The sequence below is a fragment of the Pterocles gutturalis genome, unplaced genomic scaffold (genome assembly GCF_000699245.1).
Source record: "Pterocles gutturalis isolate BGI_N339 unplaced genomic scaffold, ASM69924v1 scaffold4974, whole genome shotgun sequence".
In the NCBI taxonomy this organism is placed as follows: domain Eukaryota; kingdom Metazoa; phylum Chordata; class Aves; order Pterocliformes; family Pteroclidae; genus Pterocles; species Pterocles gutturalis.
This window is the reverse complement of record NW_010127950.1, coordinates 1-71,785: the sequence shown is the minus strand read 5'-3', so window position 1 is coordinate 71,785 and position 71,785 is coordinate 1. Positions and strand designations below refer to the sequence as shown.

The 71,785-nt window shown below is 47.4% G+C and overlaps 1 protein-coding gene across 1 annotated transcript; it reads right to left on the bottom strand.

Annotated features, from left to right (window-relative positions):
• Positions 1–42,927: 42,927 nt before the first annotated feature.
• On the bottom strand, positions 42,928–71,706 carry USO1 (USO1 vesicle transport factor; the record flags this gene model as incomplete). Its single annotated transcript, XM_010079436.1, has 23 exons — positions 42,928–43,005; positions 43,403–43,618; positions 43,939–44,037; positions 45,625–45,711; positions 46,306–46,392; positions 47,103–47,266; positions 47,969–48,107; positions 48,834–48,955; positions 49,874–50,055; positions 50,453–50,571; positions 51,218–51,328; positions 54,270–54,481; positions 54,730–54,884; positions 55,625–55,713; positions 56,524–56,664; positions 57,421–57,599; positions 59,269–59,389; positions 60,049–60,104; positions 60,255–60,357; positions 61,508–61,608; positions 65,429–65,508; positions 71,438–71,502; positions 71,620–71,706. Coding segments are annotated over 23 exons (2,793 nt in total), but the record flags the coding sequence as incomplete, so codon positions are not given.
• Positions 71,707–71,785: the final 79 nt, after the last annotated feature.

Below are 71,785 nucleotides of genomic sequence, written 5' to 3'. Positions count from 1 at the left end.
AGCTTCGCACTGCAGCACTTTTAGAAACACAACTAGAGTTCCTTTCTCATCCCTGCTGCCCTTTGGGGGTGTTTTGGGATGGATGTGAGAGAAAACAGATGGCAGTGACCGTCTGAGTCCGTAAATCTAGTCCCGGGGTTAAGAAGGAGTGACTCAGCAGCGGATTGCGGGAGCGACCCGTTCAGTGTGTGTGGGCACAGTCACCTCCCCACCCAGCCCCCAGTGCAGTGCACACTGAGGTGAGTGAGATGGCCGAGCAAATATCTGGCATGTCCCGTTGCTCAGAAGAAAAGGCAGGAAGTTGTTTTGTCAGCATTTCCACCTAGTTTCCTCAATATTTTTAAATTGAAAAAAAAAAAAAAAGTTCAGCCACCTCCATTGCTAGGAGTGAAACGATAAGGATCAGATGGGAGCTCTGTTCAGACAGCTGTGCAGAAGTGGTCTGGAGTTCTCATCAGAAGACCAGACACATTGAAACATGTTGTGATACTTTCTTCTATTACTCATTATCACATTTGCACCTAGAAACAGCATGAAACTCCCAACAGGCCAAGTGTTACACATACCAACCTCCAAAGAACCTCCATAAACAGAGGGAAGGTCATCCCTTTGTACATGCAGATCTCTCATCACATGCTGAAACAATAATAGAGTCGTTATATTTTTATGAGCCTACATTTAGGGCAGGAGTTTCTTTTTAGTGAGATTTTGTTTGATATCCATTTCCAGCAGCTAGATCTAAAAATAGCAAGTTACCACCTAATCTAATCTAGCCTGACGCAGCTACGTTCTCCCAGGTTTGTTTGGTTTTTATCTCAATGTCAGTTATTGAATATTAACAGCCTTCCACAAGAGAACTTCTTTCTAGACAGCGCCAGTCCAGGGGAAACATGAGAAAATACAGTGCAGTGTGAGGGTCTGTGAGCTTTTTTAATGAGGATGGTGCCTTGCAGCAGAGATTGTCTCCTAGAACGCCTTCTCAGCCCATTTGCCTTTGTAACCCCCTCCGTTCCACCCGTAGATGTCCTAAACACACCTTGTGGAAACATGAAAAGGCATTTATTGACATGGAAAAGCAGCCTTGGGATCGTGCCAGCGTGCTCTGTCTTTTGTATGAAAAGCAAGCGGGTTTTGTCCTTTAAGAAAAAAAGTAGGTTTGGTATTTTTTCAGCTTTTCTTTCTTTACTTCTCATCATATATTTTTCTCCTTGTTTTGCTGCCCACAGCCCTGGGAGCTGGTTTCCACCAGGAGGTGCAGCTGTGCATTACCCATAGACTGAGCGGTTGGCTCTACTCCACATCACGCGTGAGTGGGACTGTTAAAGAAGAACAGGCAGAGAACATTCCACCCAAGGCGTTTTCATTCAGCCATCCCCAAATTCCTACGTAGGTATTGCTAAAATTTAACCTGGGTATTATTATTTGGCAACTCTGGCTGTGGGGCACAGCACTATAGTCTCTCCATCTTTCCTACACAGCACTTCAGTGACTTCCTCGTAATAATTTGATCTCTTTATTGTTTTGCTGTTTGTTCTTCCAAAGTGCAGAAAGGTTATTTCACTTCAGAGCTCAGAGTTAATGGTAGACAAAAGAAAGTGGGTGTGAAGTAGCTTACATGTGCACCGTGAAAACCTGGTGCCCTTTCTATTTATAGCTCTGCTTGAACTTTCATTCATTTAGTTGCTATTTTGGTATGGCAAACATTCCATCTCTCAGGGAAAGTACGTTATCAGAGCAGGTGGGCAGGAGGGAGAACACACTGGTCATGCAGACAAATATTTAATGGCCCTAGAAACCATTGCTGTTCCCAGAAAGCATATATAACCAGAGCGATACCAGAGCGGAGCTTCCCTTGCACAGTCATTCAGATAATAAGCAGAGCAATGTTTTGTAATAAATCCAAACCTTTTTACTGACTTCATATCTTTTATTAAATTTTAAATCAAAGGTTTTTTTAATATTTCTGTTCTCAGTGGAACAGATTTTTCTGATAAAATGAATATTCTTGGTCACTTGTGCTGTGCTCTGCCTTCTGGGTAGGGAGCTGGCTGAGAAGCGTTAAAAAGCTGCAGGTGGGATTTTTAGTCCTGGCCAAGGGCATTTCGTTGGCTGTTCAGTGTCTCACATCTTTCTGTTACAGTGCAGCCAGGGTCAGCCCAGAGTCCAGGTCACTGGGCAAGTCCACAGTGCCCAGGCAGGTCCGAGGTCAGGCGGGAAGGTGGCCTGCGGGTTGGAGTCGGTGCCCAGACCAATGAAGGGTATTTCTTCACTTCTCACATGGCTAAACTGAGATGCAACAAGTGTAATTCCCATGGTAGCACGAAGCAGAAAAGCGTGGGTTTCCAGTGGCCCATAGGCTCTCCGCGAGAGACAGACCTGCCCAGCTTCATGCCTGGATGGCCTGTCACACTGGGCAGGAGCACACACTGGCTGTCTCCAGCTGCCCCTGACTGCCCCAAATGACCAGGCACCCGTCTGCCTCTGTTTGAAATAAGAGTAGTGTTTGTTTTGAAACAAACCTCTGAATCATTGTTAACCAGACCTGTGCTCTTGTAGCCTTTGTGACACTCCTGACAGCAAGGGATTGTCCCAGGACTGCTTGTTGGCAGTGGTGGGACTTCAGAAGAGGGGGATGGCTGGAAGTGGGCACTCCAGAGAGAAGCTGTCAGCTCTAACTAGATGTCAGTTGCCATCGTCTGTGTTGCAGAAGGTGTGAGGAGCTCTGTAAGCCCACTTTGCCAGCAGGTGTGAAGTGATCTCGGTTAGAACTGCTGGGAACAGGGGCTGTGTGAGACAGATGAGCTAGGCAGGTGTCAGTCTGGCACAATCTATAGCTGTAGCCATGCTGCATGTGGCAGGTGTGGTTGCAGTGTCAAAGGGAAGGTCAGAGTTTCGCAGCAGATGGGCTGGTGTGAGTCTGTTCTCAGCCCGATATCCTTTGGACTACATCATAAGTGGTGGAGATCCATCTCTGTGCACTTTTTGTTTTCTCCAGACAGAGCTCTAGCATCTTTCAGAAGCTGAAATCTGTTTTAAGTCCTGCTCATTTCTTCAAAGACGGGACAGATAATTTCAGGCGAAGGCCAAATCCTGCCTTTGCACCATAGCTGTGTACAGCAATTAATGATGATGCTGTCTCCGAGTAGGTGCAGAGTTTGCTTGCTGGATCCACTATGCTTAAGGGTCTCCCTGCTTGAGAATGTTGGGACTCCCTGGCCATACTACAGCCATACTTACAATTAACACCTTCCTCCACATTATCATTATTTAGCCATCATCATAGTCATAATGTCTTAGATCACTCCTTTATGTGCTCACCAGCTTGGCTAATTGGTAGATGATATTTTTAAGGAACCAGAACTGTTTGTTCCCACCTCCTTTTCCCTTTTTTATCCAATAATAGTTGTATCCATCAATACAGACCTTCTTGCATGCTAAAGTGTCTTGTCCCTGAATGCTTCTCTGTACTTCTGCTGAACAGGCAGGGAGGGATTCCTTCAGAGAAAATAGTCTGGGCCACTGGCTTCAATCAAAGCAAATTCATGAAAGAGAATTCTGGATATTGTCTGGTGCAGCCCATGATTCAAGGCTGTATGTGCAGCACATGTGTGAGCAGGCAGAATGAAGGTTCATTATGAATTTTCAGTACTTGGCCTGACAGCCTCAATAATACTGCAGAGCAAGCTGGGAGAGGGAACTGTACGTGTGTCACCTCACTAGGCTTGAGGTAAGCGTTTCCAGAGAACTGTTTGCTATTTTAGGGCCAATTTGAATGCTACTGAATGTAAAGAGAAACCCAGAGACTTGGCACATGTCACTTGCTGCATGACAAGTTACAGATATATTTGTCATGAGGATATCCGCCAGCCAGGTCCAGGTACTCAAAGATCCTTTTTTCCAGCAAGAGTTAAGCATCTTAGTATCTTTGAGGATCTGGCCCTTCTCCCAGAGTCTGGGGACGCCCAGGTGTGTTCTAATACAACCTCATGTCTCAGGAGTCACAGGAAGCTCCCATTTATTTTTTGTGTGTCAGTTATTGTGGAGCTATTAGAAAAGCTGAAAAAAAAAAAAAAAAAGGAAAGAGGAGTAGAAGACTGCTTTCCTAACTCATCACCTTACTGTTTCTTCCTTGTAGCACAAAGAAGTCAGTAGAAAAGCATGTGCCTTGGGGAATTTCCTGGGTCAGGAATGAAGGGTTTGACCCATTGCTAATGAAGAAAGTTAGAGGGAGTTGGAGGCCAGCTGACTGTTGAGGGACTCCTTAGTGCTTTTGGGACAGGTACGAGCATCTGTCGCAAATATCTTTCCTTCCTATGGGAGAGGCACCGCTTGCCGCATTTTTCTCTCATCTAATCCTGCCTACTCATACTCACGGGTCTTTGTTTACCAAAGCAGCCTTTACAGGGTTACGTTACTCACTCGAATCGATGTTGTAGCCAGGGTAGGAACCCAGCTGTAACACAAGGCACACCGACTGCTGCTGAAGGTCTCCCTGGAGCTCAGGGGAAAACATTTACTTCAAATGTGAGCCCCCGCCCTGCAGCCGTTTAACGGTGGGCTGTATTTCAGCTCAGGATTTTGCAGGACGTGTGCTTGGCCTGTTGTATTAGCAGCAGACTGCCCGGCTTCGTGCTTCTTTCAGAACTTCCCCGGGATACACTGGCACGAGGATGTAGGTGCCCTCTTCACCCTGCACCTCTCCACCATCTATTTCTGTGCATCTCCTGCTTGTAAAGTGGTCTCTGCACCTCAGCTGGGACAAGGAGGAATTAATATCAGGCAACTCCCCTCACCCCTCCTAACCCACGAGTTTGGGCTACAGCTGCCAACATCTGCTAGTCAGTGAATTAGTTGACTGTTAATACACATCTTTTCTTTTGGTTATGAATGCAAAATAAGAATTCTTGCCCTGTTGCTGGTAGATACTGAGGACACAGATGCAAAATGGCATTTGCTTCAAGCTGTTTGTTGCTTTATAAAAAGAAGTTGAATACACTCAGTGATTTTATGAGTGAGAGGAGCCCCTTTCTATTTAATGCAGGCAAGGTCACCCAGGTATTACACAGGAGGTAATATAGTGCAGCCACTAGTCCCCGTGTGAAGAAAACTGAGAGCCTGTTACTTTGACCTCCCTCTAATTGCATGTGAGTTTATCTGAAGAGGTGGAAGATCTTCCACTAGGTGCAATAATAGAACAGAGAACTTCATTGATCCTTTCCTGCAGTCGATTTGCAGAAGTGAACAACTTTGCAAGCGCATTGTTCAACAAGCGTCGCGCTTTCTCTCCGTTCTGGGGTTAAGATCTGAGGGCAGAAGCAAACAGTGAGAAGAGAGCTGTCCTGTGACTCTAAAGGAAGAGATGTGTGTATCGATACTGACATCTCCTATGGCTTGAGCAATCCTGGACGTGGGGCGAGGTCATTCACACTTTAATGTGCTAGCCAGCGAGTTGAATTCTCACACCCTTATCTATTATACTGGCTAAGGCGTCGCTCTGTTTTCTCTTCTATCTGCATAACCAGGTGTTGAGCAACTGGAATGTCATTCCAGAAATTCTGACTGGCTTGGGTGTGTGCTTCTGGCAGGAATTACTTCTGGGAATCACTCAGGAGGGCCAAACAATATGGTTTCCAAAAATTATGTTACTGTACAGCATGCATTAAAATGAATTGCATAATTTAGCCAAATGTAATCCCTCTGTTGTAGAGGGACAGACTCCTGTGCCTGCTATTTCAGCAGGTGATCCAGCTCCTAGGGGCTGTGTGCTATTTTCATAGCTATAAAGTTTATTTATAGTGTGTATATGTGCCAGCAGGGAATTAGGGTTCATTTAATATTTTCTGTCATTTCAAAGTTGCAGCAGCACTTTCCAGCCTCCCCCAGCCCTGTGTCTTCATAATTCAGCCCCATCATTGATTTCACTCAGCTACGTGCAGGACACGTTCCCAAATGGAAGTGACACTGCAGCAGGCACAGGTGTTGGGAGGGAGCACCCTTCAGCAAGGTCAGACACTCCTTTCTGTGCTTCTGTGCAGAACTCTGACACCTAGAGCAAGAGCCTGCATCATTGTGAGCAGTGGGCACAGTGCGCAGCAAAGCTTGGCCAGCCAGGGAGCTGCCTCCTGGCTGAGCCCTGATCTCTCTGGTGCACACGGGGGGAATCCCCCACCGAAGGCTGCTGCAGGGCAGTCCCAGCCAGAGAGAGAGGGCAGAACAAACTGCGTATCCCTCCTGGGCACCCCAGCGGCATCAGGAGCCCCCCAGACTGGCCCAAACTGGCAGAAGGTTAGAAGCAGCCTTGAAGTCTGTTGTCTGGGTTGTTGCTACATCACATGGAGTTGCTCTGGTTTTGCCTACACCGCATTGGTGTCCGAAGGCTACATCTCAGTGGCTTGTCGTCTGTTTATGAGCTGGCTGGCGCTTTGGCTTTCACCTGAAGGAAATCAGCTTGCTCTCCAGGGAGGAAGACACTCCTCAGGTGAAAGCTGGTCGCACAGCAGCTCTGCCCTTACCAGCAGTGTGGCAGTCCTTGGCTGCTGGAGCAGCAGAGCCCAGGGTGAGAACAGGTGACAGAAGGCACATGGATGTAGATCAGAAAAACATAATGAAGAATTCTGCCCTTTTTTGTCACGTGATGGCTTCCATGTTTCAGTTTTTTTCTGGTACTTTAGGGGAAGCCAAGGGATCTGACAAAGCAGCCAGGATAAGTGGGACTCAGAGGAAGGCAAAGCTGAAAACTCTTCGTGTGCCTGTCACCAAATTGCAAGGGTCAGTCTGAGCCTGGCATCTGAAGGGCCAGGACACAGAGAAGTGTCTCCTGAGGGAGTTACCCTGCACACTGGCAGAGAGCCGGCTGTTTGCCATTCCATGCAGCACAGAAACCAAGGGCTCAGTCCAGCTTGTATGTACAGACCTCCATCAGATGTTACCTGATGGCCTAGGATACAGCTGTCTTATATCATAAACATGGTCCAAAGCTTGTTTCTCTGAAGAACAGTCAAGAGCTTTTAAATGGGACTATGGTGAAGGAGAGAAACAGGGCCTTGAGGGGGGCATGGGTAACGTTCTCTTAGCAAGCCAGCAGGATGAGACAGCTGCACTGAGTCGGGAGAACGGGCTGTATGTGCAGAATACCAAAGAAATGCATTCTGCACCTGTGTGCAACGTGCCAGACTTTAGCAACTTTTGTAAAGGTTGAGATTTCAGTTTTGTTGTTCTTCAACTGCTACAAATTTCCTCCCTCCATCTGCTGGGCAGTTGCCCTTCCAGAGGTCTCCTGAGCTTTTGCACAGGGAGAGCAATGACAAGGCAAGCTCTTACCTCCTTCCAGACCACAGCCAAGTGTGCAGCATGTCAGTGGAGGATTATGTGAGAGTTAGTGGCATGACTTTGTGATACCTTGAAACGTGGCCCCCTTTGGAGCCATCTGTACAATCAAAGATAAATTCAGCTGTAATGGTAAGGAAAGATCCTGGTTTAAAAACTTTGACTGGCAATCATACCTCATATAGTTGGGATATAGTCTTAGCTTTCTGTACAGCCGCATTTCAGCTGTGTGTTATGCAACTGCTATTAGCATTAATGAGTTACAAGGCTAATATACTGATACTGTTCCTAGAAACAGTCTGCCTGGGAATGCGCCCTTTTGGACTAGCTGGGAGAGTTAGATGGAGCAGAGGGGACCTGCGTACTTTGACGATTTATGACATACCTGGATCCAAACCCAGACGTGGGTCTGGTCTTCAGCCACTAATTTCAAAAATAAAAAAAAAAAAAAAGCTGCCTCTCTCTGGGGCCAGATTTGGGTTCTGGTTAGGAATACTGTCTCCCAAATGCTGATGAGTTTGATATCCAACCTGGTGTGAATTTAGGGGACCAAAAAAAAAAAAAAAAAAAAAGCTGCCTCTCTCTGGGGCCAGATTTGGGTTCTGGTTAGGAATACTGTCTCCCAAATGCTGATGAGTTTGATATCCAACCTGGTGTGAATTTAGGGGACCAATTTAAAAGCAACTATTTAAAAAAAGAGCAAAATAAAATTCACCCCCAGACCATGAAGATGGTAACCTGCCGTGGAAATCTGATTTAATCTTTATTTTGAGTAAAATGAAAATAACTTTTAAACGGTAACGTTTCTGGTACTGATGTACAGAAGTTACACTTAGAAGAGGCCTCCTGCCTTAAAAGGAAGATCTACAAGGGCCGTGAGTGTAGCTTCACCCATCTCTAATCAATCACTGATGTCAGGAAAGTGGCATTGGTTTCTAGTGACTTGTTTTTGGGCTAGCAAAGTAAAGCCCAGGTTTCTGGGGCTGGCAGACATGGAAGTGAGGTCTCAGACCTGTATGCTCTCTCCAGCGGCTGCGCTTGCTCTCGCCAAGGCCTATTTGCATGTCCAGACTAGGCAGTGGTACAGCTGTGTACTTAGCTGCACAAACCGGTACTGATTTTGCTTCTGCAAAATGCAAACAGCCTCAATTACCTGCAGAAAATCCTCACCAAGGCTGGAGATTTCTGATCTGCTTGGATGTGGCACTTCCTATCATGTGCCCTGGCAGCTGCGCAGATCTTCATTTGGAGCAGAGCCTGGAGGAAGGCAAGGCAGACGATGATAGTTTTAGTTGAAAGGCAAACGGATCAAAGGCAGGTGATTAGCATCAGAGCCTCTCATCAGGACAGGGTGTCGGAGTGCAGCCCTCCCCTGTGTTGCACCCCGAGAGACGGGTCACTCCTTTGTTTGCATCAAAGAGTCTCGGGAAAGGGGCAGCCTGTGCATGGGTCACACATCAAACAAGTGCAGGCAGGAGCCCAGACCAAACACATGGCTGGGACCAGCAAGATGCAACTGGAGACTCCCAGGACGCTCTCGGCCAAACACGAGACCTGAAAGACTGGTGGGAGGCGGGCAGGTAACCAGAGAATAAAAGCTGGGGTGCTTGAGCACGTAAACAGTAGAAACCACAGAACAACCACACGTGCTCTGGAAAATGGCACCTCGCTTTCGGGGCCAAACAGCTGGCCAGATGCTGGGGCTTGAAAGGCAGCGGCTCAAACCTAGTACCAGGCCCCAGTTTGCTGCCTTGTGCCTAAAAGCCACGACATCCTCAAAGCTGTCACAGAGAGGTGTTGAGGAAATAACTGCCCTGTCGTGTCTCTGTTGCCTGCTTTCATGTTGGAGACGCTGCACGGCAGGCTGCAGTGCCGAGCCGAGTGCTGATCTGTGGATATCGATCAGGAAGAGCTTGGCTAAAGTAAACAATTATTCCAGAGTAAATGGGGAACGAGGAAGAAGCCTGCAGACTTCATCCACACGTTCTCACGCTGTTTTGCAAGCCTGAGCGATCCTGTTTTCCGCAGCCAGACTGCAGAAGTGCATTTAGCTGTCTGCACAGAACGTGGTGTGCAGCAGCCAAGGACCTCCTGCTACTTTGGGATGTTGATCGAGATTTAAGGGCTAAGAGATAACCAGGGAATTTTCTGAAACACCGGAGCAGGTTAGGCACCCAGTGCTTTAGTAGGTGGTGCTTAGAGCAGACTCCTTGAGTATATCCACCGCTTCTTGCCTATTCCCTTTGGGTGAGGGGAATCATCTTTAAAAAGCCATGCCTGAAACATGTCACCCCAGGCCTGCTTTTCTCTAATTACCTCCTTCAGGCCCCACAGGGATTATAACCTTGTCCAGGTAGAGACGTAGCTGGTTATAAATCTATAGATGGGGTGCTCCGGTGTGAGCCATATTCCGCCTCTGTTGGCGTCACCAACAGCTCCACTTCAGGGGGCACAGAGGTGGAGTGCTGCAAGCATGGAGGGAACTCGTAGTGCACGTGTGGTACCCTGGCATTAGTCGTCAGAGGAGGAGACACGGGGTCTCTGCTGGTTGTCTGCTCGTGGTGGGAAGGTGGTAGGTTCACCAAGAGGGCAGTTGGTTGCCCTGTGTTAGGTAGCTGCTGGAGGAGGGTAGTCTGAACTCTGAGGGGATGAATCTCCCCAAAACAGAGATCGCTGTGTACACAGAGGATGCTATGGGCTTTCCTCAAGTACTGTTTTCCCGAGGTGCACAACATACACAGTTTTGCAAGGTACTCATTGTTCACAAGTGTTTATAGTGTTAGAAATACTCTTGTATTTGAATATTGCAAGGGAAAAAATGAGAGAGGACACCGAACATGGAAGAAGGTCTTCCGTAGGGCTGGGCATATACCTTCAGCTCCCATTTTTGATCTCTCTTCCACAGCCCTCCACACTGGGTATGGCTGTGGGAAATACTCCCGGATCCGTGTATGTATGCGTAGTCAGCATGTACAGGACCGTACGCCTATGCCCAGCTCCCACTGTCAGCAGAAAGAACATGTGCTCAGTGTTGTCTTGGGATAGACGTGCTCTGAGGCACATGGCTTTGGGCTGAAGCGAGCTACCTCTCCACAAAAGCCCGTGACAGGAGAGTGTGACTTGTAGGTCCCACAGAGAAACCTCCATGTGCAGATGGTTTCATACACCCATACAGTTACTGTCCAAAGGACTGGGGAAACCTCCACTGTTTCCCGATTGCAGCAGCAGCAGAAAAATCCGCTGCAATGTTGTATATGCAGAGGAAAGAAGAAATCTCAGAGAGCAGAAAGGGGAGGAGGGTTCTCCTGAAGTCCAGATGCTTGGTGTTAACACAGTTGTTTCCTTCATGCCCAGCGACAGCCTGATGCTATGCACTCTTTTCTATGCCAGTTTTACCATCTTGGATGCAGCCTAAAGATAACTTGGGAAGGAAATATTTATATGTTTTTTCTCAGAGGCACAGACGAAGCTTAAAAGGTGCTTCCTATGACTGATTGCCAAACACTCACAAAACAAAGCCAATCCCAGACTTGCAGGGGAAAGAGACAGCTTTAGCAGCCTCTCTGGGTTTTGCCCATCTCTGGCATAAGCCACTGGCATACCTTTTGCTTGTTCTTTCTGCAGATTGGCTGCTGGTGCTCTACTCTCTAATTAAGCCCACTCCAGCTGTGTGGAGGAGGTGAGAATCTGTGTATGCAAAACGCGTACGCAACAAACGTGCGTCTGCTGTAGTGCTCCAGTCCAGAAGGGCAGTGCTGGCCTGCACACCTCTGTGTTCTTTGTGGAGCTACTAGGATGTAAAAGCAACTCTCTCTGCCGAGTAAGGAGGAAGATGCTGCAAACAAAATGTGGTTAGCTGTGGGAGACAGATAGTTACAGGGATCTTGTCATACGCACAGACAGCTAGGCAGAAATTCAGCCTGCAGGTCCAAGCATTCAGAGCAGGAGCAAACTGTGCAGTGGGCCGCATCGCCTTGCTGGTAGTTCCTCTGCTCTGCTACAGTGCCACTGTACCAGTGACAGGCAGGGGTCTGTTTTTCTCAGACAAAATTTTTCAAAATACTAACATCTCCTGACCTTGGCACACCAAGCAAGCAGCCCTTACTATGTGACCAGGTCAGCTGCCCCGGCCAGCATGGGACATGCCCAACATTTGCATGGTTATCAGTGTGGGTAACAAACCCACCGATGCCTGCACAGGGAGGGTGAAAAGCTATATTATCTTATCTGAGGAAGGCCATGGCCAAGCTTTAAATGCACGAGATGCTGGGCTATCCGAGTACCCGTGTTTGCATTCCGTATGAAACCTTTGCACCGCTCCAGACACCAGCGGCCGTAACAATGGAAATGTCATTCCCACGTGCCCTTGGATAGCAGGGCAACTTAAAGGAGGTGTTTTTCTTAGCCTCTCAAATACCTGACAGGGTGTTGCACAGCTGGGTAATTTGCATGGGTGCTGTGCTTGGGGTGAGCTCTGGGCCCTGCAGCAGAGGCAGTACTCCTCTGTTCCTCCCTCACAGGCCTCTGTGGGACGTTGGATCCACCTTGCTTGAGTGCAGTTTGGAAAAGCTCCTGTGTGATTTTGGATTTCTTGACACAGTTCAGCAGCCCGGCCCTGTAGTGTGGATGCAGTCAGGGCACCCATGATCTTCATGAGGAATCTTTCCAGATAAACTAGCTCCCTCAAAAGCTACCTAGTGCCTAACTCCATCCTCGTGACTCCATGAGCTGTACACGCATCAGGCCATGCCATTGGACTTTGCAAAGCCTCTTTCTGTTCTGGCTGCTCAGCCCCAGCCCTCTGCTCTGTGCCTGCTCTCTGCTAAACCTGCGTTGTTTCAGCGGCAGCAGGGTGCGGGAGCGAGAGTTTCTTGCAGCATGGAGGTAGCTCCCCAGACTTTCCCAGCCGAGGCAAAGGGCCTGTCCCAGCACTCGCGCTGCCCTGCAGCAGCCTCTGTCCTTGAGAACGTGGGAGCTTGGGGGGAGATGGTGTGAACGTGGTAACCTCACTGGTGTCACACGCTGTGTCCTCATAAGCGCTCAGAGACTAACACGTCTGCTTTTCTTTCCTCTCCAGATTGCCCTGACAAAGAAGGACCCCTGACAGCCATCCTGCGTTGTCCTCACGTTGCTGCTGGCCTGCTCAGGTGCATCCTGCCTTCCTGGGAGAACGCTGCAGCATGCTGCGTCTGCCCCTCCAGCCAGGCCACCCTGGCCAGTCCCTGGTAAATCAAGTCCTTTGCTGACCCGCAGGGGAAAATCCATCCTGTTGGCCATGTTGCAGGATGAAGCTGGCCCTCCCGTGGTGCCTGGCTGTGCATTCTGCCCATGCGCCTGCAGATGGGAGTTGGGTGGCAGGCATGCTGGGGGCAGCGTGAGGAAAGGCAGAAATAAGACCTCCCTGTGTGAGGCCTTTTGTGGGTGGTGTGTGCTCTGATATCTCAGTGTTATCCGCAAGGCCCACAAAAGGATGGCATAGTGCTTCCTGCAGAGGCCTGGCGCTGGGAAAGCAAAGGTTTGTGAACCAGCTTCTCTTCAGAAAGGCTTGAGATGCACGTGTGGTGGGGCTTTTGGCCCAAGGGTCGAACCATGTATAAAGGATGTGTAAGGGCCATGTGCATGAAAGACTCCAGTGCAGATCTGCTCCTGTCACGCCACGCTCGGTGCCAGCGTCGACACAGCCAGTCTGAATCACACGTGGCTACACCCAGCTGAACGCGCTGGGGCCGTGAGCTTTGTGTCTCCTCAGGTGGTGGGTGATCAAGGAAATACCTGGGTTGTGAGAAAGTGTGCAATAGCAGGTCTGGGGATTCTCTGGAACCAGCAATCACTGAAGAAGGAAACAAGCTGGAGGGATTAGCTCTGATGTTTGCATTTTCGCTGTGCCTTCTCCTCCCAGGGCAAACAGCTGACAGAGAGATGAACAGTGTCATTGTGGACGGAGGAGGCCATGGAAGGTGAAAGATGACAGTGAAGGCAAGTCCCCACTTTTATAAAATCTGCCCTAGTAACCCTCACACCACAGCTGGCTCCCTTGGGAATAACTGCACCAGTGAGACAACCCCTTTTCGTACAGGAAAATGGCAGCGGGAGTTAGACTCGGGGGATGTCAGCTCAAAGCAGGCTGTCTTGGTGGTTGTTCCAGATGGGAGTCTGATAATGAAGGAGCAGGAGAGTCTGCCAGAAAGTGCAAGGGCCAGCAAACAGAGCTGTTAGGAGCTGGTTGAGAAAGCTTGGGAACTGTTATATCTGACATCACCCCGTCATTAGTCCTCTGCTGTGGAACTGGGCAGGCCACTCAGCCTCTTCGCAGACAAGGTGGGTAGAGTCAAAGTCTTAACTTCTGGTCTTTTTTGAGCGGTGCATTTTTCCTCTCTGTGAGTGGATTCCTTACAAAGCCAGTCAGCAACACTTTTAGTGAACACCCAGTGATCTCCTTACCTAACGCTCACCCTGCAGAGCCTATTCTGAGCTGCAGCTTTGAATTTTGCACTCTCTGGTAGCAATCCGGGGGTCCCAGGAAAGTGCTGCCAACCCCCTTACTTCAGGCAGCTTTTCACAGAAGTCTCTTCCCCAGATATTATCCATGCCTAACTGTATAGTCTGGCAGTATCACAGCATGGGGCCTCGGCAAAGGCCCTGCACAAATGGCAAATCTCCTGTGACTAATCAGCTGCAATTTTAGAGTGAAGGTGTTTTAAAGATTAGGACATGTTTGACTACGTGGAACAAAAACAAATGTCTCCTCACCCATGCACCTAGCATTTATAGATCTGCATGCAGCACATTCTTTTGCTTTGTGTCTCCTGTTTTCTCTTTCATGGTAATAGCTGGGCAGGAGTTCGTGGGTTTCCTTGTTTGTTTTTAAAGGCAGTGGATGGAGTTGGAAAAGGTTTTCTATGCAGGAGGTGTGAGCCTATTGGTTTAGCTCTGAATAAGGGGATTACAGAGTCAGAAACATGGGGAAACCCTGTTCTGCTAGGTCCTGTATGCATTCCTTCAAACTGTTTTGGCGTCTCTCCAAAAACAATGGTGGTTTATATAAGGCATTGTGAGAGAATGACAGGAGCATGAGTATAAATCTGCCTCTCGGTAAGAAGAGAAAATATGCTTGCTATTTCGTTCAAGCTTGTTCAGGGGTAGAGAGAAGGGTAGGCAGGCATAATGCTGAGTAGTAAGGTAGGCGTTGCCAGTATCCGCTGGGGAAACCAGGATGGTTTCTCACATTAGTAATGGTTCCTTCTCTCGTTTTCAGGTAAACGGTTCAAAAAAATTCAGCTTGACAGTGCCTGAAACTTTTAAGAGCTTTGGGAGAGGGGGTCCAGTGTCATAGCTCAAATCAAAACTAAATGCTTAGGAACACCCTGAGTGTGAAAGGTTGTGAAGGCCAAGGCTGGGGTTAGCTGGCCATTCTGGCTGCAGCTGAACCACATAAAGAGGCTTCTGCCCCTATCGCTCAGCACCATCCCACCCAGATGGAGGATGTGGCCCCCACCCACCGTACTGATCCCTCAGGGCTGGTCCCTGATCTTGGCTGCAGGAGGAGGCAGGCTGAAAGCAGCCATTGCGGTCACCAGCAGGAGCCTGTCTTGCATCCTCTAGGAGTGAATATTGCCTTGCGTGGTGAAAACATTACACTCTTCATGGGCACGTGAGTTACATCCTATGTAGAGCTCTGCTAGGTTCTGTGTTTACTCCCCAGACTGTCCCTTTCCCAAAACACAGCCCTCATGGGCTTCATTTTCTTCCCTGTAGCAAATTCCCAACAAAAAACTGGGGAGAAACTATACTACTCCCTTCTTCTGCTTGCCATATGAATGGGTAGTGGTTCTTCTGTTCCAAACCTCCTCCAAAGTGCCAGACCCAGTCAGTTTGGCTTTTTCATTACCTTGGTTGTACATAAAGATCCTTCGGATGGCACTGGAGTCAGAGGTGCTGGCGGTACCTCCTGGGGTATAAATCCCAGCCAACCCACAAGGTCACTTGTTGTCCAGGAGGGCAGTTATTCTACACTGTGTCCTGGGGCTCTTCTCACCCCGGGTGAAGTCTCACAGTTGGCTTTGTCAGGGCTCTGCACTTTGTGCCGGCAGAGGGGTGCTTTTGTCCCCAGTGCTCAGTGATCCCCCAGCACCTTCCACAGGGTGACAACTCCTTGCGAAGTTAGGGTGAAGGCTGCCACCTACTGAGTCACCAGAGCTGCCTCTAGTGACACCTGAGTGTGCCTTTGAGGTTTCTGAGCAGGCAGGTGCACCAAGCCTGATTTCTAGCCCTTCAGCAGCCAGTTGCTTTTTTGCAACTGAATGCGAGACGTCCATGTGTCTCAGCACTGCGTGTGCCCCTTCTGCAGACCCCTTTTCCTCGGATCTGAATTCTTCATAAGCAGCATCAGTCTTTTGTGCTGTTTTTCAATTGAGACACATTCTGTTTGGATAGAAGCACTTAGGTATGAGTTTGCTCGATGCAGTCTTGCTTTTTAAGGAAGAATCACCTTCAAAACCACCCCAAGGAGGTTACCCCATGTTACCTGTTCATGACAAGGGGCTTCCATGAGAGCTATTAAAAACTGCTGCTGAGAATTACGCCCAAGATTAAATACTGGGGAAGCCAACTGCAGAGTAAATTGGATAATCACTCCCAAGCCTTAAACGCTGATGTTCTGGCTGATGTGATGCTTGACAGTTTGAAAGGATCAGAAAAGAAGAACTTTTTCCCCTGCTCTCAAAATCTGGAGATTAAAAGCATTTGATCCTCAGGAAATCTCATTGATTCCTGTCTGTACACACACATACACAGAAATAGAGTAATTCTTATGTTTCCAGCTCTCCCAAATAAGTTTTTAATTCTGTGAGGAGTTCATTCTACTTGGAAGTTGCCTCCCGAGAGCTGCATGCTGCCTGGTCTGATCATGCAGATGATGAATTGCACGGCTGCTGAAATTTACAGACTTCTGTGTCTCTCCCACACGTACTCACAGAACTTTATACCAGTCAGGCAAATGATTCCAGTCTCCCCACTTGGCGACTTTTTCCCCAGTGCTAGGATGAGGCATCAGTCCCCTTGCGCTTCTCGCATCAAACCTTACACTGGAGCAACCTTCTGGTTATTTTCATCCTTGGGTCTCTGCACACATAAGGTGGGGTTTAACGTGGTTAACTTCAGTAGTCTATACATTAAGCCTCTCATGCCTATCCTCCTTTGTAGCCAGGAGAAAGAAACATCTCCAGTGGATGATGCATCTGGATTATTTTAGATACTAATTTTAAATTAATTTCCCTATGGAGATGTCTTCTCCTTCACTACCTCAGAACAGCTAACTTAACTTTGGTATCTACCCACTCAGCGGGTAAACGTGGGGTGGGTGAACACAGCATGAGTTTCTACAGATAACTGAATACTTTAGACCCCAGTGAAGTAAAAAAGACCACAAGGGATAGACTGTGTAGCAGCAGAGCTTTAGCAACTGAAGTCTCTGTCGTGAGTGGTACTAGAGGCCAGATTTACTAGAATCATATTCTGAAGGCAATTAAGATCCGATTGTATAATGAATGAATTGGAGATCACCGCAAAGCTGTGAGTTTCCCACCCTTGTTCCAAGCTGCGAAGACCTGGGATCACCTCATTTGAGCATCTGTTACAAGTACAATTTATTGTGCTGTTGCTGGGAGGATTATGATAAGGGAACAAAGCTGCAGAGTTAATTAATTAATGGAAGTCAGCAGTGGGTGGGGAGCACTGTGAGGCTACAGGGCTCTCCATACCTTGTGCAGGGCTCTCCTCCCCGGGAATGTGCTCGTGGCGGCTGCCGTGAGGCAGGAGCGACTTTGATCTGCCGACAGTCACAGGTCTGCCTACAGCTGGTGGGTGTGTTAGCACCTTCTGTCAGGCTCCGTGGAAGGAGCAATTAAACCCCATTTATGTAGGATGTAGCCTCGAAACAAGGGAAGCCAACACCCCAAAACTCACACGACATGGCCTGCTCAAAGCTGGGCTGTATGGGTGTCCAAAAGGGTCTTGCTATTCAGCCTGCAGTCACTGGGCAAAACATGCTGTTGCTGTTTGTATTAAGCAAACTTGTTCAGGAAAAGGTTGTTTTTCCTGTTTTTTCCAATGCCTGTTTTTAATCAATAATCGAGTAAGCCTAGACAGGGCTTTGGTTTGTTTGAATGGGACTCTAGTCTGCCTACCTGCTGAGAGAGGCAAGGCTGGAGGGCTCTGAAAAGGAAATGATAGGAAGATACTGCCTTCGGAGACTTCAAACACATCACTTTATCAATGCGTGCTTCAAGACATCACTCAGCAAGTTGCTACAGACATAAGTTATCATCTGAATACCAAGCACATTCCAATAACTGGCTCTGAAATTAGGAGAGTACACTTCTTACTCAATATTGGTCAATGTTACATCCTTCCCCTTTTGAACAGATGTGAGCCTAGTTGTTTAGAAAAAAGAAACAATATTTGCAGAAGCTGTGACAGTCTAGTGAGGAGTCTGGACTTTCAGAGGCAGAGAGGAGCAGGTTCACTACGTGCACGTATGGACTGGTTTGCACTCTCTTCCCCCAGATTCCAACCTGAACTGACCAGAGAGGGAACCCCGGGCTGGAAGTGCCCTTTGTTTCTGTGCATGGGTTATTGTGCGGTGAGTCACAGCACGAGGAGAAAGCAGCTGTCAAGGATGGACAGCCTGCCCGAGGCACAGCTCTGCCTGCCCTATGCTGCCCTGCACTCTGACCACTGCTGGCAGGGGACACGACCATGAAGACCAGCCTTACACACTTTCCCCCCCTCTCCAGAGAGAAAGCTGCCTGAAGCTCACGTGCCAAAGCGCTTTGCAGTACAGAGACCGCACCTTGGTAAAGCCACGGAAGGCCTGCAACAACGCTGCACGCAGCGCAGTACCTCTAGCTTGCTTTCCTGAGGACATGAGCCTTAGCTATTGTGTAATGCGTATTTCCCTTAGTCCCCATCTAAGAACAGGCCAAATTCAAACGCGTATCAGGGATGTCAAGGATATGGTGTGTGTGTTGTGAAAGAACAAAATCCCCCCCAGTGCCCCTACTAACTAGAAACTGACAGTGCAAGCTCAGCACAAAGAGCCCGCAGGCTCCAGCTCTAGTCACCAATCCAGAGGAAACCTGGGATCATCAGTGCGCTGGGAACAAGTCCTTTAAGCAGTCAGAGTGAAGGCAGGAAAATGTTAGAGAAAGCCTTTCTAAAGCTCAGGCCCATTCTTCCTTCTGTCTTGCTCTGATCACGGTGTTTCTGCCAATAATTTGATAAGCCTTAACAAGCTGAACCTGTTGGCTGTTGACTTAAGCGCTTGTCAGCTGGCTGAGGGCACCTGCTGGTCCCGCAGGATGAAAGGCCAGTCTGAAGCTAGGATCTGGTTTAGCACTCCTGACCTGTGTCGGCAACACAAACCAGAGAGAGAGTCAGTAGAACTTCTCCCATCGCCTCACTCTCCGGTGCCAAGCCACTGTTTTATTTACAAGACTCAGGCAGCTCATCTCCCCAGCCACAAAACACAACTGAAAGTGGTCAAAAGAGCATTCAGCTACAGCTGTGTCTTACAGACCCCATCAGGCAGGTAAGAAATAAATGACTGGGCCCTGTAACCTTGAGACTGCAGAGAACCTGTCTTATTCTCACAAAAACTGTATGTATTAGAGACACTTTCTTATTTGTCAACTGATTTCTCAGCTCTTTGGATGCACTGAAATCATGTTTTCAAATTTTTTGTCCACTGCCCTGAGGGAACGAAAGCTGTTTTAAGGAAAAAAACATATTAATGCTTCATTCAGAAATCCCCATTTTCTGGGGTCTTAAGGAGCACTCAAAATATTGCCAAACTAGCAAGAGCTGGCAATTCTTACTCTAATATGTCAGAGAAGTTTGCACAGATTGTGCATACGTATAGTTACACTATGCCAAGCATTTTGTCTCCTGGCCTGCTTGAAATTTACTGATGCCTAGAATAAAGTTGTCTGCTCATCTCAGAGAAGCAAACACGGGCAGCGAGTCCTGGGCATCCCAGACGTACGGAGCCCTGACCAAAATCCTGCAGCTCTAGAAGCAGACTGGTATGAGGCACTTCACCAAGCAACATGAGCTCTTTGGTGCTTGTCTGCAGAAGTCACTGGAACCTCGTTTGCTCCCCGTAACACATGCAGAAAACCCAATTCCTTGAATCAGGAAGATGGAGCTCACCACTAGAAATATCAGCCAGCCCACATGAAGCTCCTCTTTGAACTGCTCATTTGCACAGATCAGGAGGGGACACTTTTGGGCGCTGATCCTTGTGATGGTCACAGAAATCTGTAAGTCTCACGAGACTGATGCCCCGGGATCGGTAGAGTTGTGTCAACACCGCCTGTCTCTTTGTGGTTGGATCCTGCTAGAGGTTACATACTGCGTGGGGTTCAAGGTAGTGCGAGCAATGCACGGAGCCAGCAGTAGCCTAAAGTGCGCTGAACTGCGGGTGAGTGGCCTGTGTAGCTGGAGGTCTCGTTCACTAAATTCATGAGCAAAGAGCAGGGAGAATGTCTAAGCTGCGAGGATCCTGGATGATTATTTAACAAATAAATTTTAGTCAATTCCATTAAACCTGGCAGCCTTACATACCTCACCAGCAGTCTCCTCCCTCCTCCACCGAGGGTCCGTTTGCCTTTAAACAGCAGACAAGATTCAAGAGGAGATGCGTAGGAAAAGCATAGCCCTGCTTTCACTGAATGTGCTAAATGGGACTCTGTGGAGAGGTCATAAATCCAACTATGCCTCCTTTGGAGAGCTTTTCTAGAGGAAATACATTTTCTGGATCAGGGCTCTGTCTGTTCTCCCTCTCCCCCTAATTTACGAATAGCAGAAAGCAACAGCATCCTAGCTATGCGTTCGGTGGGTGTAGAAGAATGAGTCATGAGCTTAATGGAGAGTTATCTGGGCAATAACTGCATGAACAGGAATATGTGACAGTGAGTCACCAATTGATCGTATGCCTAGGTGGAACAGATGCAGGTACCATTTTGCCAGGGATTGGTGTAGGGCAGAGTTCAAGACAGGTTCAGGGAAGGCAGGATGCTTTTTCTGTAGCTTAACTACAGACTTTTAGCTCCCCTGGATTCACTTCACTAGCAGCATCACCCCAATAGGGTCAGTCTCACTGGATGGAGAGGTCTCGGAGCTATCTTACCTAGGTCTCCCCTGCAGGAACTGTCTGCAGCGTCTCACAAAGAATGCCCAGTTGTGTCCAAAGCGTGTCCAAAGCGGGAGCGGGCTCCGAGTATCAGCCGGCTGATGTGGTGCAAGTTGTGCAGAAGTACTGAACCACCAAACAATTCTGCACAAGCCCTGCACTTTTCTGCACTCAGTTCAGCTTATGCTGAGCAGCAAACCCCCACTAGCACCGCGAAGGCTGTAGGCTGGAGATGGCAGGCTGCGGTGCAGCACGGCAGCAGTCCCCTGCCTACAACTCAACAAGTGGGGAGGTGACTCTTGTGTCCCAACACCATGGCAGACCCTCCAGCTTGCTCATGGTCCCCATTGCACTTGCACTCCTGATTGCCAGCTGGCAAAGGCACACCGAGGCTGAGAGTGGTTGTGTTTTGGGGTTGCCATAAGTCTGTCAGCTCTGCCAGGACTTGTGGCCTCTGGTGATGGTGGCGGGGGCTGTTGGGTGTTCCTATGCCGTGCCCCTCGCGCCTGCGGCACTGCTGCGCCTGAATGCGGTCGCATAGCTGGGGGAAGGATGCGTGTGCTCCCTGAAGCCCTGGGCCAGGATCTTCACCCAGGAGCTTAGAGCTGACATTTTGGTTCAGGAGAAGCTTTTGTGACTCATCTTGGGCAAGTGGTAGCCTAGGGCTTTTGGAGCAACCTGCAGCTGTGATGCCTGCTCTGAGGAGGAGGCTTGGGCAGGAGGATTGTGCATGCCTGCCCAGATACCTCAGTCCGAACGTTCAGCAGTCATGAGATCCTAAGTCACTAGTGGCTTTTTAAAGCTCTGGCCTGGAATTTCTGATGGATGATAGATGCCAGAAAGTGAAATTACTCTTGGGCTCAAGTGAATCCTCCCAGTACGTGAGGGAGTTACAAATCTTCATAGGCACCATTACACAACAAACAATTGCAGCTGGTTTTGGGAGCAGTCTCCACCCTGGAGTATGGTCTGTGCCACTGCTCCACTCACGTTTTTCCAGGGTCTGGCCTGGATTTGCAGGTGGTGCTAAAGCTGCTTTATGCGAGGCTGTACAGTGGGCAGGGGCTGCAGCTGCCCTGGGAGAGTTTGTGGGTCTCCTGATAACCATGAAAAGAGGGCAACCAGACGGGGCAATGCAAATGTGGATGTAGGACTTCACTTCTGTGTGGTTACCTGATGGGTCTTGCCTCAAGCTTAAAGCTGACTTCTACAAACCCGTATGTGGCCAGTGCCCGTGGGACTGGGGTGTCCTCTGCACTGGTGGCGTTAGCCCAGGGTCACTGTGCTCCTCTCGTTAACCCCGTATTGTTTGTGGAGATCCTTTTCATCATTCTCATCAGTGCAGCAACATCTTCTTAGAGGATCAATCTTCCCCCAGCAGGCTAAGTCCAAGCCCCCAGCCTACCTGAATCCCAGCATGCTGCGCTCCCAAGCGGGGAGTAACCAGGCAGCACAATCCACATGCGACTGAGCACCGGCGTTTGATGTGGCTCGCTTCCCCAGGTACAGCCAAATTCCCACCCTCACGGCACTCGGGGCAACAGGACAAACAAGCAGTACCAACATGACAGCGCTGCCAGGCATTTGGACACAAAGGAGTTGGGGGAGTTCACAGCAGAGTAACAAACAAACACTACTGATGGCAAAAATACTTTCCTCCTCGTCTAACAACTCTGCAAAAACCAGCAGCGCATCAGTCCAAAGTGCCACGCACAGGTTAGGACTCGGTAATGGAATGAAGTATGAATTTCACTCATGGCCTTGTGATGACAGGGCATAGAAGTCTATAGGTCATATTGCTCAACCCTCCTAGCATCTTTCTGTATGTGGAGTGGCAACTCTTCCAGGGGAGAGCTGCCAAGGGTGTCTAGCAAGGAAATGGCCAAGCTGCCATGGCTTGTTGGAGGAAATGCCTTCACTCAAACCTCTCTGCAAGAGCTTTTCTGTCTTGATACCGAGCATGGGAACGTACCGGAGAAAACCATAGGGCTACCAGGGCATCCAATCTTTCCTTTTGCCAGCTGCTGTCATCACGTCGGGCAGGCTTTCCCAGCACTGCTCTGGAGCACACTGCTCACGTGTCCATGGGCAGAGGGGACTGTGAGCTGGCTGGGCACGCAGGGACCTGCCTATCCCAGGGAACCTGAACCCATCATAGCCAGCCCTGCTTTTCAAAAGCAGGGAAATTCAGGAGTGCCCATGAACCAAACTGCAAACCCTATCTCTAAATTTGGGTCAACATTGATATACGTCAAAGCAATGTGTGTAAATTGTGGTGTTAGTGTAAATATGTAATGAGTAAATACAGACAGACGGATTTCTTTCCCCCTGTGCCACTTCTGTGCAACATCCAGTCAGGTCAGAGAGCACTTTTATTTAGATGGCTTAATGTGTATTTAAAATAAGCTTTTATTTGTTCCCTGGAGTTGTAGGCCTCAAAAATTAGTAAATGTGGCAGTGATTTCGGGTTTTGTGTATAAGGCAATGAATCATTTTTAATGGTGCAGTTCTGCTCTCTAGGCTTGATTTTCTGGCTGTTTCAGGTCTGTCTCCCATGGTGGACCTTAGTCCCCTTTTTTTGGCAGTGCACGAGCAAATTGTCTGTAAGGTGCTTGGTCCATGAAAAACAAAAGGGACGTGAAATGCAGAAGGTTTCTTCTTTCTGTGTCTTTATGTACCACAACAAATGTTGTGGTTTGTCATTGTAGGATCTTGTTCTTTCTAACTGCTCAAAGCGATGGTGATAGCATCAGTTGACTGCAAGGGAACAACATCATTTGATGTCTGCCACGGGGCTGGTTTGTGTGCGAGGGTACAGTCTAGCTCTCCTGACGCCAATACACAAATTCCTGCTCACCTCTGTGAGGATCGGACCAGTGTTTCTAAAGAAAGGTTTTTTCTGTTGTGGTTTTTTTTTTTTTTAAAAAGACCAGGACCCAGGAGCATTTGGTGTGAAGCACAGTCAGTGCATGGGCAAGCCATTTCTTTGCGCACACCAGTGCAAATCAGACGGGCGATGGTTGTGGTAATTACAAGTTCCAATCCAGGTGCCTTTACAGTGGGCATTTTCCCCTCAGCCCTGAGGAGCAGGGCCCTTTTCAGCGAAAAAAAAAAGAGCAAGCTCCCCTCCCAGTGCTACACCCTTCCTTTCCAACCTCTCCCCTGAATCCAGGTTACCCAATTCCAACATGATGTAGCTCCCAGCTGCCACTTGGAAATGCTTTCCTCCTGTCACCCTTGTCTGCCCTTCACTATTTCTTAACCCCTCTGTCACATGCCTTGCATCGCATGACTTAATCATTTGAGACTTTGCACTCGATTTACATATATAAACAAATAAAAAGATACACACCTGCAGTTGCTTTGGCCAGCTGGCAGCTGCCTGAGCAATAGCTGCATTCCTGGATTATGACATTTAGCAGAGCAACCAGTGTGACTTACACCGACTGCTCCTCCTTAATGACCATTGGCAGCAACCGGTGCCTTTGCTCCCCGTGGCCCTTCTCCCACGCAGATGAGGGACAGGGAGAGGAAGGCCCAGAGCACCAAATCCAGCCATCTCTGCTTCTTTTTGTGCAACCACCTTGCATCTGCTCCAGCACACAGCCCGGGAAGTTTGACCAGTGCTGTGGGCATGGTTGGGAGTCTCCAGGCAGGAGTGGAGATGCAGCTCTCTCTGCGGTCGTACACACGGGTAGCAATGCTCCTAAAACCTCACTGCCTCCGTCCCATGGCTTGCAGTGGGAAAGCAGAACTGGAAGGGTGGGATGGGAGAACAGACACGTTAATGTCACACCCCGTCTTCCTTTAAATAATTAGCAAACCTCCCTTTGCCTTCTGCAAATGGGCAAAACCCTCAGCTATGCTGTCTTTATAGTCTGAGCCAGGTGGCAGTCGTGGCCCGGGATACCCCTTTGTCCCTGCCGCATGAGCTGTTCGAGTATCTCATCTCAGCTTGACAAAGACGTGTTACCACCAAGGGCCACCAGCAGAGCGTCCTGATATTTAAGTATTGTGTGCAAATGTCAAAGCTTGCTCCTTTTTTGATAATTTTGGCAAAAATAGTTCCAGATATTACAGACCCTGACTGCACGTGGCTCAGAGGCAAACAAAAACCTATGAGTAGGTGTTCCAGTGACAAAATCCAGGCATTTCTTCCTGCAAGATTTAAGGAAAAGAAAGATGCAGTTAAAGCCCTGCTTAGTTTCAAGGGAATATTAAGTGCTCAGCACTTTCTGGTGAGAGATTTGGAGCAGGACGTGAGGAACTGTGGCTGATAAATGATCAAACGTGTTTTTAATAGTTAACATTTCTTGGCATTATGTGAAAAGCATCAGTAGCTCCTGTGGCAGGAATAAGAGTGCCCACGTGTTTCAAGTCAGGCATGTGTTTAAGCACTTGAGTCAATTAAAACTCCAGGGCAGCACAAGTTTCAATAATGATAACCCAGCGTTTCACCACAGGATACTCTAATTGTTCCTCATCAGGAAGATGTGATCCCAGGGACAGAAAGATTATGCTTTTAGGAAGCTCAAATGATAACATTCTAAGCGTTACCCTAGATGATAAGGAATTGCCTGTACATCTTGTAGACTTTGATGATAGCAACCAGAACACATGCATGTTGGGCAGCGGGTTTTGGGGACAGACTTCACCTGGATTACAGCAAATCGCCGCACAGCAATCTATATCACGGTTTAGGGAGTCCCAGAACATCGTGGTACTTCGCTCTTCCAGTTCAGTTTTCATAAGACACTTGTGAGCTTTGCAACCCAATAATTAAGCCTCTCGACTCTGTTGAGAAATAAGCATGTAGGAGCAGCACGGCATCTCAGCATAAGCAGTGAAAAATGTAGGTGATTGCTGTGATTTGTGATTTGTGCATAGGTGGCATTGCTCCCTGCTCCCAGGTGGCAGCTCTAAACTTTACCCGCCGTGGTCATCCTCGCCATAGGGTTCTGTGCAGAAGGCACTGGCTTTGGAATTCAAACAGCAAATGAAAGCAAGGGAGATCACAAAGAGAGATCGAGACTGTCTCAGGGACATCTGGGGAACGTGTTCTAAGACAGGATTTGTTCTCCCCACCTAGCCCCTAGCCATCCTGGCCTTCTCTCCACGCTCTGCTCCGTATGACCTAGCTTTGGCCAGGGTACGCAGGCAAGGACAGCTGAGGTTCTCGTTAGCTCTCTCACCCGGCAAGTTACCTCCCCAGCAGGATTTTGTCATGTGTTGGGTTTTAAGCTAACACCAAGAATCCTCCTGCTCCTCACGTGCAGAGGGTTGTAGGCAAAAGCCATGTTATAAAGATGAAGAATGAAAAAAAAAAAGAAGTATTTTATTGCAGTTGTGTAGATGAAAGGGGGCTGAAAGCAAGGCTGGAAGCTGCTGGGAACCAGACTAACGAGCAGGAGAGCTGCAGTGCACTCAGAGGCTTGGGAAGATCTTCAGACATGCGTGGGGCTGGCCAGAGTAGGTTATGCAGAGGAGACATCCCAGTGGAGCGCTTACAGATCGATGGCACAAAGAGAACACCTGGTGTGGGTAATGACTGGAGCTTAGCATCATGGGCAAGGTAATTAACTAATTAGAAAATACAGGATAAACACATGATAGAAGCTGATAGGAGAATACGTGACAGAAAGAAGATGAAACAGATTCAGCCCAGATGAAGGGCGATCATGGGATACGTTCAGAGGGCTGGGTAAATAGTACCCTCTCCATGTGCTGGTTGGCCACTGACTGTCACCTGTGTCACCCTGAACAAAGGGGCCTTCCTGACAGACCCTTATGGCCAGCCAAGGCTGGGAGAAGTGGGATCCGAAACCAGCTCTGGAGCACTTGGGCTGTGGCCTGCGGAGGAGCAGCTGCCCGCTGGGGTGCTGATCATGGGAAGGGCAGACCCTGGAAGGAGCCACCGCCAGCAGCACCTCAGTGTGTCAGCACAAAGCACCCGGGCACCTGGCTCTGGTGACTCACTGTGACAGCAAATGTGCCCTTCTGCATTAGAGACAGACTCTGGTGATCGGGCCCCAAAGACAAGCAGCGGCTGTCCCCAGGGCTGCCCGCGAGCCCGCAGCAGCCGTGCTGTGCACCAGGCGAGGAGGTGAGCGTGGAGGACGCCAGGCGGTTCTCAGGGGTCTGTCCAGACCAGCGCTGCGGCACTGGGATCTGAGACTTTTTCCCAGGGCAGGTTAAAGCCGGACAGAAGTCAGCATTAAAGACAGATCCAGAGATAAAAAAGCTCAGCTTTACATACATTTACTTTGCCACATCATTCACAAACAAACTTTGATCTTGAGTCATCTGTTGCTGTAATTACTGAAAGATGGTTGATGCAAACACACTTCCCAGTGTGGCTGGGTCACTGCAGTGGGGACCTGCTTGCTCTAGCGCTGACCCAAGCCTGCGTTCCCATTCCTTTCTCTGTTCAAAGGGCTTCATGCTGTGGGTTTTCCAACAGGTGACTATTCTTTGGATATGAAACCTTCTTGACCAGCAGTCAGTTAGCCCTTTCCCACGTGTACGAAGCAGTTGCCATGGAAAGAGGCTCTGGTGTAAGGGAGAGCTATAGGCTCTTGAGAGCTCATCACGGGCAGACAAACTACTGAGCCATGCCTGGAGGTAGCTCAGGATCAGACAGTTCGGGCGCTTATCTGCGGATGATCGCTGCACCTTTTGATGTTCCCCTGCTGCTGTTTGGACAAGCCCATTCAGGAGCTGTTCCAGAAAAGTAACTCCACTTTACGGTTTTAGCAAAGACAGGATCTTTATGTAAACATGCCTTCAATAAAACAGGTGCATTTTATCTCCTGCAGCTCCCTACCTCACAGCGTGCCTCCGCCAGCAGGGTCAGTGCTGTGTGCCTCCCGCTGCTCCCTGCGTGCGGATGGCATTCCCAAGGGACAGGCCACAACTTGCAGTCCTTGTCTTTGATGCTGCCTGCAGGCTGCAGAGGATATGCCGATGCGGGGAAGAAATTGCTGCTTCATGAAAAAGGGAGAAGGATGACAACAGCAGAAGCCTATAACCTGTTGGGGACAAGAGGGAAAGGGGGTACATCAGTGACTCTTGTCTCCCTTGAGCTGGCATGCAACTGTCATTCCAGGGGCTGGAGTTTAGTCTTCATTGAACACAGCTGTGGACTCCAAAGCATTTCACAGAGGAGCCAGCACTGTCAGGTTTTGTTGTGAGATACGGGTACCAACACGGCTCCTGTAAACAGCCAGCATTAGGAAAATCAGCTGCACAAGCCCAGCGGCGTGGGCTGCTGAGTGGCAGGGTCGCATCTGCGGAGAGTCTGTAGGGCTGGCTCAGACACAGGCCCACGTGTCCCTGAAGGCCACCTGAGATAGAAATAGTGTTGCTCGTTCCAGAGACAGGACCAGAATGAGATGCAAACATCTCTGGGCGGAGCACAGAAGGGACAGGAAGACCTGTGGGCACACCACTCAGACATAGGGTCTTCCTTTAGTAACCACCTGAATGTTCAAACACTTCCAGCAAAATATTCCTCTCCATCTCGGGCTGGATATCTCGGTGCAAAGGTCTTTCACCTACTAAGCATGATGAAAGCTTGCAGAGAGACTTTGCAGAGCATGACAGCGCTTTTACCCCGGGTGGAAAGGAGGATTTGGCCCCGGTTGTTTTCTGTGGGGAGGGAGGAGGAGTTTTAATGAGGGGAGACCAGGCGCTGCTGCCTTCCTGGAGTTTGGTGTGTGATATCCCACTAAAGTTAGAAATCACCTTGCTCCTCTCTGAACTTGCTGCTCTTTCTGTCTTTTCATGCCACTAGCAGGAGTGACATCAGAGGCACTGAGTCATGAGACTCTGCCACGTTCGCCCAAATGCTGTGCCCTCTGGTCTTTCAAAAAAAACCTTCCTAAAGCAGGTCTCTGTCACCCGAGTTAAAGGGCAGTTTACCAATGTAGTCCATTGCCAATCAGGAAAGGAGGGGGATTTTTATTGGTTTTATCAGCTTGCATTTTGCCATATCGGTGGTTTCCGTTTCCACTTACTGTCCCTGCAGTTTCACGTGCTCCTAGGGCAGTTACAGTCAGATTATATATGTTAGCAGTTGCCACATGGTGATTTGACTTAAACAAATAACGCAACAAGTAGCACACAGGAAATGAGAAGAGAAAATATTTATGGGAAGTGTAATTTTGGAAAAACAGACTACTTACTTAGTGAAGTTTGCTTCATATACTCTGTTTGGAGGCTCTTCTGCTTATATCTCACGTAATTTCTTAGGCAGGAGAAGGGGGAATTCCCCTGTGTATGTAACTATAAGTTTTTTACAATGAAACTACAGTAGAGGCTCAAATGCAAGTACAGACTTTGAAAGGTCAGGATTTCACAAGCAGAAGATCCATGCTGGAAATTCCAGGTTAATCCTCACTGTTGCAATGGTGAGACAATCTCTCAGAAGGGCCTTTTCCAGATCCCTTTGCCTTGGATCAAATCTGACTACCTCCTTCCAGTAGGTCACGAGCCCAGAAAGCCTGCAACTTGTCTCAGGCCTCGATACCTCCTTGGCATCCTCGAGCCTGAGCAAGGAAGCCTGGTTTATCTGTGATCTAGAGCTGGATGGGAGTTCCTCCCCTTCTGCCCCTGGCTTGAGGGTAGGGGTACCCAAAATCGTTCTGGTGTTGCAGTCCCTCTGCCTCAGGGAGGAGGCCGAGGGAGCTCAGGGTAGTTGTCAGCAGTCATCTCAAGCAAGCCCACAGGGGTATCAATCCAGCAACGCCACGGGTGCATCTGCTCATCAGCCAGCCTCTCGTCTTCCCAACCGCTCTCTCGTGCCTGCTATTCTTCCTCTTTCTTCTCTTCAGGTTTCCATTCCATAAGGACTGCTCCTCACCCTGCCTCCAAAGACTATAATTTTCATGCATTTCTTTGTGTTAAAATTTCCGTTTCATGGTTATGTTTAATGCTGTCTCAGATATTAAACGCTATATATCATTCCTGCCTTCTGACAGACTAGTATTTTCACCATTGTCAAAATGAAACACACCAATATTATGGCAACAAAGCAATTGCATTGTCAAAACAGAAAGTTCAAATTCTTTAGGATACCCGTTCTGTGGGAAATTGCCAGCTCTGGAGTGTTGCTCATGTCTGATCATGAGAAATGCTAGAAAGTCACTGCTGAATGAAGAAAAGGCTCCATAGACTTTACCCCTCCTGTTTTTCAGACATGTCCAGTGCCTGTGAACACAAAGCCCTGAACATGTATTGTATGGGTCCTTTCCAATTCAACTGCAGGTGGTTTCTGGAAGGAAGGAACAGCTGAGATCTCTCATTCCTGAAAATACATACTGTTGTACCTCACGTTGCCTTAGCGTCACCAAACTGCTGGGGTATTCCAAGCTAAATCTGACCTCTGTCTCTTCAAACATCAGCCTCACTAGAGCACATACATGTCTAACAGCCCACTTACCAGCTCCCTGGTAGGAAAGCAAGTGGAAAAGTACTGCCAGGAGAGACTTCCCTCACCCCCTCATCAAGGGCTGATGACACACCGTAGCACGCCTGGTATCCTCCGTTTCTCAAGCATCCTCTGCACTAGGGAGGGACCTCTTCGAAGTCTGCAATAGATGGAGCTGATAACGTGTGCCCACAGCAACTACAAGGAGTTGGTAGGTCACCGGAGGCATGGCTTAAGATGGCAGCATCCAGAATTATGTCACATTTACTTGATCCTTGTATCACCGCCTCGATTGCAGAAAAAAAGATAGGATCAAAGCATCTGTAACCTGTACCCTTGTGAAGGACTGTAAGGAATACTGGTTTTTAGGTCACAAAGCAAGTAATTATATCCCAAGAGGAAATTGCCCAAATATTTGCAATGTGTTGTTGCTTTTCTTAATTTCACCTTCTTGATGCATCAGTTCCAAAGGGTCAATTATGTTTCCAAAAGATAAATGTTTCTGCAATGATACTGGGTCCACAGTTAAACTAAAATGTGCCCTACGATCTGTCACTTGACTATGGGAAATGCTTGTGGGCATGGGTAAGACAGGCCAGGTAACCCTTGAGCATCCTACCTAATGACTGCCTTTCATTTCAGTTAATTGCTGCTCTGCTTTGAGAAGCACCACGGCTTTCTCAGCCTACCAGAGAGCCAAGCTTTCAGCCTCTGCTCCATGCCGCGATCATTTCCCCCTCTCCCAGGGGCCAGAGGCCAGTGGAGTAGCAGAGCAAGAGTCCTTTCCCTCTTGTTTCTGCTCTGCCTGTTTAGTTGGTGGGATGGGGCCATATCCAGCCAGATGTGCATCTCACGCTGGCCTCACTGGATGTGAGTAGTCCAGCTTCCGAAACGAGTAACGCTGCTGGGGAGAAGTGATACACAGCAGCTCACTCTGCAGAACTGCATGGCACCGCTCTGGGGAGCTCTGCAACCCTTCTGCAGCCTCTGCTTTGAGGCCTGCTGCTCCAGCCTCTTTCATCAGTATTTGCTTTGCTTCTAGAGCTTTCTCATGATTCATGAGGCTGTCGTGCTAGGAAGCAGAGGCAGGAGAAGCTCACCTGACGGCAGGAAAGAAGTGTTGGGCAGGTGGCATTCAGAGCTCCCACTCGAAGCCAGCCCTTCCCTACCAACAAGAAATCCTCCTGCTTTGAAGTTTGTTTGGAAAGCTTCAAAAATACTTAGTAATTGCCTTGCATAGGTGACTTGGGGTACGAGGAACACTTTGCAATGTAAATATGCTCCTTCAGTACACTGGAAATTAGATAACAAGACCGAGCTCATGCCTCTTGTAGGAAACACAGCTCATCACCACCACAGCCTCTTCTCCAGAGGCATGGAGTTATTCTTTTGCCTTTATTCATAGTGAGTGGTTTTGGTGCCAAAAAAATGACATGTGAAAATATGTACACTTGGTGTCTCTCTGATGGGTTTTATATTCCGTCTGTAGCACAAGCCGATGGCCTTTCTCCCAAAGAACTCTGAAATTCACCCAACCCAGTCCATGTTTGGCAGCAGACAACTAAAATAAGTTCCTGTTTCCCACCAAAAGCCTGCCTGGAAAGTGACAGGAGTACCTGGCCATTGCAGAGATAACAGTCCATGCCCATTCTGTCGCAGGGCCGAACCCACGGCTGTCAGTGCTGCTGCACGGAACCAGGAGCCGTGGCAGAGTCTCCAGAGGACAGGGAGGTCACATAACGCAACCAACTGTAATGGAGCCAGGTGCCAGATGGGAGAACGCCCATAAACCAGAAAATGTAAGTGATTGATTGTTTCTACAAGATAAATACACCTAGAGTTAGCTGGAGCCAGTCTGAACTAACAAGGGCATGCCGGGGCAGGGGAGGTGTGTGAATAGGGAACGAAAAATTGACTGCTAGTAAGAGTGGGTGGATTTCAGAAAAGATGTGTTACTCTGGCAGATTCGTGCCAGGCAAAATGGAATGCCAGAGAGAAAAGCATGGGATTGTTGTCCCAGCCAGCTTCCTCCTTGTGAGCATTGGCCCTGTTTACAGCTGGTTTACCTTACCCATAAAATACGTACCTCTAGCTATTGCCTTGTAATCTTTGTTAGCTTTTGATCTCTGTGATGGAATAGTAAAGATGGGAGCAAAAACATTTGACTTAAGTAGCAATCCTCGACACATTGCAACCTGGTTCTACCAAGAAATTTAGCCCTCCTTGCAGCTCGGGGACAGAATTCCCTTTCCTTATCCCTCAGCCAGCCCCAAATGCCCTGAGACTGTGACCCAGCTGCCTGGAGAGGTACTGCCTGGCAGAAGTGCCGCCTTGACACCTGCGTCATGACAAAGTGACAATGACTCAAGGAGACCAGGATCAAGTTTTCAGAGAGGAGGGAGCCTACCAGTTAGAGGAAACCGGTCAGGGGAGATAGCAAGGGCTGATTTTTCACTCATCTGATAGCGTTGCTGTAGAACTAAGGGAATGAACGTCACTCACATTCAGTCATTTGCAAATAATCAGCCTAAAGTAAACCATCCCCAGTTACTTCTCCTTCAGGTGTAGGCAACTTCCAGGTCCTGGCTGGGTGGGGGATTTCCTGTCTGCGTTTAGTTTGTACCTCTTCCAAGGCTTGCGGTTTGCAGGGTGGTTCGTACCTTCCATTAACACCTGCTGGATGTTTAACTCATTTTTAATTTTACAACTGGGGAAGTGAATCCTGACTTCTGCAACTGGCAGAATTCATCCTGGCAGCAGAGTCTGTGCTGCCTTCTTCTGCCTGCTGTGAGCCAGAGGGTTTGCTCGGTTTCATTCAGCTGAAAATTACCTTGGTAGTATAGAAAGGGAAAGCAAATAGATGGAAAGAAGGGGAGCAGCACAGGAGCAGTTTCCAAGTTATCTTTGTTGATTTGCCAGCAGGTTATGCAAAGCCTTACATTCTCTATGCGGACTCTAAAAAGCGCCCTCCACCCTCCCTTTCCTTTCTATTTACAAAGTAAAACTCATTAAATCTTCCCAGTCTACACATGAAGCTGACTCAAATGAGGCTGGATCACAGTGAGGAACCAAAATCTACCGGTGACCTGCCAGTATGTGTGAGTTCATGTAGTCAGTGGAAACTGGAAAGCATTAACTGACAGCATCCTAGTCCTAAGTCAAAGCTTCCACGTCTGATTTCCTTTTGCTAAATCCAGAGCAGGCTGATGTTGGCTTTTTTTCAGGATAAGCAAGTGTGTATATATATGTCTATATATAGGTATTTATACAGTATAGTGCAAAATGTATGTAATTGATTTTGTCGGTTTTTAGAAAACTATGAAGTCAGGTTTGGGAAAATATATACTCATTCAAGTTTCCTTACTGATACCAGGCATGACTCCAAAGTTCTGGCATTTTAGCAGCGCTCCCCACAGCAGAGCACAGCCCAGACCAGAGGACCCCAGGGCTGCAGTGGCCCTGAATGCCATCACAGTCTTTAGAGCTGTTGTGTCTGTGACTCTCGGGAGTCTTAGTGCCTTCAGGAAAATGAAAGCTATGAAATAGGGAGGCAGAAATGCTCCTTGTACTCTTACTCTATGCTCTTCTGTCAGCACGGGGCGTGCAGGGTGTCGGTATGAGGCCATACGACCTGTATGTCTGTATTCTGCCGTGGCTGGAAGTGTCTAAGGAAAACCTCCGCCCTTTGGGGCTGGGGCAGCGGGAGCACGGTTGAGTCAAAGACCAGCTCCGGGCGCTGAGGTCTGGGTGGCATGAGAAGGCAGCAGGATCTGTCCCAGCAGCCCAGGGTTCCTGCGGGCCTTTGTTCACACGCACCAAATGTCTGGTTCCCCCCGCCGCTGATGGTGATGGGACAAAACTCAGCTCCACACAAAACAAACACCACGGCGGAAGCTGGGATTTTACAGAATACCTCCCGCTGCCGAGATCTCCCAGGAGATTGCTTGCCGTTTACTCAGTAGACAGGGCTTGTCTTTGCCCATTTGGGGTTGTGCCAGGCACGCTCAGGCACCGGCTGCTGCCCGCTGCTCCGACATGCTGGCTGCCATCCGAGATGCTACAAGAGCCCAGCTTGTGTGGAGCCAGCTCCTTCCTCCCTCATTTGCCTTCTGCTTTGAGCCAGAAACATGCATCAGCCAGGACCTCTCGTGTTTTCTGGTCTTGGCTGGGCTGTTGGAGGGGCTGGGCAGCACGGGGCCACGCACAGGCCACACAAATGGCATTGTCCTTAGGCCACAGCTGCACGGTGGTCCCCACTTCTGTCCCCATTAGGTGGCTTTGCCATCACACCAGCGACCCTCTCTCTTCTGGTCTTTCTTGTTCTTTGGACAAAAAACCGAAAGAGGAAGGGCTGAAACTCTTTTGCCCTGTACTCACCTATGTCTGAGGAAACTCAAAAGCACATGTAGGGCACATGCGTGGTTTGAGAGCTTGTAAGAGAGAGGCCATTGCAAATGGGGATTTCCCTCCTGAGGGGTCTAGGACTCGGGTGTTTCTCTGGGGCATAGGCAGATGCAAGACGTGCACACACCTGGAAATCTGACTGGAAACCCACAGTCAGAGATGCAGGGAGAAGCTGAGTGTGGGCTTCACACTGCGAGAGCTCTCTTCCCTCCGAGCTTGCTCCTTCCTTCCAGGCAGCACCTCAGCCTCTAGCAGCTGTGGGTCACAGGCAGTGTATGTCAGCAGTTGGGGCAGCCCCTGGGAGCTTCAGCCAGCTCAGGCACATTGCTGAATACCAGGTGCAACAAACACGTAGAAGCACATCTCCACCAGCATCCTCTAAGGAAACGAGTTCTGCTTTCCCCTGCTGTCACAGGACTGGACGTAAGGAGCGGCTTTGGCAGAAAGCAGGAATCTTCTGGGCAGTTCCTGGTCTCAGGCTGACTTATAGCAGCTGTCAGTCCTGTCATCTTCTCTGAGATGGAAAGATGTGCTGCATCATCAATCCTGCGGCCCTGACACTTCACTTGGGAGATGCTTCAGGGAAATACAGAGCAAATCTGCAAGTACCAGATATTTGTAGATAGGTCATTCCTGAAACAGCAGGCACCTGGAAGCAACTGTTTTGACTAATGTCCTGCTGCATACCGTGAAGCAACAGGTAAGAAAGAATAACAGTCATGTTATCTGCTCCATCAGAAGTCGGCACAAAGCTCTGATGATGAGCTGGGAGCGTCACCAGGAACATTCGAGCAAGAGTTGAAGGTTGAGGAAAAATATTGTATAGCCAGCCCTGTTGTAAAAGCTCCATTTCAAGGGTAAAAGCAGAAATGGGGGGGAATTTCTCACTTCATCTTTTCTGCTGTCTGCTGAAGGTCAAAGCAGGAGGTTTCCAGAGGAAAGGGCAGACGTGACTCAAGAGTATATGGAATTTCACCAGGAAATGGTCTCAAGTCCCCCAGTAATCACATCAGAGCACTTCACGCACGGCGCTGAGCCCAGCTCAGACACTCGCACGCTCTCTGTGTGCGCAGGATGACCAAGCCAGTGGTTTGTACGGATGATGCAACCAGCCTGAGAGTGCACTTCCAGAGCACAGCCTTGGATCAGGGGCATATTTTTGAAGTTGTCAGGTGTCTGACATACCTGCCGTAAGTCCAGCTGCTTCTGTGAACTTGCAAAGCACACAATAAGTTGTGACACTTCTTGTCGTTGGGGTGGCCCTTCAAGGCCACCCACTTGGCCACAGCCAGAAAAACACAGCAGTGCTGGCAGGACTGCTTGGTAGCATCTGTAATTCAGGGAATAGTAATGCTGAGTCCTCGAGTATGCACAGAGATGGGAAGGACGGCCACGTGCGCAGTGTCACAGGCACGGCCAGCCAGTGCAGGCAGGACAACCTGCAGCAAAAGGGACCTCAGTGCAGTGGTGGCACATGGCCACAGCCCGTGTACGCTGGCTTCAGCAGCACAGGACATGCGATAGCATCAGTGACATGTCACTCTTCAGCGTATTTTAAAACAAGCCAAACACATAGATGTCTATACTGTATCCAGCTGCAGTGGGTGAGGGGGAAACGCCACAAACACAACGCACAGGTGATGAGGGCAAAGCACGATCTGGGAACAACAGTCTGAGGGTCCTTGTTTGCTCCATTTCCCTTTGGACATGCGCTTGTGTGTGTGGGAAATAGGCAGCCACGTGGGCTGGAGAAAAGATGCCTCTAAATCTGGTCTGGGATTAAGAATAACGTGCTGAAAATATTGTTGGGAATGAGGGTGTAATGTCCCTGCTGAGAGCTTCTAGCCTCTCCGTGAAAGGTGCTCGTTATCCTTCTCATACAACAGAGCAGAACACTGGGGACAGAAGGAGCAGTTGCTCTCACAGGGTGGGAGGCCAAGATGGGGTGGGAGGCCAGAGAGCAGGTAGAGGCCAGAGTGAGGGGAGGCTGAGAAGGGGTGGGAGGCTGGAGGGTGAGTAGAGGCCAGAAGAAAGTGGAGGCTGGGAAGGGGGGGAGGCTGCAGGAGGAAGGCAGACCTGCTAGGGCTGCCCAGGACGTGGCAAGGCTCCCAGGAATTCAAGTCTCTTCAGACCCCAGTCCAAACCCCATTAATTTTTGGCATGGCAGCCAGTCCTGCAGCTACACATGTGCTTAGAGAGCCTTTGAAAAGCAGGTAGACGGGGCCCTGCCAGGAAGAGCAGTGAGTAATCGGCTAGCTGAAGCCCAGGTTGCTCAGAGTGGAAGCCTGAGAGTGGAAGCTCAGAGTGGTACCAGTTGCCCAACCATCACCCCCTTCCTTCCCATTGAAGTGCACAGCGTGCGAGATAAGATCAGCTCCAGAAAGCTTATGACCAAAGGTTGAGTGTAGGTGTCTGAGAGATTTTTAAAAAAACAATAGAGAAAGTTTGTTCTTATCCAGGCGGATTTCCTGGCGTGATGAGTGAGCCTGGCATGTTTCTACTCTACCTTTGGCATATGCCTGTGCATCTGGGCTCACTGACGCAACCCCATCCATTTCTGCTGAGAAGGGATCAGTTACCCTTATGTGTAGATGTGGTGCTTAGGGACATGGCTTAGTGAGTTAGGTGGTGTGGGTTGACGGTTGGACTTGGTGATCCTTGAGGCCTTTTCCAACCTTAATGATTCTATGATTCTACTCTGTTACAACCTACTCTGTCCTTGCCTCCTTGTCCAGACATAGCACCAGCCCTTGTGCACGTTCGCTGTGCCCTCTCTGGGATGGCTACACTGGAGGGAGCTGGGCAGGACTAACCTGCGTGGGGAGCATCTTGCTGCTGTCACCTTGGGGGTACCGTACTTGCTGCGTTTGCTTGTTGCTCTGGCCCATAACCAACTACCTCCTACCACAGGCAGCTCCATTAAATTGAACCTTTGGCACCCTCATGTATTCCTGTACTTGCATGTCGCTGTGACCAGCCAGAGAAGCCCTTCGCACATTCACCAGGTGTCCTAACATATGATGTCTTCTCTGGCCACCTGGAAAAATGTTTTTCCGATCAACAGACGTTTGGCAGAACAGCTCCCTCCAAAAAGAAAACAAAAAACAAAGAAACAGATTTCTGCATTTAAACCATTCAGGCAGTCCATTCCAGTTCCTGGCGTTTGTGTGAGTGGAGAGACATTGACATATTTTATCCTGAAAAATGTGGAAGTGTTTAATTTGATGAAGCATTCTTTTTTATTTCCAGATTTTTTTCCATTTTGTGTTTTAAAACAGCTTAGAAACCTTTACCGAGGTATCTCAAACACTTTTGCCTGCCAGGCACACCCTGTGTGATCTCAAGCATGCCGATATTTCCGGTCAGATAAAGGTTTTCCTTCAACCTGGGTGATTTTTACTAACTCCTTGATTTAGCGAGACATGAGTAAACAAGCAGCCCTGCAGTCACCTTGCCATGAACTCAGGAGCAGCGATGTAAGGAAAAGGAGCCAGAGGGGAGGAGAGAGGATGGGAGGGCAGCACGGTGCCCGAGCTTGTCCTCGGGCTGGCAGCTAGCTGTGCCTGCCTTCTCACCTGCATCTCCCAGGAGCCCCACAGCCTCCTGAAAGGAGCAGCAGAGATGTTGGCTCCATATCCCCATATAGCACCATATGCATTGGTGAAGTTTGCAAAAGCCCAGGAGAGTAAGTTGCGTGGAGGCTGAGGCGAATGAAGCCACTCCTCTGCAGAGGTCGCACAGTGGATCACTGGTGAAACAGGTCTTTTGACTTGGTCCAGCTCTTGGACTCTGTTACTTCTGAATTGATGAGCAGACAGACAGGCCTTCAGGTTTCCACGTGCGTCACCACACTGCAGAATTAAAGTTTGTGAGGTTTGAACCCACCCGGCACAACGCTGGCTTCAGCTTTACACCTGGAGCATAAACAGGTTCTTTCTGTTCCACCTGAGGAGCAGGGACAAGGGGACTGAGCAGCTGCCAGGTACGCTCGTCTTTACTGGGGAATTCAGCAGAAGAGCCGTGTTTGCTGCTTGACAAGTACACAGCAGAAACCCCAGGATTTCAGAGGCAGGAGCACAGTCAGAAGGAGGCTGTGCCAGCTGCTAGAAAGTATTTTGGGTTGAGAATTGCCAGACGTAGGTAGCAGGAGAGTAAGTTATATTACAGCTGCTTGCCCTACAGCCCTGTTTGAAACCCAAAGCAACCACTGGGTTAGTGTGGAACCCTTCCACTGGCTCCTGTGGCCAGGCTGGAGCTCAGGATGCTTCAGCTGGGTTTCCGAGCCATGCGTGTGAGGACCATGACCTCTGGTGGCCAGCCAGAGCTGGCAAATGTCGGGGTAGCTGTTAGGAAAGCCTTCCCCAGGATGGCTGGTAGGCCCAGCTGGCTATGGAGCCCTGCCTAAGGAGAAACAAGATCTCACTCATTACCTTGGCGTCCTTTTTCCCTCCCAGCCGCACGCATGCCCTCCCGAGCCAGCAGGCGAAGAATGCAGCCTGCAGCAAACCCGCTGGCCCTTGCATCATCATTTTTGGGGCTGAAAGCATGCAGAGGAGAGTCTGGGGTCCCCCAGGAGGGCAGGTGGAGCCACAGCTTGCAACTTTGCGCTGTACTTACCCAACTTGTTCATGTCACGGGTGATGAACATTGGGCTGTATTTTGGTGTCAGTTTAGACTGAATCTCATTGTGAGCATTCAGCAGGCTTGTAGTGATAGCTTAAACAAGGCTGTGTCTCAGGACTCCCTTAATTACCGGAGAAACCCCATTTCTCCTTTGCCTTGGGGAGCTCTGGGAACCCCTCATTGGTGGTGAAACTTCAATGAGAGACTTCTCGCTCTCTGGATGTGGGGCATTGTCCTCCCATGCCAACTGTCTTAAAGAGGGAGGAGGCTGCAGAGCCAGGCACATAGCCGTACCGCCCAGTTGATTTTCTTGATGGTGGTTCCAGGCAGGGCCGGGGACTTGCAGGAAAGTCAGACTGTTCTGCCCTTGCCTAAATGGAGCCGCAGCAACAGCAGCATCAGAAATGGTTCATTGCTGTAGCATGGGCCTGATTCTGGGACCTGCATGCTCGGTGCCAGCCCTGTGAGCTGGGAAGTGCCTCTCACCTGCTCCGTCACGTAGCCTGGACACCCCGGGTCAGTAAGGAGATACCGATCTGGCTGCAACGGCCACGGCGGCTGAGATGGCTGGAGGGAGCCTCAGCTGTCCTGCGCCTCGGGTCTCGCCGGCGATCAGGGCTAACTCATTTGTCTTGGTGCTGAGCTGTCTGCCGCTTGTTCTCATGGGGGTCTGTAACACCAGCCCCAGTGCACGTGCTTTCCCAAGGGTCTCCCCGTGTGTAAACACACCGACCTGCAGAGCAACGGCTCTTCTTGTCCGGCACTAGTTATCTCCCTCCAATCAAGCCCGCTGTCTGCCCGTGATTTATTGTACTGCTTCTCGTGAAACACGTGCTGCTGCAAGCAACTGTTAACGACCAGACTGTCCCCTCTTTGCCCAGCAGTGACACTTTGGGCTTCAAGGCGCAACACCATGCGCCGGCGGTACATTCAGCCTTGGCCTGACCTTCACCATCAGCCTCAGGAGCTGAGCCTCTTGCATCACAGGTTGATCCTTTATCAAGAGCATTGTCATAAAGTTATTGGTTTCTCATATAAGTGGTACAAAGTAATCACAGGCTTGTGCAGACCCATTTAAACGTGGGGTTTGCTTCCTTGGCAACCAGTTTCCTCCCCAAGTCAGTTTCCAGTCTCTCCCCATTCAAACTTTCTCTTATTCCTTTAAGAAAGGGAGACATTTTCTCTAGTAAAGTATTTACAAAAAACAATCTCTTAAGCCTCTATGCACTGCTGAACACTTTGTTTGGATTTTATTTTCTAGGAAGAACTTCACACAACTGAAGAGGGTTTGGCAACTTTTGAGCCTGCGGAAGAGCAGCGGCAGGCAGAGGCTGTGTGACACAGGTAAGGCTGCTTTTGCTTCCCTGAAGTCCGTACTTTGCAAACAACTGATCCAGAAGATGGTGTAGCAGCTGTCTTAAAGGAATTACAAAGACTTCCCGTGTTCAGAAAAGGCAGTGCTGGACCTTCCCTGAAAACGTTTGCAGTGGGTGTATATGGCGGCACCCCCACTGCCTGGTCTGGACATGACCTCCAGGTGGGTTGCAGCACTCTGCTGTTAGCATACAATAATCAGAATTAGTTGCTTCTGCTCTTCCCTCCTGGTACTCTGCAGCTCAGCACCTCCCGGCCTGTTTATCTGTATCCAGGTCAGTATGTGCAGCAAGCAAGCTATCAGCGTCTGATGTATTTACCTCCTCACTATCAACTGCTTGCTTTGATAAAGAGAGTACATGGAAAGGATCCAAACCCTGCGCAGAGTGAGGAAAAACACCCTGTATTCATGATGTCCCAGTTATGATGGGACAAGGGAAGATTCCAGAAGAGCAAAAATAAATCTAATTTTCATGACACAGCCAAGAAAGCACAGCCAAGTGAATATCTTCCAGGCAAAGGCCACCCATTTTACGATCACGCATTATAATCCAGACACGTCTACGACCAGCAGGAAGATATACCACGAGGATGGTGCAATAAAATAATCAACAAAACAGGTTTTCTAATTGGGAAAAGCACTTTGAACAGGCTGCTTTAAAACCTGTTTGCAACCAGTTTGTCTGTCTCCTGAACTTCCTACCCCACCTAGTTATTTCTTCCTTCATTTTTTTTGCAATTTCAAACATTTTGAAGTTGCCTCCAAAAGGAAGAACTTCCCAAGCATAGCACTGCAGAGAACAGCAACAAAAGACTGTTGTGGCATACCGTCTTTCAGGAGTGGCACTGGTGTCCAGGGAAGGTTGCCAGATTAACAGCTCCTGATCAACTTTAGGCCAGACTACGAAGCACATGCCTTGTGCTTTCTCATACCAAGTCTGTGCTTATGCTTATTTTGCAGGTGATTCCATCTCATCAGCCTAAGGTTCGTTTATTTTCCCCTATCTTCCTTTCTCTGTTCCCTTTCCCTCTCCTCTGGAGAGGCACGCTTGCCTCCTAGGGTACGCTCGCCTACTGAAGAACAGATTACAGAAATGTCTATTTCTGCCCGCAGCATTTTGAGACCTCGCAGAAAGGCACCTAGAGGACAGTAACATCTGGGGCGATGTAAAAGGTGCATAGAATAGACAGAGAGCCTGCAAGGTCACAGATCAGCCAGCAAGACACAGGCAGGGAAGGGCAGATGGCCCCGCTGGCCCAGCTCTGCAGGTCACATCACCCTTCCCGCCTCTCCCTGCACAACAAAGGCTCAAGGCTTCCTAACACCACTCCTTCTCCACTGCCACTCATGCTCCCTACTGAAGGATCCAACACTTCCACAGAAAAGCACTTTTGTGTATGAGGTGACTTTCCTTCTTCGTCTTTCTCAAATTATCATTTGATGAAGGAATGACTGTATTTAAAAAAATAAAAGCTCTAAGGAAGTGAAGCAGCTACTGAAGTCTGTATCAGGGAAAAATGCAAAAACTGACCCAGCATCCCTCTGTACTCGTGTGATAAGAACCCCTGTACAGGGTACATTGCTACTTTCACCTGCCACCCTAGGCTGGATTTTAGACAATTTTCTATGGGTATAAAACATACTTTATTAAAACAGGACAAGAGAATTAAATGAGTACTAAGTGGACAAACCTATTTTTATTACCAAAAAATGAAATTGATGCATTTACTGTATTCAGTTTTTTCTTTTAAAATTTTATCTTTTATTCACTTGTCAAGAGCCAATAAGTTATATAAATCATAGCAGTTTTAATTTCCTTACTGAAGTAGTCAACAAGATTTTTACTTATTTTTATGCTGAGGTGGTAGCACGTTAGATCTTTAGAAAGAGCGTAATGGTCTCTGTTTTTCCAAAGATTCTTCTTAAAAACGCTACCTGTCTTGTGCAGGTTTCCATGAAACCTCTTCCATGGTATTAGCGTTGCGTAGTGGTTCCCTCGGGTTCCCTCCAGGAGGTTCTCAGTGCAGCCGTACAGATGCCAAGGCACTCCACACTGTGCAGGTCCATTCGCACCTCGAGAACCAGCCCAGGAGGCCAGCGAGGGGCCAGCGCACGCCGCAGCCACCCCCAACCCTTCCTTTAAAGGAAGCCACGAATTACACTGATGCTCCATGCTGAAGGCAGAGGCAATGATTCCATTTGACAGATGTTAAACCAAATACTTTTGTATTTAATTAAGAGTTCCAGAAGGTTAAAACTGTAGACAAATGCACAGAACTTCTGTCAATGACAATGAACCGAGGCAGCAACATTGCCATCCCCATGTTTTAAACAGTGTCTAAAGCAACTTCTAAACAAGTACAGTTTGGGATACTGATGTATAACTTAAACAGTGATTGTTGTTTGCTTTACCTAGCATGAAGGGTTTTCAAACACTTCAGTAACTTATAACTAGTTCCACAGTTGCCGTTTTCCCGTCTGCTGCTCACTAGCAGATGTTTTGCTTTGTATACCAATAATAGATTTTTTTCTTCCCCCCAATAACAATGCAATCTAGTTTTCATGGTAACACACAAAAGCATTCTAGTCTTGCTCCTCTTCATCCCCATCCTCATCTTCATCGCCTTGATCTCCAGATTCAATGTCATCTTCATCTTCAACCTGAAATGAGGAAAGATCTGTTGTGAGCAGTAAAATCCCTTATTCTGATCCAACCTGCTGAAGGCAACACAAATGCTGAGGGAGCAAAAAGAACCTTAAAGCTAACCTAAAATTATCCTGCTGTATCAATTAGCACTTGATAAAGGCAACTGTCATCTCATAATGTCACACAGCTTTTAACTTCGATGCTAAGGGTGGCTGACTGCTGAGAAGAGACAGTAACCATCTGTTACTGATGGCTGCCAACGCAGGCTCAGAAAGCAATTCTGGTAGATTCAACAGCCCTCTATTTAGAGGGAGATGGCTCACCAGACTCATTGGATCAAGTACTGCCATACCCAGAGCCCTCAGACCTGCCTCGGACACAAGAACTCACCTGACCCATTGTTTTGCTTACCGGTACACCAAGATCCTTCAATTTGATCTTCAGCGCGGATAGTTTCTGATCCTGGTCAGCCAGGAGCACCAGAAGATCATCCTGTTCTTTCTTTGATTCTGCAACTTCTTGCTGAAGTTTACTTTTCTCATCTTGCAAGATAGCAACCGTACTACTGGATGAATCCAGGTGCTCCTTTAGTGATGCCTTCTCCTCGGAAAGGGCTTTGACTTCATTCTAGCAACAGGAAAAATCCCACACCAAGGTACACCGTGAGCACAGGAACAGCTGAAGCCTTGTGTCCTACATCACTACCTGTAACAGCTCCAACCCCACCAAGTGCCTTGTGGCTGTGCTCCCACACACCTCCTTACTCAAACACCCTTATTACCAACCAAGAGTAAGGTAGTCTTAAACATCCAGCTTCCCTTACATAGCCTGAAACACGTAAGACGCTGTAGAAACACACCACCTCCACCCAAAGCCCTTCCTACTGTAGAAGTCCTCACTAAGGCTGAGTATCAAGTCACTTGGTTTGGTGTTCATCCACTACCGACCCTCAGTTCTTTTATTTCTTGCTCAAGTCGTCCCTCCACTTCAGAGTTCTCGACTGCTGTTGCACCGTTGCCTCCTAACATGGGATCTGCAGTTGCATTCTGTGGACAAGAAATTCAGGATCAGAGCACTGAATGCCGCACATAGAAAGGCAGCAAGCTAAAACATTATACAGTCAGTTGTAGAATTTAAAAGCATATCTTCTTACAGCGTGGCCAAGGTGTGGTAGCTATGCACATCCTGCACTGCAAGGCATCAGCAAACAGGTCTGTGCTTCTTGGGGTCTCAGTAAACACATACACACATGCACACAAAAAGAACACAAGGTGCAACCCCTGTTTCATGGAAGTTCCACTCTGAAGAGACTGTTAGTTGTTTGCGTTTTTTTCCCCCCTTGGCAGACCCTGCCTATTACAGGCCACCAGCTTTCACTCAGATGCTTCTTAAGTGCCAAAGACTTTTTTTATTAGGCTAAATATCAAAATCTTGTATGTGACTACTAAAAACAGCAACAGTTTAATCTCAGCCCCACCCAAACTTATCATTTGCAAAATGTGGCAGCTGTCTTTCAGCTAGAACTGCAGCGTGGCACGAATTCTGGATAATTGCTTCTCCCATTACCCCATGTTTAGGTCAGCTCTAGGATAAAGGCAGGCAGTCTGTAGCAGGACGGCAGTTAAGGGGCCTGACAGCTGGTGGCAGCAGGGACCACTTCAGCGTGCCTCTGCCTCCAGCATCCACACCAACACATGCGATGGCATCTGGTGTCAGAGCAGCTGAGACTTCTGACAGGGAAAGTTTAAACGCCTTCCTCTCTCAAATGATCTCTACATTAAGTTAAACATTTGATGTCTTCCCCCACACAAGTCCTCTTTCCTACAATGCCAAAATTAGAATTTAGTGCCCAAGTCAGAACAAACCAGCCACAAGCAAGAGTTTAAGTGAGTGCAGCCACCACCCACCAGCTACCCTGTCTTCATTAGAGCAGAGCACACAGGAGCTACTCCTGTTCCACTGGAGCACCAAGCAGCACAGGTTGTTCGCATGGCCCACGCTCCCGCACCTGTATCTATTGGCTCTGCTGTGGAAAAGTCTGTAACATTTTCATGCAACTCGCTGTTGAAGTGCTCTAGCTCAACATTCACTTTCTAATGCCATCAGCTAGTTCTGAGGACAGAATCACATTTATTTAGTTATTCTCTATGGCTTTATTAGCAAATCTTTTCAATATGCAGTGAAATGAAGCTCTGAAGCGTTTGGAGGTCTGCACAGACAGCTGGACGGACCATGTTCCACTGCACATCAACTTCCAAATTAGTATCCTCAACTGTTTAGAAGAATAATGATCCCTCTAACATTCATGATAGGATGCATTTGTGTCTCAAGGGAGACTCTTTCCTTTGATTAGGGTATAAGCTTAAACACTGACTAGCTGGTGTTCCTTTGTTGAAACACACCAAGGACCAGTGGCCTCACAGAGCACTAACTTGACTGCAAGTTCCCCTCCGTCCTTATGAAGGATTTGTCTAGGTAACTCGTTACTTCATTTAAAACACTGCCAGAGTCACTTGCTGATGTGTATTTTTAAAACAAGCTTGGGTTAGGACAGTATCTACAGATAGCCTAAGCAGGAAAACAAAGTCTTCCAGATGTAGTCCCCAAAGAGAAAATAAGTGTTTCACCAGTACCATTACTTGTAGCTTTTGATTCTCAGTCTGAAGTTTAGAGATTTCTGCAGACTGTTGTTGTATCTGACTCCTGAGCATTTCTAATTCCTTTGGGAAACAAAGAAGAAACATACTTTTAAGTTAATTTGCAAAGCAAGGCAGTTACATTTTTTCCCAAGTTAACTGTTACCAGATTAACTGCTTCATACGGACACACACGGGAGGAAAGCTGCATCTCTCAATGAGAGCCCAGCAACCATTTCTCTAAAAGACAAAACTACTCAGCCACATGCACCATTTTCTGCCCCGCTCTTACTAACTCTCCTCTGTAGAATGCCCAGCCAAGGCAGCTGTGGGAGCCGCAGCGTGTTGATGACCGTGTTTCACACCACCAGCCCTCCCGTTAGCACCCTCCGCACACACCCGCTCTTGGTGCGGACGCCTGCTCTGATTTATCAGCCCAGGCATTATTAGCTTTCTAATCACAGTATTCTTTGAGCAACAGCTACCCTCAATTATGGAACCTGCAGATATGCATAATCTCGATACTCCAGGATTATTACCGTCATCACACAAATGTACACCATTAAAAACATCAGCATGCTCAGGAACCCACGCTCCTTCCTGAAGCTTGAGAGAGCTCCCTTCCCATCCCCAGCTACCACTGTTCAGTGCAGCTTTGCTGAAACACCACAAGCTCACCTGTAGTTCAGCGTTGTGCTCCAAGCCACCAGATCTGCTGGTCTGCAAGGACTGCTCTGTTGTTCCCATTTCCAGCTGTGAAGACTTCTGTAACAACAACAGGAAAATCAGCCACAGAGCCAGCCTAAATACAGTCATGTTGTCAGAACATAAAGTTCCCAGCAGAGAAGGTGCAAGCAGGATAGGAAATGCACATCATAAAGCTCTTGATTGCAAGAGGACAGCTGGATGGTCGTCTCTAAGGTGGATGCAAAAACACCTTTCCCCAATTCAGATGCAGAAGACATGGAAAAAATAAAAGCAGCATGTGTCATCCTGCATTTCACAAGCAGGCCCCCAAACGCAGGCCACCGTAAGTATGTCTTGGGCATTACCCCTTTAAGCTCCTACGAGACACCTACCACTCTGTCACCCCCAAAACATGCTAAAAGCCATAAATTCTCTTGGGCATTACCCCATTAAGCTCCTACGAGACACCTACCATTCTGTCACCCCCAAAACATGCTAAAAGCTACAGTACAACGGGTCAGCTGCACAAATTATTCCTGGGAAGCAGAAAAGGCTCTGCTCAAGCCATCTCCCACCACATTTCCTATTATCAGCACGCAATCAGTTATGATTGACTGCCATCATAACAAGGACTCGCACAGCTTACAGCAAATTACATTTGAAAAGAGAAACCAATCAGTTATGATTGACTGCCATCATAACGAGGACTTGCACAGCTTACAGCAAATTACATTTGAAATGAGAAATTGGAAGCCAGATCAAGTTCTGCTGAGACAGTTAGCACTTACCAATTTTTCAATCACAGAATCCTTTTCCCTTAGCTGTCCTTGCAGCAGGTCATATTTGGTTTTCCATTCTTCCAGCTCCTCTTTCAATTTGCTTACTTCTTCCGTCTGAATGCCATTCATCTGAAACGTATCGCTGTGGGAGTTCTGATGCTGAGTGTCCTTTCCTGAAAGACGGAGGTTTATAACAAAGGTCACAAACATCAGCATCATTTTGAAGTTAGCTTCAAACACACAAATTATTGACTGTCCTCCTCCTGCCCCCAGGGCAATAAAAGCCATTCTAACTCAGGAATCTATTTTTAATACTAAATAATCCTGAAGGTAGAATTGCTTTTTGAGATCATGTCATATGCAGCTTATGAGGCATCTTGACCTCGGAATAACTGGAATACGCTGTCCTGCTTTAAGCCTTCAGGTAGTAGCAAGCTGTTTTCCAGCGAGCAGGCTCACGGGGCAGATTGGCCCTAGCCCACGTGCTCAAACAGATCTTGCAGAAAGCTGAACTATCATTTCAAGAGACCCAAGAGCTGAGCACAAAGCAGGAAAAAATTATACCTCATTCACACTTTCAAGCTGTCCTTAGTCCTCCCTGTCCTTTACTCTACAGTTTCAAGGCACTTAAAGCAAAACCTGCTATTTTTAGGTAATTCATTCAACCTGATCCAATCTGATGCTTAAACTAAGTTGTTTGCAATGCTCACATCAGCTTGCAAATAGTGTTTTATCTCTATGGGAAGTTTTCACATGCTGCAGAACACACATCAGCACGCCTGAAGCGCCAGAGGCTGTCTGTTCTGTGCCTTGCCATAGATTACACAAGATCTTTACCACTAGCGAGATTACTTTTTATTCTTTCTGAAGCCTACCTAGCTGTACTTTAAGGAGATTATATTGGTCTTTATGCTGTTGGATCTGCGACACTTGCTGTGTAACTGTTGCTTGGAGCTGTTCATTTTGAGATTTTAAAGTGTTGATTTGCTGTTTTAATTCTTCAAGCTCCTGGTCCTGTGACAGGAAGGAAAAAAAAAAAAAAAGTGCAACACTTTTGAATACAACACTGTCAGGAAGGAGAATAAAGACAGAAAACCCTTGACTCCACCAGTACACATTACTAGCTCATGACATTGTCAGTGGTACCTGAGCGATGAGCAGAAAAGCCTCACACAAGCTTAGATAGCTATTCCCACTATATTCTGTATCCATTCCATATCCCTGAACTACAAACACCTGCGTCAGTTCCCCATTAGCTCCGTAAGTTCATCAGCTTCGCTCCTCTGCTTCTCAGTGTCAACTATGGCAACAAGCGAACTACTGTTGGAAAAAAAACCTGAGAGTCCAACCACAGCAAGTGTACCCAAACTTCATTGACAAACTTAATTTCTTCATTCAGCCACATTTCATCTGCCGTCTTTTCAAAGGTGCGAGCACAGAAGAATTACATTTTTCTTTTGAAAGGCTGCAAGTACTACAGATCCTCATTTGAAAAGAAACACTTAAAGCTGGAAGGAGAAGACGCACCCTAGGAAAAGAATGAAACTTCACTGGTATTCTAAACACTGACACTGCCCTTCAGCCAGAAATTGCTGGCTTCAATGTGTTTCGAATTGTTTCTGCAGGGGTTGATTCCTTGTTACTTAGTTTGGAACACTGAGTACCAAACTGCAAAAAAAAAAAAAAAAATCCAGAACAAGCAACTCCTGGAGGCATGTGTGCGGTGTAACTCCCTCTTACCTGCTCTCTGATGACTTTTTTGTAGTGAGTCACAATGTTGTCATGCTGTTCCAATGTCTTCTTGACCTCCTCTTCCTTTTTATCTTCCTCGCTGGACTTGTAAATAGCTTTACTTATGACACCTGTCAGAAAGAGTTTATCAGCTAAAGCCCAGTTCACAGCTCTTTTGTCCTTGGAACAGTCGCACAGTCATGGCACTGGAACCTCAACCTGCCCTTTCAACAAAGCACTTGTCACCCAGGGCTTGAAGAACACAGGAAATGGCAACTTGTCAATAGCAAGGTTTGCAGACTTACTGCTTTGCAGTTTCAGAAAAGCAAATGGGTGTTTTCCTTCCTTTCTCTTAGAAGGGTGTGCTTTACCTGCCTAAGTGAAAGACTTAAGGCTATGGGCGAAAGGCGATTGGCAAAACCATCTTTACTGTTGCTGCTCCAAGGTCTTCTCCTTCTCTGGACTGATTGGGCAGTGTTCATGAACTGCACATGAGTTAGATGTTAAGGATGATGACAACCTGTGTCTTTTACTGAAGAAAGTCTCTATCATTTTATAACCAGACAGAAAATTCTGCATTCATAATTCTTATAAACACCAACTCCCTAGAGTGCATAGTTCCACGAACCGAGCTTCTGTGCCCACCGTATGTGCTCAGTACTTTGGTCTCTATCTGAGCACAGGTACATACACCTCTTGTCCACGAACCGAGCTTCTGTGCCCACCGTACGTGCTCAGTACTTTGGTCTCTGAGCACAGGTACATACACCTCTTAGACACAGTATGGTAACTCAGGGCATGTATCAGGAATCATTTCACTTCACAATATAAAGTTATCCAGTCAGTACAAGCCCTGATTATGGAGTATTTTTACTAAATACTTGAACTGTGAGCTTGTGTGTATGATCACTTCCAGCTATTGCTGCAGCACGTTTTTCAGAATACTCCACTTCGGTATCATCATGCTGCGCTCTGAGGGCTACATCCAGCACATTTGGTAGTTCACTCATCAGTTCATCACAACTACAGAAATGAGAACAACATCTCACCTTCCAACTCCTTTACAAGCTTGGTAAATTCATGATCAAACATCATGTGGTCTGGGCTGGAAAAACTAGGCTGTGGTTTCTGAGCAGCTCTGGAATAAAGTTCATGTTTGCTAATGAAGCCCAGCTTCTCAACGAAGTTCTCCCTGCCAATCCTCTTCTCAATCAGCTGCTTCAGCTTCTCTCTGAAAAGGAGAGACAAATCAATCACAGCACAACAGCTGCAAAGAGCCAAACCCATTCTTCCCTCACAGCGGTTTTTCCAGTTAGGACTGTAAGTATCTGTCTCAAGTCTTAACCCACACCACATGGGTCACATGCAAGGTGACATTTTTTTCAGCGTGCCACTGACACCTGCTGCCAGCCCAGGAACACTCAGGTTAGGAGGACCTGTGCAAAACAGCCTCCTGCTTTGCCTGCCTGCAGCTGGGTCAGTTATTCTGCATCCCCTAAGGAACAGGCATAGAAAACATTCAGCCAAATATTCTCAACTGCATCGCCTCAGTTAAAAGCCTCTTAACCCACCATCTGTCACGCACAGAACCTTTCCCTGCAGTCCTCTTACTTCCACCTCATACTTACTTCCTATAATTTTCAAGGGAGTTGTCATTGTAGTAGATGGAGATGCCAAGCAGGAGGGCACACAGGCCTTGGACGAGCTGCTCCTCCTCTCCAAGGTTTTCAGCTATCTGCCCTGTGAGCTAGAGCTCTTGTTAAGGATAGTTGAGATACTTCACAAGCACAACACATAGAATGTACCCTCCCTGTATGAATTCCCAGTTACAATTTCCACATGTAAAACCCAGCTGGGTTGGGAAGTGGGCAGAACAGCTGATGGAGCCCTCGCAAAGCTACGTTCAAGGACTTGGGTACTCAGTGGTTCCCCTGAAGCTTCTTTTCTCAGTAACTGTCTGCTTCACCCAAGAGATTTACTTGTTCCAAAACAAACTCTCAGTTTAGATAAGGTGACAGTTTAGCCTTGTGTACTTTAGACAGATCTTTTCCTGAAAAGGAAGCACAGAAATAAGCTTCAATAGAAGTAGGAAGCATTCTTCCTTCATCTTGGGTGTAAGCGTAAGTCACGCTGAAAATATAAACGGGCTTGTCGCAATAAAAAATACACATTGCTGTCAGAATGACACAGCTTTCCGCTGCGCTTTGTCACATGCACATCTTATAGACGGGTCAGCACCCACACAGCTCTGCCAGCAAAGGGTGGTTGTATCGCTTGCCCCAGTGCATTTTCTTTCATGTCGTGCAGCATCGAGATAAACATTTAACTTGAACGTGAATAACCCAAGTAACTTCTAGGCAAGCGGTTCTACTCTGCAAGCAGGTCAAGGATACAAAAGGTACGTTGGCTGGGTTGTGAAGGAAGTGCGTGACAGCAATTGAGCAGTTGCTTAGCCAAGTACAAAGCAACATCAGTAGTCCGACTCTGGTCTGTACTTTGCTGCCCTGAAAAGAACAAACCCCTCCATCGTTATCTTTCCACAGTGCAGAAGTAAAACAAGAATAAAAGCTGTACTGGTTCAGAACTCGCCCACTTTCACCTCATCATGTTACAAAAGACAAGTCATGTCTTTCAGAATACCCACTTGTTAGTTATACTGAACACAGCTTTAGTGCTTTGATGAAACAAGTATTAAACCATTCACATTTAACTGTTTCCAGAGCAAAAAACCAAGCAACACAGATGTGCAATATGACTCAATGCAAATTAGCACCAAGATAAAAACAAAACAGATTAGTTCTGCATTTATAATTAACACTAGGGTAACATGAAGGAACATACACACAACCCCTGTAAGGAAGGAACAAGGTGTAAATTAAGCCAGTAAGGATTCCCTATAAAAAGTGCATCACTAAGAGATCCCCTGCTGACCAAACATCGCCATGTGTTCCTATTATTATTTTCTAAGTAAAGAAAGATAATACTCAAGTGGCTTTTGGTTCAGACAATAAGCACAGTAAGCCAGTGAGAGGAATGCTAACTGCAGTATTTGCTTTTGTTAACTAGGGAAGATGAGTTTTCCGCTGCAAATTGACTGTCTTCTCAATTCTGTCCCCCTTGTCGTTGCTGCAGGTACTGCGGGCACAGCACCGTTCCGACAGGCAGACATCTCTTCTGAAAGTCGACGTTCAGAAGGCAGCCAAGAAAAGTGTTCCCTCCGTGGAAAACTGAACTTCACACAAGCACCTAATAAATCAGGTAAACTTACTGGAAGATAAAGTCAAGTCACAAAGGCAAGAAGAAGCTTACAGAACTGGTGGGATATCTTCAAAAGAGATGGAATGAGGGGCCACAGGGATCAAGACAGTGGCAAAACAGGGAAGTGTTCATCAAAACAAAGAAAGAGTCTGTGCTTGAGAGTTATCTGCACCTGAGACGTGGAACTTCCATCCGTGCCTCTGATAATCCCTACGCTTTGGAGCTGAAGGCAGTGCTGGTTTTAACTTTAGCTAACCATTACGGAAAAAAGCCCCCCAAGCTCTCTGAAGAAGCCAGTTTCCCATTGAAACAACCAGCGAGCAGCAGTCAGGCAAGAAGCAGCCTTGCCAGCTCCCAGCTGCCACTGCCAACCACAAGACAGACAGGAATTGCGTCTAGCAGCTCTGGAGGAAAATACCGAGCTCTGAAGAGACTGCCTTCAAGCACTTCCTTCTGAGGTGCTGGGATTTGCTGCAGTGTATCGCCATCGCTAAGATGAAACCATCTCCTTAGAGGAGAACACAGGTTACAGACGTGGGGACTGTGGCAGCCAGCCCTCATCCTGCACACATCAGAAAGGGACCATCTGGCCCTTCTCCATCGTTACCATCGTCATTACTTCCAGAAACGTGAGTGAACTGTGTTGGAACACCAGAGGACAGAGCCATCACCACCGCACAGCACCCACCCGATGTTTCACTGTAAGTACCACATGCCCTACGAGCAATCTGTGTTCAGTCCAAAGTTTGCAGCTTTGTTGTGATGTCGTATTAACAGCTCACTTCGAGGGTCATTTGCTAGTAATGAGATCCCTGCTACTCACAACTAGCAGCTCCAAAGCTAAAATTTTTGCTGGTAAGTAGAACATCAAAAGTGGCCGGAACTCGGGTTTAACACAGTTTTTCTTTTAGCAGCTGGGAAATAAGCAGCATGTTCCCACTTCAGATTGTACCAGCTGTTGTTACAGGCCAGTCTGGGAAAACAGCATTTCTAACAGCTTTGGTTTTTCATACACGAAAGCGCATCTGTTAGGTGAACAGATGGTGAGTGAGTCCACCCCACTGCAAAGAATGCACCCGTGCTACCCAAGATCTTTATCCCATAGTTTTGTGGAGCACTCCCAGAGAATCCCCTGGAGACACAGAAAGAGCTTGTTATGCTAGGAAGAAACCCAAACCCAAACGCAACACAAAGCTGTAAGTGGAAACACATCAAAAAGCAGTTAAAGGAAACCTCCGCAGCGAAACCCAAGACAAGAGGAAAAGGCCTGCTTTTGGCAAGAACATGCCAAAGCTGTGCCAAAAAAATACATACCCGTCTGTCGATCTTATCACCCTGCAAGTTACACACGCGTTACTTGAGAGCTTTGAAGTGGAACACATTTCAGAAACATCCCCCCAACAGTGTGGGTCCCTTCTATCTTTTAAGGCTAAAGAGCCACAGGCAGTTCTAGTGGCTCAAATTTACCTCGACAAAAGTGCTGGGAAAAGGATACAAAGGAGAGCTGTCTATTCTCAGGTAAAGCAGATGAAAAGTCACACAAATGAATTCAAAGTACAAGCATTCTGCCATTATTCTTAACTGCAGGGAAGTCTAATCACTGCCAGAGTTAACAAGCTCCTTATCATCCAAACCATTCAGGGAGAAAGGCTGTGCAACAGAAGTGCGTGTCACAGGCAAGCGTGGTCTAGGAGGTGAGGTTCAACCACTTGGCATTTGCAAAGCCAGGTGTTAACACATGGAGAAAGTTCAAAAAAGCTCTTAGCTTTGAACAGCAAAGCCAACAATCAATACACGAGAGCCTGGTATTTTCAAGATGGCTCAAGTCAGCAGTTGTGGGCTAAACGCTAACCAGGCACTTCTTCAGCAACACAACGGGACTGGGGATCCTGCCTGCTCGCCTTGTCTTTATCCCAAGTTTAAGTTCTAGATGCTTTAGGACCCTCTGCCTACTGAGAGTAGGAAACATCAAGCAGCAATAGCTGATGAAAAAGCACCATTTGCTGCTTTTCTCCTCCCCCTGAAGTGCAGAGTGCTTTAACCAAAGCTTAAAAGCCACCAGCAGCAGTGAGAATCCTTTCTCATTCAGCTAGTGCTCACATCGCCCTGTGATGCGCCTGCACGAGAGCAGCATTGTTCCTGGCCACCCGAGTTTCATCCCGAAGCCGGGAGCAGCCCGTGCCGTACCTGCGAGAGTATGTTGGTGCACTGCTGCAGCAGCGACACGGGCGGGTTGCCGATGCTCGTTGCTAGCTGAACTCTCAGGAGCTGTTCTTTCAGAGTTGCATTTTCCTGCAAAGCGTGGGCCAGGGCCACGGCTGCGCACCAGTTCGAGAGAGAGTCCGTGGAGAAGAGGCCCCCGCAGAGCAGCTGACCAGCGGAGACAGAGTTACCTGTAGCTACCAGAACGGCCAAGAGGTCCCGGTAGGATTAAAACAAGACATTAAAATGACAGAATATTTAAGACATCAGCACACAGTTAAAACCCAGAAAAGTGAAACTTGTGAGGGTTTAGAGAAATCATAAGCCAAGTCATCTTGCTTGGGACACTGAACTGCAGGTAAATCATTTTGCAGAAGCCATCAGTTGACACATTAAACATTTGCGCCAGTTCATAGCTCACCCCAGAGGTGTCAGTTTTGCGTACCGTCTATAGTAGATGGCAGAAGCGTTGAAACAATTTCTCCTTGTCCTTTTTGGTTTTTGTATAAAAAGCACTGGAAGCAGTAGAGAACAGCGCAACGTAGCACAAAAGGCTGCCTCTCGTTCACCATGGACATCAGAAGTACTACAATTGCAGGCCTGTTTGGACAGGAACGAGAAATAGCATTAGGACAAAGCTTTAAGACAACTGCACATACACAACTTGGAGCATATTCTCCAGGTAAAGAATCTATTACCATTTCATATACCTGAGTAAAATCTTTGATTTTAATGCCAAAGTTTCTCAGTTAGTTAAAACCCAAACCAGTAGATTGACTATATGTGACTGCAATGAGCCAGTGCTCCTCTGCGATATTTTCATTTCACATCCAGTCCCTGGCGGCTCCCTGCCAGCTTCAGGAATGCTGCAGGAGATGCCTCGTAAGGCCAGGAGCAACTTCTGTAACACAGAATGCTCTCCTTCTACCCTCAACCTCGTATTCAAATGCTGCGATTAAGATCTCATTAAGGTAACGCTCGCTGTTCCCCAGGCTGAGTAAACATCAATTACCTGACTGTTTCCATAGCCTCTAAACCCTTTCGCAGACTGTCCTCTGGCTGACAGTGGCAGCTCGTCCTGATCCAGGAATTTCTCAACTATTACTCGTGCACTTTTCAGGTACCACGTAACGTTAAATAAAATCAGTTCTAGGCCTCGTCTCTGGGGAAACACACCTGGCCCCTTCGTGCTGTATCTAATACATCTAATGTGAACGTGCAGATGTTGGCTCCGTATCATCATTCCTAACTCTGGATTTAAACAATCCTTTGGATTAGACTGCCATTGCCCACACCAATACATCATTACCTAACACAGTTAAACACTTTTCTTCCTCTACCTTGGTGGATTAGAAGGTGCATTTACAGAGGCAAAGTAGTCTTGGTTCATCTGGCATCCTCGAATTACCTCTGATACAGTATTAATGGTCTACAGAAAGGGCAGAGAAAATTAAACGTACAGTTAGTTAAATGTGAGCCACAACCTACTACCTAGATCAAAGTTATTCAAGATTACCTTGTCGGCTTGGTACGGAAAAATACACACCAGGTCTCAGCAGAGAGATTTATTCAGTAAAACCATTTCAAATGAAATCCCAACAGCTAACAGCTGTGAAGCATGCTGAGCCAAGGTGAAGGGACAGAAGGCTCAGACAGCTCTGTCATACCCCGCTACCTCCAACTTCTTTGTCTACGTCCGATCAGCTCTGCTATGACAGCCAGATAAACTGGACATTCCAGAGGGGTCCAGAGGTGAAACCTCAGAAACTCAGCTTTTGAGAGATAAAAGCATTGGTATGGAGACCATGCTACACTCGATCGAAGCACATCATTTTATCCAGGGAAAAAACCACCTCCTCCTGAACTGCTGATGGGGCTTTCTGGACGCTAGAAATCGCTCATCATCGGACACCTGCCACATCAGAATACTTCTAGACTCTCTCAAACGGAAAAAGCAACAACAACAAAACAGAAAACCAGTGAAAAACATGAATCAATTCAGCCACTCTGGGATATGCTGAAATCCCAGAGGAGAAATAAGCAAATCTGAACACTTTCTGGTTGCAGAATATAATGTAAAAGACTTTCTTAAATTTCTGTTGCCCACACAGGATGCTGATGTCTGTGGGATCCCAAATGTATTCTTAGCAAATACTGTAATTTCAGTTTGTCTCTGCAGCAATCAGTTATCCCTGTAGACTCCTGCTTTCACCCACTTACACCCATTTGCTCCCCTTACTTCTGTCAGGATATCCGCAGGCACTCCGGTTGCCATCAGGATTGTGCAGAGCTGCTGTAACAACCCACAGTGAAACATGGCCTTCTGACAGCTGCTGGTAGCACCGGGAGGGTTTGTGGGGGACACGAGCACCCGCACAAGCTGGGGGGAAAAAAAAAAGTTTCTGTATGAAGACAGCCTGAGACCATCCGAAAGGCAGGACAAGACAAATTAACCCATTTGTAGTTTAGCCATGAAACAGAATTCCTCCTAAAAAGGGACATAAAAACCAATTAAGCAGCACATGTATCTCGTTACGATGTATAGCCATATAATTCTGAGTTTGGTTAAACCCTCTATAATCTTCAGATATCTGACTCCACTGCAAACATCGCAACCACCTGATGAGGAATCAAGCTTTGGCTTGCCATTTGTCTGAACTAGGGTTCAGAAAGTGAGAAACTATCTTCATTGTTAATTTTCAGGTGCCACACAAAGTGCCACAGAACAGGAAAACCTTGCTTCATTTTTTTGGAGGGGTGAGTGGAAGGGAAGATACCAACAATCAATCATTGCAAACCCCTAGTGAAGGGAGCTGCTGGAACTCTGTCAATGCACCACAGCCACACGTGAATTCACACAGGAGGATTCTGCACACAGAACATCTCTAATTACACACTTAACTCAAATCCCCTGACATGAAACAAGGTGCCACGATACCCCAGCCCGCACAGAGTCACCAGTTGGAAGCAGCATTGGCGCCTAAATCAGTACATCTCACGGGTGTCCATAGCTGATACCGAGCTAGAGACAACACACAGATTTCACAGTTAACCACTACCTTGAGCTTTCTCTTCATTGCACCAGAGCTGAAAAAGCCTGGACATCGGTACTGAGGAGTCAGGTGAAGTGTCTTACCTGCAGCATTAGGTGAAGATTCGTTACTTTCTGTGCAGACCACCCACAGTTGTCATCTCCAACTTCAAACCAAGGCTTCATACGCTGAATGTACGAACCTTCTTTGAAGAAATTCTGATTGGAATTATTATTCTTCAATAAGTTTTGTAGCAGGAGGAGACAATCTTCCACTACTATTCCTGGCAAGAGAAAAAAAACCGAAAAATTAATCAAAAGAACTCGCTTCTCTATGCACAAAGTATGTTCTGTATGGAACAGCACACATTTCTAACTCTTAATTCCTAACAAACATTAAGATTTGGATCAAGAACTGTGAATGCATGAAAAAAAATTACCACAGGTCACTCTAAATGTATTAGCATTGATCCAGCATATTCCCAAGGAAACCATAATTATGGTTCTTACACAAGTCCGAAGCACAAGCGTTCTTTCCAAAGGATATACAGTTTGTACGAGTTGATTGGGCAGGAACAGGAGGAACTTCAAAGCCTCACCATCCCTTGAAGCGTACCCACTCAGAGCCAAGCCACGCTACCATCCCTGTGCTGTCAGCACCGCAATGAGGATCCTGTTGAACTGCACTGGAGCCAAATGCAGCTAGTCTTACTGGGTTACACGCTCATTATCTTCATCACTGGCTACATCTTCAACTCATTTCAAAGCTACTTTTTGGTGGACAAATAATTCTTAAAAATAGCCCATATATTAGGCCAATTCTAACTCAGCTCCTTGGACTTGCGACAGCTTTTTTTTTTTAACCCTCAGGTTATCTGTCCTGAAAAATAACTGCAGATACTAATAACTCTGTGAAGAGAAAATCCCCAGACAGCTCTGTCCAGAAGACAACAGGAATCAAGGCAGCCTGTTCTGGTACTGCTGGGATGCCTCTAAAGCTAGACTCCACAAAAAGGTTAAAGATTTACTCCTTGTGCTTCTGGAAACACACCGGCAGTGCCAGACTCGGGCGTGGGAGAACACGAGCGACCAGGTGGCACATTGTCCCCTTCCCACTCCTGCTGCAGGGCCACAGCTGCCCATCCAGCCCCCGGCAGGGCTGCAGACACAGGGAGTGGACACGTAGGAGGGGGGAAACAGAGAATTCTTAGCACTTAGGAATTTACGTACCAAGTCTCCCCAAATTATTAACTGCCTAAAAACAGCAGCTTTGAATCAAAGATTTGCTCAATCCTTCCATGCCAGTATACCTGGAATAATTCAGCTGGGAGACAAGCATTACGGTAACTGCTCCTGCAGCCCTCAGAGGGCCACTGAACAGCAACCTGTCTTTTTACTGACATAGATCCTATAGCAAACTGCAATTAGTGGTAAACTGATGTGTCACTTAAAAAGAAAAAGCACCTAAGTGCTGTGTCACTTTTTATCACTTTTAATCCTTTTTTTTTTTTTTCCCCCAACAGGTAAATGATTTGGCAAGGAACTGACCAGAAAACTGAAGTTATTAGTGAGGCTGAAGAAACACAGCAAGCTGTTACTTCCAACCGCTCCTAACATCCAAGGATCTTGCGGGAGGAATGCAGATGCTCAACCCGGTAAGTGACAATCGCAGCATACACAGATTTGACACTGCCATTCAGAGTATTTACATTCACAGACATGCACACATGCTCCGCAAAATTAACTGACATTTTAACTAAATATCTCAAGGGTAGTTTTCAAAACATGCTGAAGCCTTGCCTGCTTGCTCAGTCTGTGTTTGCTTGTTTTGTGTTTTAATCCTTCTACCTGCTGACCTAGCTCCAGCTGCATACTAACCTCAGCCTGTAAACACTGTCACCTAACAGTGTGCAGAAGCACGGGGCTAAGAAAAAGTCTTAGTCTTTTCTGTACCTCCATCACTGTTTCCTTCTTCTGTTATGATATCCAGAAGTCTCTCAAAGGCATTTTCAAAGGCAACAATCTTCTGTATGGCTGCATTACTTTTTGTCAATTGCTGTAACAACAAGACTCCCTTGATAGGCGGGGGAGAGAAGAAATTAAAGTTAGTGTTACCAGAACTACATTGCTTTTCACAAATCACAGCTCTTAGAAGGATGTTATATCAGCAGCATAACCCTTGGCCGGAGTCACAGGACAGAAGTGCATGCCCTGCAATTCGGCACAGGTAACAAAACCAACCCTGGACACCATGCACCCGTTCCCTCGTGCCTCCCTGCACTTCAGAATAGTAATAGCATTACTAATAATAGCACAGCACTGCTAAAAAGGATGCTAAGTGGCTATACAGAAGAAAGAGGGAACCTGTAAAGGATCTCATCTCCTCTCTAGTAAGTAGAGCATTTTGCTATCTGATGATTAAAAAGGAAGAATTGAAGTGAGCCTGACAGAAGGCCAAGAGAAAGATCAGCTAACATGCTACGAAAACCCTACACAAGGGTCCACATTTGCATTAAACATACAGTTAACAGTTTGCCTTCGTTATGTGAATTGCAGTGAGACATCCAAAATCCACCCAACTCAACTGAAGAATGAAATATTCCCAATCAGCAACGACAACAATTTCTTCCCATGCATTTGTTTAACTTAATCCAAATTCAGCACAAGTACTAAGCAATTCAGTTGACAGTTACTATTTATTAAGAGGCTAAGCTGCCTTTGTTCTGTACTTACATCATTTCGTATAACTTCTCTAGAGTCTGCTAGTAAATCCATGAGTCTGGAAACACCTGCAAGAAATGCATTAAAAAGAGCATAATGACGCAGCTTTTTCATGCTGGAGGTCTTTAAAACAACCTTGCTCAAGACTCCTCTAGCTCTCTGCACTGATTGTTGAGCTTCCAGCTTCAGTTTTCTCAGCAATAAACTCAAGCACTTACCCATAGGGCTCACAAGAATTATCTGCTGGACTTGAGGTCCTTGCTGCTTTAAGAGAGACGTAAGTAGCTTCACTCCAGGCCAACGAACATGGAAATCAAATTCCTGCAATGATGGAGAGGAGTACATTAAGTAATAAATTCCTCAGTATTCAACTTTCTCTTCTGGCCACCAGTTATGAAAGACACCAAACCAATAAGGAATTTCACCTCCTGTCAGTTTCTTTTTTTCATCCATCCTGTTACAGCACATGGGCAGAGGATGTCACTGAATCACATCCTGTTCTGGGATTCTTTCTATTTTATTACCAGCAATGTGAACTCCCTGCAGTTTCCTTTCCTCCCTCTCCTCTGGGACAGCTTTCCTAGCTATTTCTTCTTCCTAAAAGCAGCCCATCTGATCCTCCAGGGATCAGCCCATATACTGGCCAAGATAAACATCTCAGCTCTGCCCGCTGCAGCACAGAGGCAGTAGCTGATCCATTTTCTACCTGTCTCCAAACAGGCTGCAGGGGTCATAAAGCTTTTGCTAAAACTGACTCGTGTAGAGTACAAACCCTGAATGGCACGATATTGCTAGCAAAGAGGACGATGAACGAAGGCTTCTGCAGAGAAAAAGAACATACACCCTGCAAAGGCACTGCAGGCTTCCAGCTCTGTACACCGCTGTACACGTTTTTATCAAAGGACGCTTCTGCATGCCATGGCACATCGAGCTAGCTTCAGCGGTCTCACAGCTCCACCTGTAGGTTTCACCTGCCTTCCGGACAGATGCTTGCTGGTTTGAACTTGCAGAGCTGCGGAGTAAGGCCCCAGTCTTAACTTGTAACGGATTATCAGGCAAGGCTATCCTGGATTTCCCCATTCATGCATCTCAGGAGTGTATTTCTGAGGCAGCCTTTCATAGTTTTATAGGACAGCCACACACAGAAGTTTCAGAAAGACTGTTTTAGTAACTCAGTAATCATAATCTACACAACTGTGCTCCTCGGTTATTTTTCTACCTCCTGAGGCTGAATCTAATCAAATATCTAAAACCTTTTCACTGCTACCCCGCTTTAAAAGCTGCACTAATGGCCTTCAGCCAGGTGACAGTCATCACTCACCTCCAACCCCACATTCACTGTGTCTAAGAAAACCTTACATTTGACATAGCCTTCTCTAGAAAGAAAAAACCGGAGCTTTACCCACACAGATGAGCTCCCTGGGCAGCTGCACATGTCCCTCCACATTTCAAGTATGATTCTGTTACTCACCTCCACAAGAGTCAACAGGAGTGTGACATTTTCTTGCTGTTTAATGAAAATCTCTGTGAACTGACTTCCCAAATCATCAACTTGTTTTGGTAAGTTTTCTTCTGTAAGAGTAAAAACCCACGTATTACACCTACACCAGATGACTGGGAGAACTTCAGGGGTTTCTGATCTTTATTCTTACTGAAACAAGGCCATAGGTGACAACAAAGTTTAGCATCACAGCTATAATATTAATTAAATTCTTTTCAAAACAAACACTGCTGCAAGCTTTGCGCAAAAGAGAAAACCCACATTATTCTAAACGACTTTTGAGAGGTGTTTTGTTTTAAAAACAGGAGGGAACCAGTAACCTACTGAACAAACTCAATTCAGCATTAAGAGAAAAAATCCTCTTTCCATGGATGATAGCTGACCGGATTCACAGCTCTCACCCTCCCACTGCCTGCTTACAGATATAACCAAGCACTCCTAAGTAAGCGGAGATTCAGAGAGCAAAGAACCCTCCCAGCAGAGGGGCAGAAAGCCTCGAAGCGGCTAGTTTGCATGCAGCTGAACTGATGCAGTAGCAAGGCTCCTCCCAAGGACCATGCACTAACGTGCAGGAGCAAAGCGCATTTCATGGCAAGGGGCTGGAAGCAAGCAGTGGGGAGTATAAACCATTTACTGCTAAATGGTTCAAACGTGGTTTCAATTTATTTTGGTTTATCAATAGAAAAGGCTTAAACATCAGGAAGGGAGAGTAAGTTTGAAGCAGATGAGCATCAAAGCCTCTCAGTCTTGGAATCCAAATTAATTCCACAGGGGAAATGTGTCATTCTGCAATTTACTCTTCAGTCCTGCAGAACTGGGGCTGCACGTCAGTCTCATCTTACACCATTGTCTCATGCATCATTGTTGCACAAACAAAAGAAAAATGCCAAAGTATCCCACAAAACAACAGAAAACCTGCAAACCTCTGCACCACTGCTGTTTCTCCAGGCTGAGAGACAAGTTACAACCTACGTCACAACCCAATCATACGTAGGTGCATAGTCGAGGAACTTCAGTTGGAAAAGAGGAACAGCAATTCTAACTGAAAGGGAGTTTCTCCCTGCAGAGCCTCCTCTCCCCAGCCATCCCCTAAACCATGTGCTGCTTTGCCCCCTTCTCTCTCCATCAGCTCAAAGCCCCTGCGGTCCCACGGAGCATGCTGCCACCGGCTCGGGCTCAGTTCTGTGCTCCAGGCAGCTCAGACAGACCTGCGCTTCAGTTAGGAGCTGCGGCAAAAGCCCTGCTGCTCACCCTCCAAACCAGGCTGCCCTGCCAGTCACCCGTCTGTACACCCAGCGCTGTGACACCCTCCCGTGCCAGCTGATGAAGCCACCAGCACAGGAACGGCTGGAAGCGCCAAGGACAGAAACACGAGGTAAAGCCCCGAGGTTCTGACCACAGCCAAAGGTCTGATCTGGTTCACCGGAGGCAGACCAAGGATTTTTCCTTTTAACTGCGGGATTCACAGCCTTATCGAGGAGTCACCAACAAACCCTTACCAACTCAGCCGCCGTAAAAAGGGCCAAAGACCACGCACAAGCTTCAGACTGTGTACCTTGGGGGGTATGGAGAAACAGAGAAATCAAAGGACTCTAGTGTAAAAATTGGGTACCAAGAAAGGAATTTTAATTCAACCAACCCAATTTCCTTTGAATTCAAACTGTTGGTGATTCACTGCAAGCTAACCATTTAAAATCTAATTTTTAAGGGTTTCCAATACAGGAAACAGGTTTTTGCTTGGCCCTTCAGACAGAAGAGCTGAGCATTTCTCCAATGGAGCATAGTTTGATTTCTCCTTGAAGGAGGCTTATCAGTAGATAGCTTACAGGAGGCAGAGAGAAGCAGCACTATAAAAGGGCCAAATTAACACAGTCTTTTGTTCTTCAACTCTTGCTTCTTCCTATCAGTATTTTTTCTACTGAACTGAAAAAGAGGAGCCGTACAGAAACGGGCAAAGTGGAACTGCATTTTCTACTCCTGTGGATACACCACAGATCTTGCAAACACACTTCCACCTATAATTGCTCTTTACATCTACACATTCAGACTGCTCAAGGGAAAACCAGCTTCCATCTATTAAGATTAGCTCTTAGTGATTCTTCACTAACATCCAGTACTGCAAACTAGAATTTATCTTAAAATCCACAGATTAAGTGCATTTTGATAATAACAGTGTAAAGAAGGAGAACATACAAAGTGTTAGAGGTAAGCTTATGGTAGAAGTGAACGCTATTTTAACATGCATTGCTTAAAAGAGACACTGTGAAGGACGCTTACGTGCAGCGCAAGCACTTGTGTCCAACTCCAGGGCTTCTTGAAAACAGAAACTCTGCTCACAACCTCCTGCCCATTAAAATCCTGCCAGTGCTGAGGCTGCACTTTCATGACATCCTAAACAAGAATTTATCATTATTATACTCTCCAGAGATCTGCTGGCATTCGACATGCCCCAATCACATCAGAAATAAAATTGGGAAGATACTTCAGCTCCAAAGAAAAAGTCTAGAGCAGAAGGCTTTTTGACTGAGCTCCAGCGCAAGTCTTTACAGTGTCCTTTTTAAACAGCAGGGGTTACGGGTGTGAGTAGCAACGAGGCCTACACCAAAGTGCCATATTTATATAAGTAAAGGTTCTTTTACCTTCAGAATCATCTGTCAGTGCAGATAAAAGAAAAAGAAAGAAGAGAAATTTGAACAGCGTTCCAAACAGCACAACCGACAGCAGCAGAAGCTCAGACTCTCAAGGCAGCCCTCCTGGCTTCCCCTGCAGGAATTACTCCTGCTTACGGAAGTGGCCAAACAAAACAACCCCATACATAACTCAGGTTTGTCAATTCTTTGTTCTTGAGACTGCTAATAAAATTCTTGTTGAGCCCATAATCAAGGCCACGACCATGACACAGATTCACCAGCTCTGTAAAACTCTGATCTTGCTCAAACCCTCTTTCATCAAGGTCAGTGAACTAGATGCACAAGGAAAAGAAGGGCAAGTAAGCAAATCCAAGATTTGGGCAATTGTTTAGAATAACATATCACAGCAGGATTTCAGCTTGCAGGTCTCTTGCAGCTCCGTAAGTGCCAATTCACTGCAGAAGGCACAGCTCTACCAGACAGGCTCCTTCAGCCCAGCAGCCAGTAACCTTGGTGGCTGTCACCTCCTTGGCGTGACTGTAACTGGGACCTGCTCTCCAGCCTCCCCAGCGAGGGGAGGAAGGGCACGGGCTCGGCACGGAGCACACATCGCTTGATGCTCACAGGAGGGCAGCTGGGACAGTCCTGCACAACACCCCCTTCCAGAGCCGGTTATCATCAACAGCTGCTTCACTTGCCAGCAGCATCTGGCTCTTCCGCAGCTGGGAGCTCACAGCTCCAATGCAGGGCTTTAGTTTTAAGTTAGTTTAGTTCTTCTTGCCCAGGCCTGATCTGGGCTCCTGCTGTCATTCTCTTCAGTGTGCTTATGTTTCGGTGAAATACGGGGTTATTTCTAACAGCTGTGAGCATTTCATTGGCCTTTGAGACCCCTTTTGATGAGCTATCAAGAAAGGCCTTCAGAAGTAAAACGAAGGCAGGAGGGGCAGGGAGTTTCATGACCAAGCTGTATAAGGTCTACTTCTTCATCTGTCTTGGGAAGAACAGGCAGAGTCTTTCTAAAGTGCCCATGAATTATCCCATTCCAACCTGACTGCTGTTCACAGAACATCGTTTTAAATGAATAAGCAAGAGATCCAGTATTTCATTAACGCAAGCTGCACAAAACAAGATTTTTAGCATTGTTGTAACAGCTACACAATAACAAAGCAAGTCTCAGCACCGTATTACAGTTTATAATGTGAACAAAACCACCAAGGAAAGCACCCCGCAGCCAGTACAGCTATTACTACCAAGCGCTTACCTTGCTCCTCCTCTTCCAGGTCATTCGATATTACATTGTAGAGAGTGTCCAGGGCATAGCCAATTATTTCAGAATCTGAACTGCAAACGAAAGAACCACTTTTCTTTAATTACTTATTTCCAACTCCTCTTACAGCATTGTTTTTCTGCACAGGCAGTTCCCTTTGCAGCATGGAGCAAGTGAGGAGGACTGCTGCTGACAGATATTTTACAATGCTCCATAAGCAGGAGCTGTCTGGTGCCTAAATGGAGTCAAACTCCTCTTCCCAGTTCGGTTCCCTCAGGCAGCCACATCCGGAAGGTTTGGTGGCCCAGGATGACCACAGGAAGTTTCCCTGTAAGCATCTACTCCATTTCCTGAGTCACCCCTTCCAACCTGCTCCTCAAGGACAGCAGGAGAAGCCTCTACGAGGGATTCAGACCCCTTCTAGAAAGTCACCCAAGGAAGCTGCAGACAAGCTTCAGCATCATCACAGCAGAGACCCTCCTCGCTACCCCCCAGCGAGAACCAGGGGCCAAAACCTTGTGTTCCACATGAATGCTGTGACAGCAGCCGGGATTATCCCAGCCAGTCAGCTTCCATGTCACCACCTCAGACTACCCCCAGTTATTAAGAGATTTTTAACTCCAAGCATCCCCAGGAAGCTGCTGGACAGCCAGTCTAACCCCAAAGCATTAGGTCACCTGCTTACACCACGACTCCTCTCTCAATAAGCCCCCCTCTAAGAGAGACCTGTTTCTTCTGTGTTACAAAGCTTGAATAATCTATCAATCCTACACTACAACAAAAACACAGCACACGAGTTTTGGGGTGACCATTTCTGCTGCTTGCTTTGTTGCTCATAAACCAGCAAAGTACAAACGTACAGCTGGTCAGAGAACAAAGGAAAAGACACCCTAACATCACAAGGGCAGGCACCTCAGAATGCAGCAGGACAAACCTCACAGCTATTGCCCAAGCACTAGAAGAGCACACTGTCAAAGCAAGATCGCATTCAAACTTGCATTTGCTTTCACTGATCTCTAAGGCATACAAAGGAAAGCCTCCATAGCAAGGAAGTTTGCATTTTAAGAAGCTACTAGGCCTAAAAAAACCACCCTAACCAGCAACCTGAAACGCCAAGCCCTAATTGAGGCCAGCTATCTGGTAGACCACTAATTAAAGACGACAGATCTACAGCAGTTGGTGCAACCAAGAAAACTAGAGATGCCTCACGGTGATCCAGCAGCTCTGAGAAGCCAGAATGGAGCAATCTGTACCTGTGTGTCTTGTATCACTACAGCAAGGGCTTTGGCGAGCTGTCCAGGTGACACCTCACCTCCTTTTCTATGGCTCTCACGCAAAATCAAAAGCTAGAAATAATCAGGTGTCAGAGTAGTTTGTTCTCTCATGTTGGGTTTCAAACTGAATCTTTGTCCTCCTGCTGTCCTCCCAGGGCACATGATGCATTTTGTCCTCAGTGTGTGTCACTGAATTCATACCACCTGCTTTTCAGCTGGCCTGTAATGCAAACAAAAGGGGAAAAAAACAATCTCCTCCTCTGCCAAACTCCTAGTCAAAGCGAGTCAATGAAGCTTTTAGTCCATGTACACGGTCTCTTGCAGCAGCAATGCTCCGATTGCCAGCCTGCACATGTTTTCCCTTTTTTGTGATTTAGGTCTTCAACACAACACTACAGAGCCTGTGGTTGCCTTTGCATGTAACTGAAGCAGTTCCACAGCTGAAAAACACATAGAAATTATTTCCTGGAGATTTTAAAAAAACCCAACCCTCAGCCTTGCTTTTCCTTTCCCTTGTTAGGGAAACCACAGCAGCTACAGAAGAATAAGCAAATCTTACGTAGATGTGGAAGAAGCAGGCCTTGTTTCTCTTGTTGAAAGAGCAACACATCACAAAATGAGGACAGCACCATCCTTCCCGTCTTTGCTGTTTGCTGCCTTGCTACCATCTGCTGTTCACCACATCCAACACTTCACTGATTATTCTCTTCAGACTGAAGATGCACAGCTTTTGCTCTGTAGTGAAAAATCAGTCAAGAAATAATCTTCCAGCCTCGCACGCATCCATAAGAGCTGCTCCCTTTACGCACGGCAGCGGTCCAGCACCAGCCACCTCCGGCACCTTCCCTCTGATAGCAGCGCTTTTACGGGGCACTCAGTCCAAACGCCGACGCAGCACTCAGGAGCACACAAACAACAGCAGAGACAATCCTCTGGAAGTGCATTGTCCTGCCCAGGCAGGGGGCCTCACAAATGCTTTACCCACTCTTCTAAAATTACAGCATTGCACTGGCAGAACAGAGACAAGCATCACCTGGACCGTCAAGAAAAGCACTGAGGAGCAGAGTGTTTCTATCAGGTCATCAATGGCAGCGTGACTGGAAAGGACATTTGTTACCCCTAAAACTCACCCATGGAAAAGCCATCTAAAGGGTAACAACAAATGGGAATTCTCTCTTACAGAAGTTTTAATAATGAGCTTATCACAATCCAAAAATTCAGAACTAATAGCACATAAGTGGCTGAGGCTTGTGCCTTAAGAAAAAAAAATTCTTTCTCTTGGGTTCATATTAGGTTTCAAACTATTAGAACTGTCACGCTGAACTATAAAAACCTTGCTGTGTAAGTGGAATCAAAGCAGTCACAGATCCAGTTAACTTCTTGCTCCGGAGCCCTCTCCCACACCAAGAGTTACATGCTACTGGCCTGTTCTACAGTCAATGCCAATTTTTTTTTATTTTAAATCCCTGGTGTTATGTGGCAACATCTCGGCAGCAAGTCAGGAAAAGCAAAGCTCTCCTAGTAGATCACAGTTCCTCCTTTATATTACAAAATAAACATATGGCATAAGAACACTGGTGCGCGTAAGAGTCTGGAACATTTAAAGGCTGAGTCAGGAGCGTTACCGGGCTCCAGGCTGGCTAATGCACATTAGCTGAAAAACCAGTGAAAGAAGTCAGCCTTCTGCAGAACAAGTTTTCAGTGCTCTTATCTCAGCCCAGGCAGGAGAGAAAGCTTAAGGCAATCTACAAGTAAACCATACAACAGGCGTAAGGATGTGTTCATTGAAAAGACAGATGTGGTGTATTTCTGCTCCAGGATAAAGGCTGTAAACAATTTGAACCAGCAGCAGGAGGTCTGAGGACAGAGATGAGAACAGGGCATGAGCAGCACTCGCCATTTCAGCACAGCCATGCCAGCCAGGCCCCTTCCCTACTGCAGCCAGGAGACCAAGCTATGAACAACTCCCACCCTGTCCCATCAAATTCACAATGAAGAAAATACAAGCATGCCTTATAACACAGTGAGCTAAAGAGGAGTGGGATTCGCTACAAGGAAAGTAAATGATTAGCACCGAAAGGAGGCTGCAAATGGGAGGAAGGAAGGAAGTAAAGAACTACAGAGTACTGGTGCCTGTCGCTTCACAATGAGCTTATCCGCATTAGGAAATAATCATCTCTTAACACCAACGTTGCTTCGATTTTTCATACTGCTATTACATATTCCAGCAAGACAAGCGCTGCTAAGATAAAACAGTTGTGTATCTTTAACTAATCCATTAATTTTTGGTAAATGCACAACAGGAAAGCATGCTTGCACTTGTCGCTGTTCTCACGTTACAGCGCCCTGCACACCCGCCATCCATTGCACACATGCACTAAGGCTCTGACAATGCACAGACCCACGCCTGCTGCTGGCTCCTCACCCCTCATTCTGTCCACCCCATCCCTGCAGAAGAGGCTGGAGGGTAGATCAAGCCTTACCTGCTACAGCACAGCCAAGTCCTGCCTCTGCTCCACGGGGAACTAAGGGGTGAATCCCATAGATCACGTTCACAAAACTCACAGCAACTACAGGCGTACACCCAGCACAACAGGTCGGTGCCTGACACCTCCAGCCAGGAGGACGATATCCATCAGCAGGGTCATGGCCAGGAGCTCAGGAACCCATCTTCAAGGCAACCTAACGATCGCTGAAAAAGGGTGAATCCCATAGATCACGTTCACAAAACTCACAGCAACTACAGGCGTACACCCAGCACAACAGGTCGGTGCCTGACACCTCCAGCCAGGAGGACGATATCCATCAGCAGGGTCAGGAACTCAGGAACCCATCTTCAGGGCAACCTAACGATCACTGAAAAAGCTAAACTGAAATCCCTAAACTACAGAGGAAAACAAGTGTCAGGATTTTGACTTCAGCATGCTGTTTCTTGGTCCTTTCATGTTTCTAAACAAATGAGGCCTTCTGTAATCCTGAACTTCAGAGCAGCAGAGTCACTGCAGGACCAGCGCCCGTGAGTCACCCACGTAAACACAGCGACACGTGAGACAAAAACTCCAGTCAGTCGCTGACTTGTTTTCTCTCAAGTTGCATGGCTGCCTCTTAAAGATCATCTTAAGCAGATGCGATGCACAAAAACAGAGGAGGAAATGAGCACTTCCCACTTCTGCAGAAGGCTTCAGGACACCTCAGGTGGCCACTGGAAAGGCCCCAAGATCCCACCCATGGGCACACACTGAAGCTGTGATGATGGCGCAGCAGCACCGCTCTGTCAGACCACCCCCCTCTCAAGGTCACCGTGCCAGTGACACCGGGCATTGGGACAGCTGAGCCTGCGACTCATCTATCCACCAGCTACTCAGATGAGCTGGCATCGACTTGTATTCCTACAACTGCTGAAGGGACAACTGGAGCCCAAAAAGCACAGAAAAGCTCTTGAGTCCCGATCCTGAAGGGTTTGGGTTGGCATTTCAAAGGAAAGGAGATCACTAGAGCCCCGCCTCCCTTCTCCAAGTTCAAATCTGGCCCAAGAGCAGATAAGTGGATGAGAGCAGGCTCCTTGACCTGATTTTTTGAAGGGCTTCCCCTTCGCATCAGTGACAGTTACTCCTATAAACTTCCCTCTGACTGTTTTCATCATACAAGCTGCATGCAGTCCAAACATTTCACTACCCACCAGTGGAATGGAAAGAACAGATATTCAGCTAGACCCCAGCCCCACAGCTTCTTCCCAGCTGGTGTAACTGGCCAGGCAAGGAAGGCCACCAACAGCCTTCTGCTGAGCACCGAAAGGTTTCCCATCCCGGATACATAAGCAGAGCAGGATGCCTACTTCTAGACCCTGAGCTGTTTCCTGCTTCCCACGTACCCACATGCAAATAATTCCACATATGCCCTTATGCCTGTTGGTTTTTTTTTAATTTACCAGTTGTATGTTCAAATCCAGGCCAAAGGACTGTTACAAGACGCTTGCCTACCGAAGCACCAACAACGTGCAGTGTGTGAAGCTTAAATCAGAGCACTGCAACCAGGCTCCAAGTTACAACACGCGAGCGCTATCAAGTACAGCAAGGCAATCACTTGCAGGAAGAGATGGATAGCAAAGATATTTTACATCCTGGATTGCATAAATATTACGTTCTAGTCCACATAAATATTTAGACTGGTGTCATCTGTCTTAACAGCAGCCCTTTCTACATGGAGTCCAGCTCTCCTGTTAACTTGAACCCTTCAGTGCCAATGCCTGCGTTATTCCCCACGACAGATTTATTCTAACAATTCATTTGATGACACACATCTGATAAAAAAAAAGCATTTGCCAACTTAATTCATTTCCTCCTAATTCTGTCCAGTTCACCTTCTGCCCAATAACACACTGGCTTGGGTTATTTCAAATACTAGATTTAACATTGTAACTTTGGATTTACCTCTCACTTATTCCACAGGAGTGGAACCCGACCACTTGGGAGTATAAGATACACTTTGGCATCCTCTTTACCCTAGAACTGGTCTTTCTCATCCATATTTCTAGCATTCTGTTCTTTTCACCTCTCAATATGCTCCAGTTAACTTTGTCATCATAAAAAGCCACCAGGACAAAAGAGTTGTGGAAATCCACCTTGCCTCCTAGCATTATCAGTACATAAAGTCTGTTTGTCAGTTTCAGCAGCAGATGGGGGTCGGGTTATCAGCCGGAGGTCACCACCAGAAGCTAGAACACGCTTACCGGTCTGTCTGGAGGACGTGGATGAGATGTTCCATGGCCTGTATGCCCACCTCCAACCGGTATTTCTGTTTGGAGAAAAACTGCACAGTTAGTGGTCTAGGCCAAAGTCCAGACAAAGCTTTTTAAGCAATACATCACGAAACTATCACAAACCCATACGGCTCTGGAGGTTCGGTGCCTACCTTTGATAACGATTTAAGGGCACGGACAGCATCCCTCCGGTCATCCAGCAAAGTGGAAGAAGCTACGCGGTCACACAGCTTCTGGATCTGGAAACGCACAAGCCAGGGGTAAGCGACAGCGTGTCCCAGCTCCACGAAACACCCCCGGACCCAGCACCTGCCCCCG